Here is a 72,089-nt window from a genome sequence, read left to right as displayed (position 1 = left end):
TGTTCTACGAGCTCTCTTTTCCGAAAAAATTCGTCAAAAAGTAAAATTACAGAATTTCGACCCAGCCCATCACAAATTATATTTCCATTGCTCTATTTCCTTAACCAAGCCCCCAAACATAATGCGGTTTTCACTGTAATGCAGAGCATCGACCCACCTTTCAATTCTTGCATAAATCTCGAAAAAGTTTTTTTTCCAGTTTTTCGAGAAAATCGTGGGCTAACCCCTTGCTGAAAAAAAGTGGTATTTTCAAAACTATTTCCCACCCAATCAAAATACACATCAAAAGAAAGGTATTTAAATGCTCTACCCAAAACTGCAAACCAAAATGTTCTACGAGCTCTCGTTTCCAAAAAATTCGTCAAAAAGTAAAATTACAGAATTTCGACCCAGCCCATCACAAATTATATTTCCATTGCTCTATTTCCTCAACCAAGCCTCCAAAACTGACGCGGTTTTCACTGTAATGCAGAGCATCGACCCACCTTTCAATTCTTGCATAAATCTCGAAAAAGTTTTTTTTCCAGTTTTTCGAGAAAATCGTGGGCTAACCCCTTGCTGAAAAAAAGTGGTATTTTCAAAACTATTTCCCACCCAATCAAAATACACATCAAAAGAAAGGTATTTAAATGCTCTACCCAAAACTGCAAACCAAAATGTTCTACGAGCTCTCGTTTCCAAAAAATTCGTCAAAAAGTAAAATTACAGAATTTCGACCCAGCCCATCACAAATTATATTTCCATTGCTCTATTTCCTCAACCAAGCCTCCAAAACTGACGCGGTTTTCACTGTAATGCAGAGCATCGACCCACCTTTCAATTCTTGCATAAATCTCGAAAAAGATTTTTTTTTAGTTTTTCGAGAAAATCGTGGGCTAACCCTTGCCAAAAAAAAGTGGTATTTTCAAAACTATTTCCCACCCAATCAAAATACACATCAAAAGAAAGGTATGTAAATGCTCAACCCAAAACTGCAAACCAAAATGTTCTACGAGCTCTCGTTTCCGAAAAATTCGTCAAAAAGTAAAATTACAGAATTTCGAAACAGCCCTTCACAAATTATATTTCCATTGCTCTATTTCCCCAACCAAGCCTCTAAAACTGACGCGGTTTTCACTGTAATGCAGAGCATCGACCCACCTTTCAATTCTTGCATAAATCTCGAAAAAGATTTTTATTCAGTTTTTCGAGAATATCGTGGGCTGACCCCTTGCCAAAAAAAAGTGGTATTTTTAAAACTATTTCCCACCCAATCAAAATACACATCAAAAGAAAGGTATGTAAATGCTCAACCCAAAACTGCAAACCAAAATGCTCTACGAGCTCTCGTTTCCGAAAAATTCGTCAAAAAGTAAAATTACAGAATTTCGACCCAGCCCATCACAAATTATATTTCCATTGCTGTATTTCCTCAACCAAGCCTCCAAACATGATGCGGTTTTCACAGTGATGCAAAGCATCGACCCACCTTTCAATTCTTGCATAAATCTCGAAAAAGATTTTTTTTCAGTTTTTCGAGAAAATCGTGGGCTAACCCCTTGCCGAAAAAAAGGGGTATTTTCAAAACTATTTCCCACCCAATCAAAATACACATCAAAAGAAAGGTATTTAAATGCTCTACCCAAAACTGCAAACCAAAATGTTCTACGAGCTCTCGTTTCCGAAAAATTCGTCAAAAAGTAAAATTACAGAATTTCGACCCAGCCCATCACAAATTATATTTCCATTGCTCTATTTCCTCAACCAAGCCTCCAAACATGATGCGGTTTTCACTTTAATGCAAAGCATCGACCCACCTTTCAATTCTTGCATAAATCTCGAAAAAGATTTTTTTTCAGTTTTTCGAGAAAATCGTGGGCTAACCCCTTGCCGAAAAAAAGTGGTATTTTCAAAACTATTTCCCACCCAATCAAAATACACATCAAAAGAAAGGTATTTAAATGCTCTACCCAAAACTGCAAACCAAAATGTTCTACGAGCTCTCGTTTCCGAAAAATTCGTCAAAAAGTAAAATTACAGAATTTCGACCCAGCCCATCACAAATTATATTTCCATTGTTGTATTTCCTCAACCAAGCCTCCAAACATGATGCGGTTTTCACAGTAATGCAAAGCATCGACCCACCTTTCAATTCTTGCATAAATCTCGAAAAAGATTTTTTTTCAGTTTTTCGAAAAAATCGTGGTCTAACCTCTTGCCGAAAAAAAGTGGTATTTTCAAAACTATTTCCCACCCAATCAAAACACACATCAAAAGAAAGGTATTTAAATGCTCTACCCAAAACTGCAATCCAAAATGTTCTACGAGCTCTCGTTTCCGAAAATTTCGTCGAAAAGTAAAATTACAGAATTTCGACCCAGCCCATCACAAATTATATTTCCATTGTTGTATTTCCTCAACCAAGCCTCCAAACATGATGCGGTTTTCACAGTAATGCAAAGCATCGACCCACCTTTCAATTCTTGCATAAATCTCGAAAAAGATTTTTTTTCAGTTTTTCGAAAAAATCGTGGGCTAACCCCTTGCCGAAAAAAAGTGGTATTTTCAAAACTATTTCCCACCCAATCAAAATACACATCAAAAGAAAGGTATTTAAATGCTCTACCCAAAACTGCAACCAAAATGTTCTACGAGCTCTCGTTTCCGAAAAATTTGTCAAAAAGTAAAATTACAGAATTTCGACCCAGCCCATCACAAATTATATTTCCATTGCTCTATTTCCTCAACCAAGCCTCCAAAACTGACGCGGTTTTCACTGTAATGCAGAGCATCGACCCACCTTTCAATTCTTGCATAAATCTCGAAAAAGATTTTTTTTCAGTTTTTCGGGAAAATCGTGGGCTAACCCCTTGCCGAAAAAAAGTGGTATTTTCAAAACTATTTCCCACCCAATCAAAATACACATCAAAAGAAAGGTATTTAAATGCTCTACCCAAAACTGCAAACCAAAATGTTCTACGAGCTCTCGTTTCCGAAAAATTCGTCAAAAAGTAAAATTACAGAATTTCGACCCAGCCCATCACAAATTATATTTCCATTGCTCTATTTCCTCAACCAAGCCTCCAAACATGATGCGGTTTTCACAGTGATGCAAAGCATCGACCCACCTTTCAATTCTTGCATAAATCTCGAAAAAGATTTTTTTTCAGTTTTTCGAGAAAATCGTGGGCTCCCTTGCCGAAAAAAAGTGGTATTTTCAAAACTATTTCCCACCCAATCAAAATACACATCAAAAGAAAGGTATTTAAATGCTCTACCCAAAACTGCAAACCAAAATGTTCTACGAGCTCTCGTTTCCGAAAATTTGTACGAAAAGTAAAATTACAGAATTTCGACCCAGCCCATCACCAATTATATTTCCATTGCTATATTTCCTCAACCAAGCCTCCAAAAATGACGCGGTTTTCACTGCAATGCAGAGCATCGACCCACCTTTAATTCTTGCATAAATCTCGAAAAAGATTTTTTTAGTTTTTTCCATAAAATCGTGGGCTAACCCCTTGCCGAAAAAAAGTGGTATTTTCAAAACTATTTCCCACCCGATCAAAATACACATCAAAAGAAAGGTACTTAAATGCCCTACCCAAAACTGCAAACCAAAATGTTCTACGAGCTCTCGTTTCCGAAAAATTCGTCAAAAAGTAAAATTACAGAATTTCGACCCAGTCCATCACAAATTATGTTTCCATTGCTGTATTTCCTCAACCAAGCCTCCAAAACTGACGCAGTTTTCACTGTAATGCATAGCATCGACCCACCTTTCAATTCTTGCATAAATCTCGAAAAAGATTTTTTTTCAGTTTTTCGGGAAAATCGTGGGCTCCCTTGCCGAAAAAAAGTGGTATTTTCATAACTATTTCCCACCCAATCAAAATACACATCAAAAGAAAGGTATTTAAATGCTCTACCCAAAACTGCAAACCAAAATGTTCTACGAGCTCTCGTTTCCGAAAAATTCGTCAAAAAGTAAAATTACAGAATTTCGACCCAGCCCATCACCAATTATATTTCTATTGCTGTATTTCCTCAACCAAGCCTCCAAACATGACGCGGTTTTCACTGTCCTGCAGAGCATCGACCCACCTTTCAATTCTTGCATAAATCTCGAAAAAGATTTTTTTTCAGTTTTTCGGGAAAATCGTGGGCTAACCCCTTGCCGAAAAAAAGTGGTATTTTCAAAACTATTTCCCACCCGATCAAAATACACATCAAAAGAAAGGTATTTGAATGCTCTACCCAAAACTGCAAACCAAAATGTTCTACGAGCTCTCGTTTCCGAAAAATTCGTCAAAAAGTAAAATTACAGAATTTCGACCCAGCCCATCACCAATTATATTTCCATTGCTGTATTTCCTCAACCAAGCCTCCAAAAATGATACGGTTTTCACAGTAATGCAAAGCATCGACCCACCTTTCAATTCTTGCATATATCTCGAAAAAGATTTTTTTCAGTTTTTCGAGAAAATCGTGGGCTAACCCCTTGCCGAAAAAAAGTGGTATTTTCAAAACTATTTCCCACCCAATCAAAATACACATCAAAAGAAAGGTATTTAAATGCTCTACCCAAAACTGCAAACCAAAATGTTCTACGAGCTCTCGTTTCCGAAAATTTGTACGAAAAGTAAAATTACAGAATTTCGACCCAGCCCATCACAAATTATATTTCCATTGCTCTATTTCCTCAACCAAGCCTCCAAAAAACACGTGGTTTTCACTGTAATGCATAGCATCGACCCACCTTTCAATTCTTGCATAAATCTGGAAAAAGATTTTTTTTCAGTTTTTCGGGAAAATCGTGGGCTAACCCCTTGCCGAAAAAAAGTGGTATTTTCAAAACTATTTCCCACCCGATCAAAATACACATCAAAAGAAAGGTATTTGAATGCTCTACCCAAAACTGCAAACCAAAATGTTCTACGAGCTCTCGTTTCCGAAAAATTCGTCAAAAAGTAAAATTACAGAATTTCGACCCAGCCCATCACAAATTATATTTCCATTGCTCTATTTCCTTAACCAAGCCCCCAAACATAATGCGGTTTTCACTGTAATGCAGAGCATCGACCCACCTTTCAATTCTTGCATAAATCTCAAAAAAGATTTTTTTTCAGTTTTTCGGGAAAATCGTGGGCTAACCCCTTGCCGAAAAAAAGTGGTATTTTCAAAACAATTTCCCACCCAATCAAAATACACATCAAAAGAAAGGTATTTAAATGCTCTACCCAAAACTGCAAACCAAAATGTTCTACGAGCTCTGGTTTCCGAAAAATTCGTCAAAAAGTAAAATTACAGAATTTCGACCCAGCCCATCACCAATTATATTTCCATTGCTGTATTTCCTCAACCAAGACTCCAAAAATGACGCGGTTTTCACTGTCCTGCAGAGCATCGACCCACCTTTAATTCTTGCATAAATCTCGAAAAAGATTTTTTTCAGTTTTTCGAGAAAATCGTGGGCTAACCCCTTGCCGAAAAAAAGTGGTATTTTCAAAACTATTTCCCACCCAATCAAAATACACATCAAAAGAAAGGTACTTAAATGCCCTACCCAAAACTGCAAACCAAAATGTTCTACGAGCTCTGGTTTCCGAAAAATTCGTCAAAAAGTAAAATTACAGAATTTCGACCCAGCCCATCAAAAATTATATTTCCATTGTTGTATTTCCTCAACCAAGCCTCCAAACATGATGCGGTTTTCACAGTAATGCAAAGCATCGACCCACCTTTCAATTCTTGCATAAATCTCGAAAAAGATTTTTTTTCAGTTTTTCGGGCAAATCGTGGGCTAACCCCTTGCCGAAAAAAAGTGGTATTTTCAAAACTATTTCCCACCCGATCAAAATACACATCAAAAGAAAGGTATTTGAGTGCCCTACCCAAAACTGCAAACCAAAATGTTCTACGAGCTCTCGTTTCCGAAAAATTCGTCAAAAAGTAAAATTACAGAATTTCGACCCAGCCCATCACCAATTATATTTCCATTGCTGTATTTCCTCAACCAAGCATCCAAAAATGACGCGGTTTTCACTGTCCTGCAGAGCATCGACCCACCTTTAATTCTTGCATAAATCTCGAAAAAGATTTTTTTCAGTTTTTCGAGAAAATCGTGGGCTAACCCCTTGCCGAAAAAAAGTGGTATTTTCAAAACTATTTCCCACCCAATCAAAATACACATCAAAAGAAAGGTATTTAAATGCTCTACCCAAAACTGCAAACCAAAATGTTCTACGAGCTCTCGTTTCCGAAAAAGTAAAATTACAGAATTTCGACCCAGCCCATCACAAATTATATTTCCATTGCTGTATTTCCTCAACCAAGCCTCCAAAACTGACGCGGTTTTCACTGTAATGCAGAGCATCGACCCACCTTACAATTCTTGCATAAATCTCGAAAAAGATTTTTTTTCAGTTTTTCGAGAAAATCGTGGGCTAACCCCTTGCCGAAAAAAAGTGGTATTTTCAAAACTATTTCCCACCCAATCAAAATACACATCAAAAGAAAGGTATTTAAATGCTCTACCCAAAACTGCAAACCAAAATGTTCTACGATCTCTCGTTTCCGAAAAAGTAAAATTACAGAATTTCGACCCAGCCCAACACAAATTATATTTCCATTGCTCTATTTCCTCAACCAAGCCTCCAAAACTGACGCGGTTTTCACTGTAATGCAGAGCATCGACCCACCTTTCAATTCTTGCATAAATCTCGAAAAATATTTTTTTCAGTTTTTCGAGAAAATCGTGGGCTAACCCCTTGCCGAAAAAAAGTGGTATTTTCAAAACTATTTCCCACCCAATCAAAATACACATCAAAAGAAAGGTATTTAAATGCTCTACCCAAAACTGCAAACCAAAATGTTCTACGAGCTCTCGTTTCCGAAAAATTCGTCAAAAAGTAAAATTACAGAATTTCGACCCAGCCCATCACAAATTATATTTCCATTGCTGTATTTCCTCAACCAAGCCTCCAAAACTGACGCGGTTTTCACTGTAATGCAGAGCATCGACCCACCTTTCAATTCTTGCATAAATCTCGAAAAATATTTTTTTCAGTTTTTCGAGAAAATCGTGGGCTAACCCTTGCCAAAAAAAAGTGGTATTTTCAAAACTATTTTCCACCCAATCAAAATACACATCAAAAGAAAGGTATTTAAATGCTCAACCCAAAACTGCAAACCAAAATGTTCTACGAGCTCTCGTTTCCGAAAAATTCGTCAAAAAGTAAAATTACAGAATTTCGACCCAGCCCATCACAAATTATATTTCCATTGCTGTATTTCCTCAACCAAGCCTCCAAACATGATGCGGTTTTCACAGTAATACAGAGCATCGACCCACCTTTCAATTCTTGCATATATCCCGAAAAAGATTTTTTTTCAGTTTTTCGAGAAAATCGTGGGCTAACCCCTTGCCGAAAAAAAGTGGTATTTTCAAAACTATTTCCCACCCAATCAAAATACACATCAAAAGAAAGGTATTTAAATGCTCTACCCAAAACTGCAAACCAAAATGTTCTACGAGCTCTCGTTTCCGAAAATTTGTACGAAAAGCAAAATTACAGAATTTCGACCCAGCCCATCACAAATTATATTTCCATTGCTCTATTTCCTCAACCAAGACTCCAAAAATGACGCGGTTTTCACTGTCCTGCAGAGCATCGACCCACCTTTAATTCTTGCATAAATCTCGAAAAAGATTTTTTTCAGTTTTTCGAGAAAATCGTGGGCTAACCCCTTGCCGAAAAAAAGTGGTATTTTCAAAACTATTTCCCACCCAATCAAAATACACATCAAAAGAAAGGTACTTAAATGCCCTACCCAAAACTGCAAACCAAAATGTTCTACGAGCTCTGGTTTCCGAAAAATTCGTCAAAAAGTAAAATTACAGAATTTCGACCCAGCCCATCAAAAATTATATTTCCATTGTTGTATTTCCTCAACCAAGCCTCCAAACATGATGCGGTTTTCACAGTAATGCAAAGCATCGACCCACCTTTCAATTCTTGCATAAATCTCGAAAAAGATTTTTTTTCAGTTTTTCGGGCAAATCGTGGGCTAACCCCTTGCCGAAAAAAAGTGGTATTTTCAAAACTATTTCCCACCCGATCAAAATACACATCAAAAGAAAGGTATTTGAGTGCCCTACCCAAAACTGCAAACCAAAATGTTCTACGAGCTCTCGTTTCCGAAAAATTCGTCAAAAAGTAAAATTACAGAATTTCGACCCAGCCCATCACCAATTATATTTCCATTGCTGTATTTCCTCAACCAAGCATCCAAAAATGACGCGGTTTTCACTGTCCTGCAGAGCATCGACCCACCTTTAATTCTTGCATAAATCTCGAAAAAGATTTTTTTCAGTTTTTCGAGAAAATCGTGGGCTAACCCCTTGCCGAAAAAAAGTGGTATTTTCAAAACTATTTCCCACCCAATCAAAATACACATCAAAAGAAAGGTATTTAAATGCTCTACCCAAAACTGCAAACCAAAATGTTCTACGAGCTCTCGTTTCCGAAAAAGTAAAATTACAGAATTTCGACCCAGCCCATCACAAATTATATTTCCATTGCTGTATTTCCTCAACCAAGCCTCCAAAACTGACGCGGTTTTCACTGTAATGCAGAGCATCGACCCACCTTACAATTCTTGCATAAATCTCGAAAAAGATTTTTTTTCAGTTTTTCGAGAAAATCGTGGGCTAACCCCTTGCCGAAAAAAAGTGGTATTTTCAAAACTATTTCCCACCCAATCAAAATACACATCAAAAGAAAGGTATTTAAATGCTCTACCCAAAACTGCAAACCAAAATGTTCTACGATCTCTCGTTTCCGAAAAAGTAAAATTACAGAATTTCGACCCAGCCCAACACAAATTATATTTCCATTGCTCTATTTCCTCAACCAAGCCTCCAAAACTGACGCGGTTTTCACTGTAATGCAGAGCATCGACCCACCTTTCAATTCTTGCATAAATCTCGAAAAATATTTTTTTCAGTTTTTCGAGAAAATCGTGGGCTAACCCCTTGCCGAAAAAAAGTGGTATTTTCAAAACTATTTCCCACCCAATCAAAATACACATCAAAAGAAAGGTATTTAAATGCTCTACCCAAAACTGCAAACCAAAATGTTCTACGAGCTCTCGTTTCCGAAAAATTCGTCAAAAAGTAAAATTACAGAATTTCGACCCAGCCCATCACAAATTATATTTCCATTGCTGTATTTCCTCAACCAAGCCTCCAAAACTGACGCGGTTTTCACTGTAATGCAGAGCATCGACCCACCTTTCAATTCTTGCATAAATCTCGAAAAATATTTTTTTCAGTTTTTCGAGAAAATCGTGGGCTAACCCTTGCCAAAAAAAAGTGGTATTTTCAAAACTATTTTCCACCCAATCAAAATACACATCAAAAGAAAGGTATTTAAATGCTCAACCCAAAACTGCAAACCAAAATGTTCTACGAGCTCTCGTTTCCGAAAAATTCGTCAAAAAGTAAAATTACAGAATTTCGACCCAGCCCATCACCAATTATATTTCCATTGCTGTATTTCCTTAACCAAGCCTCCAAACATGATGCGGTTTTCACAGTAATACAGAGCATCGACCCACCTTTCAATTCTTGCATATATCCCGAAAAAGATTTTTTTTCAGTTTTTCGAGAAAATCGTGGGCTAACCCCTTGCCGAAAAAAAGTGGTATTTTCAAAACTATTTCCCACCCAATCAAAATACACATCAAAAGAAAGGTATTTAAATGCTCTACCCAAAACTGCAAACCAAAATGTTCTACGAGCTCTCGTTTCCGAAAATTTGTACGAAAAGCAAAATTACAGAATTTCGACCCAGCCCATCACAAATTATATTTCCATTGCTCTATTTCCTCAACCAAGCCTCCAAAAAACACGTGGTTTTCACTGTCCTGCAGAGCATCGACCCACCTTTCAATTCTTGCATAAATCTCGAAAAAGATTTTTTTTCAGTTTTTCGAGAAAATCGTGGGCTAACCCCTTGCCGAAAAAAAGTGGTATTTTCAAAACAATTTCCCACCCAATCAAAATACACATCAAAAGAAAGGTATTTAAATGCTCTACCCAAAACTGCAAACCAAAATGTTCTACGAGCTCTCGTTTCCGAAAATTAAAATTACAGAATTTCGACCCAGCCCATCACCAATTATATTTCCATTGCTGTATTTCCTCAACCAAGCCTCCAAAAATGACGCGGTTTTCACTGTCCTGCAGAGCATCGACCCACCTTTAATTCTTGCATAAATCTCGAAAAAGATTTTTTTTTCAGTTTTTCGAGAAAATCGTGGGCTAACCCCTTGCCGAAAAAAAGTGGTATTTTCAAAACTATTTCCCACCCAATCAAAATACACATCAAAAGAAAGGTATTTAAATGCTCTACCCAAAACTGCAAACCAAAATGTTCTACGAGCTCTCGTTTCCGAAAAAGTAAAATTACAGAATTTCGACCCAGCCCATCACAAATTATATTTCCATTGCTGTATTTCCTCAACCAAGCCTCCAAAACTGACGCGGTTTTCACTGTAATGCAGAGCATCGACCCACCTTACAATTCTTGCATAAATCTCGAAAAAGATTTTTTTTCAGTTTTTCGAGAAAATCGTGGGCTAACCCCTTGCCGAAAAAAAGTGGTATTTTCAAAACTATTTCCCACCCAATCAAAATACACATCAAAAGAAAGGTATTTAAATGCTCTACCCAAAACTGCAAACCAAAATGTTCTACGATCTCTCGTTTCCGAAAAAGTAAAATTACAGAATTTCGACCCAGCCCAACACAAATTATATTTCCATTGCTCTATTTCCTCAACCAAGCCTCCAAAAAACAGGCGGTTTTCACTGTAATGCAGAGCATCGACCGACCTTTCAATTCTTGCATATATCTCGAAAAAGATTTTTTTTTCAGTTTTTCGAGAAAATCGTGGGCCCTTGCCGAAAAAAAGTGGTATTTTCAAAACTATTTCCCACCCAATCAAAATACACATCAAAAGAAAGGTATTTAAATGCTCTACCCAAAACTGCAAACCAAAATGTTCTACGAGCTCTCGTTTCCGAAAAATTCGTCAAAAAGTAAAATTACAGAATTTCGACCCAGCCCATCACAAATTATATTTCCATTGCTGTATTTCCTCAACCAAGCCTCCAAACATGATGCGGGTTTCACTGTAATGCAAAGCATCGACCCACCTTTCAATTCTTGCATATATCTGGAAAAAGATTTTTTTCAGTTTTTCGAGAAAACCGTGGGCTAACCCCTTGCCGAAAAAAAGTGGTATTTTCAAAACTATTTCAAACCCAATCAAAATACACATCAAAAGAAAGGTATTTAAATGCTCTACCCAAAACCGCAAACCAAAATGTTCTACGAGCTCTCGTTTCCGAAAAATTCGACCCAACTTTAAATTCTTGCATATGTCTCGAAAAAGATTTTTTTTTTTCAGATTTTCGAGAAAATCGTGGGCTAACCCCTTGCCGGAAAAAAGTGGTATTTTCAAAACTATTTCCCACCCAATCAAAATACACATCAAAAGAAAGGTATTTAAATGCTCTACCCAAAACTGCAAACCAAAATGTTCTACGAGCTCTCGTTTCCGAAAAATTCGTCAAAAAGTAAAATTACAGAATTTCGACTCTCGATTAAGATTTTTTTCAGTTTTTCGAGAAAATCGTGGGCTAACCCCTTGCCGAAAAAAGTGGTATTTTCAAAACTATTTCCCACCCAATCAAAATACACATCAAAAGAAAGGTATTTAAATGCTCTACCCAAAACTGCAAACCAAAATGTTCTACGAGCTCTCGTTTCCGAAAAATTCGTCAAAAAGTAAAATTACAGAATTTCGACCCAGCCCATCACAAATTATATTTCCTCAACCAAGCCTCCAAAAATAACGCGGTTTACACTGTACTGCAGAGCATCGACCCACCTTTAATTCTTGCATAAATCTCGAAAAAGATTTTTTTTCAGTTTTTCGAGAAAATCGTGGGCTAACCCCTTGCCGAAAAAAGTGGTATTTTCAAAACTATTTCCCACCCAATCAAAATACACATCAAAAGAAAGGTATTTAAATGCTCTACCCAAAACTGCAAACCAAAATGTTCTACGAGCTCTCGTTTCCGAAAAATTCGTCAAAAAGTAAAATTACAGAATTTCGACCCAGCCCATCACAAATTATATTTCCATTGCTCTATTTCCTCAACCAAGCCTCCAAACATGATGCGGTTTTCACTTTAATGCAAAGCATCGACCCACCTTTCAATTCTTGCATAAATCTCGAAAAAGATTTTTTTTCAGTTTTTCGAGAAAATCGTGGGCTAACCCCTTGCCGAAAAAAAGTGGTATTTTCAAAACTATTTCCCACCCAATCAAAATACACATCAAAAGAAAGGTATTTAAATGCTCTACCCAAAACTGCAAACCAAAATGTTCTACGAGCTCTCGTTTCCGAAAAATTCGTCAAAAAGTAAAATTACAGAATTTCGACCCAGCCCATCACCAATTATATTTCCATTGCTGTATTTCCTCAACCAAGCCTCCAAAACTGACGCGGTTTTCATTGTACTGCAGAGCATCGACCCACCTTTAATTCTTGCATATATCTGGAAAAAGATTTTTTTCAGTTTTTCGAGAAAACCGTGGGCTAACCCCTTGCCGAAAAAAAGTGGTATTTTCAAAACTATTTCCCACCCAATCAAAATACACATCAAAAGAAAGGTATTTAAATGCTCTACCCAAAACCGCAAACCAAAATGTTCTACGAGCTCTCGTTTCCGAAAAATTCGTCAAAAAGTAAAATTACAGAATTTCGACCCAGCCCATCACAAATTACCATTCCATTGCTCTATTTCCTTAACCTAGCCCCCAAACATAATGCGGTTTTCACTGTAATATAGAGCTTCGACCCACCTTTTAGTTCATGCATAAATCTCAAAAACGATTTTTTTTTTCAGTTTTTCGAAAAAATCGGGAGCTAACCCCTTGCCGATAAAAAGTGGTATTTTCAAAACTATTTCCCACCCAATCAAAATACACATCAAAAGAAAGGTATTTAAATGCTCTACCCAAAACTGCAAACCAAAATGTTCTACGAGCTCTCGTTTCCGAAAAATTCGTCAAAAAGTAAAATTACAGAATTTCGACCCAGCCCATCACAAATTATATTTCCATTGCTCTATTTCCTCAACCAAGCCTCCAAACATGATGCGGGTTTCACTGTAATGCAAAGCATCGACCCACCTTTCAATTCTTGCATATATCTGGAAAAAGATTTTTTTCAGTTTTTCGAGAAAACCGTGGGCTAACCCCTTGCCGAAAAAAAGTGGTATTTTCAAAACTATTTCAAACCCAATCAAAATACACATCAAAAGAAAGGTATTTAAATGCTCTACCCAAAACCGCAAACCAAAATGTTCTACGAGCTCTCGTTTCCGAAAAATTCGACACAACTTTAAATTCTTGCATATGTCTCGAAAAAGATTTTTTTTTTTCAGATTTTCGAGAAAATCGTGGGCTAACCCCTTGCCGGAAAAAAGTGGTATTTTCAAAACTATTTCCCACCCAATCAAAATACACATCAAAAGAAAGGTATTTAAATGCTCTACCCAAAACTGCAAACCAAAATGTTCTACGAGCTCTCGTTACCGAAAAATTCGTCAAAAAGTAAAATTACAGAATTTCGACCCAGCCCATCACAAATTATATTTCCATTGCTCTATTTCCTCAACCAAGCCTCCATACATGATGCGGTTTTCACTGTAATGCAGAGTATCGACCCACCTTTCAATTCTTGCATAAATCTCGAAAAAGATTTTTTTTCAGTTTTTCGAGAAAATCGTGGGCTAACCCCTTGCCGAAAAAAAGTGGTATTTTCAAAACTATTTCCCACCCAATCAAAATACACATCAAAAGAAAGGTATTTAAATGCTCTACCCAAAACTGCAAACCAAAATGTTCTACGAGCTCTCGTTTCCGAAAAATTCGTCAAAAAGTAAAATTACAGAATTTCGACCCAGCCCATCACCAATTATATTTCCATTGCTGTATTTCCTCAACCAAGCCTCCAAATATGACGCGGTTTTCATTGTACTGCAGAGCATCGACCCACCTTTAATTCTTGCATATATCTGGAAAAAGATTTTTTTCAGTTTTTCGAGAAAACCGTGGGCTAACCCCTTGCCGAAAAAAAGTGGTATTTTCAAAACTATTTCCCACCCAATCAAAATACACATCAAAAGAAAGGTATTTAAATGCTCTACCCAAAACCGCAAACCAAAATGTTCTACGAGCTCTCGTTTCCGAAAAATTCGTCAAAAACTAAAATTACAGAATTTCGACCCAGCCCATCACAAATTACCATTCCATTGCTCTATTTCCTTAACCTAGCCCCCAAACATAATGCGGTTTTCACTGTAATATAGAGCTTCGACCCACCTTTTAGTTCATGCATAAATCTCAAAAACGATTTTTTTTTTCAGTTTTTCGAAAAAATCGGGAGCTAACCCCTTGCCGATAAAAAGTGGTATTTTCAAAACTATTTCCCACCCAATCAAAATACACATCAAAAGAAAGGTATTTAAATGCTCTACCCAAAACTGCAAACCAAAATGTTCTACGAGCTCTCGTTTCCGAAATATTCGACCCAACTTTAAATTCTGGCATATGTCTCGAAAAAGATTTTTTTTTTTCAGATTTTCGAGAAAATCGTGGGCTAACCCCTTGCCGGAAAAAAGTGGTATTTTCAAAACTATTTCCCACCCAATCAAAATACACATCAAAAGAAAGGTATTTAAATGCTCTACCCAAAACTGCAAACCAAAATGTTCTACGAGCTCTCGTTACCGAAAAATTCGTCAAAAAGTAAAATTACAGAATTTCGACCCAGCCCATCACAAATTATATTTCCATTGCTCTATTTCCTCAACCAAGCCTCCATACATGATGCGGTTTTCACTGTAATGCAGAGTATCGACCCACCTTTCAATTCTTGCATAAATCTCGAAAAAGATTTTTTTTCAGTTTTTCGAGAAAATCGTGGGCTAACCCCTTGCCGAAAAAAAGTGGTATTTTCAAAACTATTTCCCACCCAATCAAAATACACATCAAAAGAAAGGTATTTAAATGCTCTACCCAAAACTGCAAACCAAAATGTTCTACGAGCTCTCGTTTCCGAAAAAGTAAAATTACAGAATTTCGACCCAGCCCAACACAAATTATATTTCCATTGCTGTATTTCCTCAACCAAGCCTCCAAAAAATACGCGGTTTTCACTGTAATGCAGAACATCGACCCACCTTTCATTTCTTGCATAAATCTTGAAAAAGATTTTTTTTCAGTTTTTCGAGAAAATCGTGGGCTAACCCCTTGCCGAAAAAAAGTGGTATTTTCAAAACTATTTCCCACCCAATCAAAACACACATCAAAAGAAAGGTATTTAAATGCTCTACCCAAAACTGCAAACCAAAATGTTCTACGAGCTCTCGTTTCCGAAAAATTCTTCAAAAAGTAAAATTACAGAATTTGGACGCAGCCCATCACAAATTATATTTCCATTGCTCTATTTCCTCAACCAAGCCTCCATACATGATGCGGTTTTCACTGTAATGCAAAGCATCGACCCACCTTTCAATTCTTGCATATATCTCGAAAAAGATTTTTTTTTCAGTTTTTCGAGAAAATCGTGGGCTAACCCCTTGCCAAAAAAAAGTGGTATTTTCAAAACTATTTCCCACCCAATCAAAATACACATCAAAAGAAAGGTATTTAAATGCTCTACCCAAAACTGCAAACCAAAATGTTCTACGAGCTCTCGTTTCCGAAAAATTCGTCAAAAAGTAAAATTACAGAATTTCGACCCAGCCCATCACAAATTATATTTCCATTGCTGTATTTCCTCAACCAAGCCTCCAAACATGATGCGGTTTTCACAGTAATGCAAAGCATCGACCCACCTTTCAATGCTTGCATAAATTTCGGAAAAGATTTGTTTCAGTTTTTCGAGAAAATCGTGGGCTAACCCCTTGCCGAAAAAAAGTGGTATTTTCAAAACTATTTCCCACCCAATCAAAATACACATCAAAAGAAAGGTATTTAAATGCTCTACCCAAAACTGCAAACCAAAATGTTCTACGAGCTCTGGTTTCCGAAAAATTCGTCAAAAAGTAAAATTACAGAATTTCGACCCAGCCCATCACCAATTATATTTCCATTGCTGTATTTCCTCAACCAAGCCTCCAAAAATGATACGGTTTTCACAGTAATGCAAAGCATCGACCCACCTTTCAATTCTTGCATATATCTCGAAAAAGATTTTTTTTCAGTTTTTCGAGAAAATCGTGGGCTAACCCCTTGCCGAAAAAAAGTGGTATTTTCAAAACTATTTCCCACCCAATCAAAATACACATCAAAAGAAAGGTATTTACTACCCAAAACCGCAAACCAAAATGTTCTACGAGCTCTCGTTTCCGAAAAATTCGTCAAAAAGTAAAATTACAGAATTTCGACCCAGCCCATCACAAATTATATTTCCATTGCTGTATTTCCTCAACCAAGCCTCCAAACATGATGCGGTTTTCACAGTAATGCAAAGCATCGACCCACCTTTCAATTCTTGCATAAATCTCGAAAAAGATTTTTTTTCAGTTTTTCGAGAAAATCGTGGGCTCTATTGCTCTTTTTCCTCAACCAAGCCTCCAAACATGACGAGGTTTTCATTGTAATGCAGAGCATCGACCCACCTTCAATTCTTGCATATATCTCGAAAAAGATTTTTTTTTCAGTTTTTCGAGAAAATCGTGGGCTAACCCCTTGCCGATAAAAGTGGTATTTTCAAAACTATTTCCCACCCAATCAAAATACACATCAAAAGAAAGGTATTTAAATGCTCTACCCAAAACTGCAAACCAAAATGTTCTACGAGCTCTCGTTTCCGAAAAAGTAAAATTACAGAATTTCGACCCAGCCCAACACAAATTATATTTCCATTGCTGTATTTCCTCAACCAAGCCTCCAAAAAACACGCGGTTTTCACTGTAATGCAGAACATCGACCCACCTTTCATTTCTTGCATATATCTCGAAAAAGATTTTTTTTTCAGTTTTTCGAGAAAATCGTGGGCTAACCCCTTGCCAAAAAAAAGTGGTATTTTCAAAACTATTTCCCACCCAATCAAAATACACATCAAAAGAAAGGTATTTAAATGCTCTACCCAAAACTGCAAACCAAAATGTTCTACGAGCTCTCGTTTCCGAAAAATTCGTCAAAAAGTAAAATTACAGAATTTCGACCCAGCCCATCACAAATTATATTTCCATTGCTGTATTTCCTCAACCAAGCCTCCAAACATGATGCGGTTTTCACAGTAATGCAAAGCATCGACCCACCTTTCAATGCTTGCATAAATTTCGAAAAAGATTTGTTTCAGTTTTTCGAGAAAATCGTGGGCTAACCCTTGCCAAAAAAAAGTGGTATTTTCAAAACTATTTCCCACCCAATCAAAATACACATCAAAAGAAAGGTATTTAAATGCTCTACCCAAAACTGCAAACCAAAATGTTCTACGAGCTCTCGTTTCCGAAAAATTCGTCAAAAAGTAAAATTACAGAATTTCGACCCAGCCCATCACAAATTATATTTCCATTGCTGTATTTCCTCAACCAAGCCTCCAAAACTGACGCGGTTTTCACTGTAATGCAGAGCATCGACCCACCTTTCAATTCTTGCATAAATCTCGAAAAATATTTTTTTCAGTTTTTCGAGAAAATCGTGGGCTAACCCTTGCCAAAAAAAAGTGGTATTTTCAAAACTATTTCCCACCCAATCAAAATACACATCAAAAGAAAGGTATTTAAATGCTCAACCCAAAACTGCAAACCAAAATGTTCTACGAGCTCTCGTTTCCGAAAAATTCGTCAAAAAGTAAAATTACAGAATTTCGACCCAGCCCATCACAAATTATATTTCCATTGCTGTAATTCCTCAACCAAGCCTCCAAACATGATGCGGTTTTCACAGTAATACAGAGCATCGACCCACCTTTCAATTCTTGCATATATCCCGAAAAAGATTTTTTTTCAGTTTTTCGAGAAAATCGTGGGCTAACCCCTTGCCGAAAAAAAGTGGTATTTTCAAAACTATTTCCCACCCAATCAAAATACACATCAAAAGAAAGGTATTTACTACCCAAAACCGCAAACCAAAATGTTCTACGAGCTCTCGTTTCCGAAAAATTCGTCAAAAAGTAAAATTACAGAATTTCGACCCAGCCCATCACAAATTATATTTCCATTGCTCTATTTCCTCAACCAAGCCTCCAAACATGATGCGGTTTTCACAGTAATGCAAAGCATCGACCTACCTTTCAATTCTTCCATAAATCTCGAAAAAGATTTTTTTTCAGTTTTTCGAGAAAATCGTGTGCTAACCCCTTGCCGAAAAAAAGTGGTATTTTCAAAACTATTTCCCACCCAATCAAAATACACATCAAAAGAAAGGTATTTAAATGCTCTACCCAAAACTGCAAACCAAAATGTTCTACGAGCTCTCGTTTCCGAAAAATTCGTCAAAAAGTAAAATTACAGAATTTCGACCCAGCCCATCACAAATTATATTTCCATTGCTCTATTTCCTCAACCAAGCCTCCAAACATGATGCGGTTTTCACAGTAATGCAAAGCATCGACCCACCTTTCAATTCTTCCATAAATCTCGAAAAAGATTTTTTTTCAGTTTTTCGAGAAAATCGTGGGCTAACCCCTTGCCGAAAAAAAGTGGTATTTTCAAAACTATTTCCCACCCAATCAAAATACACATCAAAAGAAAGGTATTTAAATGCTCTACCCAAAACCGCAAACAAAAACGTTCTACGAGCTCTCGTTTCCGAAAAATTCGTCAAAAAGTAAAATTACAGAATTTCGACCCAGCCCATCACAAATTATATTTCCATTGCTCTATTTCCTCAACCAAGCCTCCAAACATGACGAGGTTTTCATTGTAATGCAGAGCATCGACCCACCTTCAATTCTTGCATATATCTCGAAAAAGATTTTTTTTTCAGTTTTTCGAGAAAATCGTGGGCTAACCCCTTGCCGAAAAAAGTGGTATTTTCAAAACTATTTCCCACCCAATCAAAATACACATCAAAAGAAAGGTATTTAAATGCTCTACCCAAAACCGCAAACCAAAACGTTCTACGAGCTCTCGTTTCCGAAAAATTCGTCAAAAAGTAAAATTACAGAATTTCGACCCAGCCCATCACAAATTATATTTCCATTGCTCTATTTCCTCAACCAAGCCTCCAAACATGATGCGGTTTTCACAGTAATGCAAAGCATCGACCCACCTTTCAATTCTTGCATATATCTCGAAAAAGATTTTTTTTTCAGTTTTTCGAGAAAATCGTGGGCTAACCCCTTGCCGAAAAAAAGTGGTATTTTCAAAACTATTTCCCACCCAATCAAAATACACATCAAAAGAAAGGCATTTAAATGCTCTACCCAAAACTGCAAACCAAAATGTTCTACGAGCTCTCGTTTCCGAAAAATTCGTCAAAAAGTAATATTACAGAATTTCGACCCAGCCCATCACAAATTATATTTCCATTGCTCTATTTCCTCAACCAAGCCTCCAAACATGATGCGGTTTTCACTGTAATACAGAGAATCGACCCACCTTTCAATTCATGCATAAATCTCAAAAACTATTTTTTTTTCAGTTTTTGGAGAAAATCGTGGGCTAACCCCTTGCCGAAAAAAAGTGGTATTTTCAAAACTATTTCCCACCCAATCAAAATACACATCAAAAGAAAGGTATTTAAATGCTCTACCCAAAACCGCAAACCAAAACGTTCTACGAGCTCTCGTTTCCGAAAAATTCGTCAAAAAGTAAAATTACAGAATTTCGACCCAGCCCATCACAAATTATATTTCCATTGCTCTATTTCCTCAACCAAGCCTCCAAACATGATGCGGTTTTCACAGTAATGCAAGGCATCGACCCACCTTTCAATTCTTGCATATATCTCGAAAAAGATTTTTTTTTCAGTTTTTCGAGAAAATCGTGGGCTAACCCCTTGCCGAAAAAAAGTGGTATTTTCAAAACTATTTCCCACCCAATCAAAATACACATCAAAAGAAAGGCATTTAAATGCTCTACCCAAAACTGCAAACCAAAATGTTCTACGAGCTCTCGTTTCCGAAAAATTCGTCAAAAAGTAATATTACAGAATTTCGACCCAGCCCATCACAAATTATATTTCCATTGCTCTATTTCCTCAACCAAGCCTCCAAACATGATGCGGTTTTCACTGTAATACAGAGCATCGACCCACCTTTCAATTCTTGCATAAATCTCGAAAAAGATTTTTTTTCAGTTTTTCGAGAAAATCGTGGGCTAACCCCTTGCCGAAAAAAAGTGGTATTTTCAAAACTATTTCCCACCCAATCAAAATACACATCAAAAGAAAGGTATTTAAATGCTCTACCCAAAACTGCAAACCAAAATGTTCTACGAGCTCTCGTTTCCGAAAAATTCGTCAAAAAGTAAAATTACAGAATTTCGACCCAGCCCATCACAAATTATATTTCCATTGCTCTATTTCCTCAACCAAGCCTCCAAACATGATGCGGTTTTCACAGTAATGCAAAGCATCGACCCACCTTTCAATTCTTCCATAAATCTCGAAAAAGATTTTTTTTTCAGTTTTTCGAGAAAATCGTGGGCTAACCCCTTGCCGAAAAAAAGTGGTATTTTCAAAACTATTTCCCACCCAATCAAAATACACATCAAAAGAAAGGTATTTAAATGCTCTACCCAAAACCGCAAGCCAAAACGTTGTACGAGCTCTCGTTTCCGAAAAATTCGTCAAAAAGTAAAATTACAGAATTTCGACCCAGCCCATCACAAATTATATTTCCATTGCTCTATTTCCTCAACCAAGCCTCCAAACATGATGCGGTTTTCACAGTAATGCAAGGCATCGACCCACCTTTCAATTCTTCCATAAATCTCGAAAAAGATTTTTTTTTCAGTTTTTCGAGAAAATCGTGGGCTAACCCCTTGCCGAAAAAAAGTGGTATTTTCAAAACTATTTCCCACCCAATCAAAATACACATCAAAAGAAAGGTATTTAAATGCTCTACCCAAAACTGCAAACCAAAACGTTCTACGAGCTCTCGTTTCCGAAAAATTCGTAAGTAAAATTACAGAGTTTCGACCCAGCCCATCACAAATTACCATTCCATTGCTCTATTTCCTCAACCAAGCCACCAACCATGATGCGGTTTTCACTGTAATACAGAGCATCGACCCACCTTTCAATTCTTGCATATATTTCGAAAAAGATTTTTTTTCAGTTTTTCGAGAAAATCGTGGGCTAACCCCTTGCCGAAAAAAAGTGGTATTTTCAAAACTATTTCCCACCCAATCAAAATACACATCAAAAGAAAGGTATTTAAATTCTCTACCCAAAACTGCAAACCAAAATGTTCTACGAGCTCTCGTTTCCGAAAAATTCGTCAAAAAGTAAAATTACAGAATTTCGACCCAGCCCATCACAAATTATATTTCCATTGCTCTATTTCCTCAACCAAGCCTCCAAACATGATGCGGTTTTCACTGTAATACAGAGCATCGACCCACCTTTCAATTCTTGCATAAATCTCGAAAAAGATTTTTTTTCAGTTTTTCGAGAAAATCGTGGGCTAACCCCTTGCCGAAAAAAAGTGGTATTTTCAAAACTATTTCCCACCCAATCAAAATACACATCAAAAGAAAGGTATTTAAATGCTCTACCCAAAACTGCAAACCAAAACGTTCTACGAGCTCTCGTTTCCGAAAAATACGTCAAAAAGTAAAATTACAGAATTTCGACCCAGCCCATCACAAATTATATTTCCATTGCTCTATTTCCTCAACCAAGCCTCCAACCATGATGCGGTTTTCACTGTAATACAGAGCATCGACCCGCCTTTCAATTCTTGCATATATCTCGAAAAAGATTTTTTTTCAGTTTTTCGAGAAAATCGTGGGCTAACCCCTTGCCGAAAAAAAGTGGTATTTTCAAAACTATTTTCCACCCAATCAAAATACACATCAAAAGAAAGGTATTTAAATGCTCTACCCAAAACTGCAAACCAAAACGTTCTACGAGCTCTCGTTTCCGAAAAATTCGTCAAAAAGTAAAATTACAGAATTTCGACCCAGCCCATCACAAATTATATTTCCATTGCTCTATTTCCTCAACCAAGATTCCAAACATGATGCGGGTTTCACTGTAATACAGAGCTTCGACCCACCTTTCAATTCTTGCATAAATCTCAAAAACGGTTTTTTTTTTCAGTTTTTCGAGAAAATCGTGGTATAACCCCTTGCCGAAAAAAAGTGGTATTTTCAAAACTATTTCCCACCCAATCAAAATACACATCAAAAGAAAGGTATTTAAATGCTCTACCCAAAACCGCAAACCAAAATGTTCTACGAGCTCTCGTTTCCGAAAAATTCGTCAAAAAGTAAAATTACAGAATTTCGACCCAGCCCATCACAACTTATATTTCCATTGCTCTATTTCCTCAACCAAGCCTCCAAACATGACGAGGTTTTCATTGTAATGCAGAGCATCGACCCACCTTTCAATTCTTGCATATATCTCGAAAAAGATTTTTTTCAGTTTTTCGAGAAAATCGTGGGCTAACCCCTTGCCGAAAAAAAGTGGTATTTTCAAAACTATTTCCCACCCGATCAAAATACACATCAAAAGAAAGGTATTTAAATGCTCTACCCAAAACTGCAAACCAAAATATTCTACGAGCTCTCGTTTCCGAAAAATTCGTCAAAAAGTAAAATTACAGAATTTCGACCCAGCCCATCACAAATTACCATTCCATTGCTCTATTTCCTCAACCAAGCCTCCAAACATGACGCGGTTTTCACTGCAACGCAGAGCAGCGACCCGCCTTTCAATTCATGCATAAATCTCGAAAAAGATTTTTTTTCAGTTTTTCGAGAAAATCGTGGGCTAACCCCTTGCCGAAAAAAAGTGATATTTTCAAAACTATTTCCCACCCGATCAAAATACACATCAAAAGAAAGGTATTTAAATTCCCTACCCAAAACTGCAAACCAAAATGTTCTACGAGCTCTCGTTTCCGAAAAATTCGTCAAAAAGTAAAATTACAGAATTTCAACCCAGCCTATTACAAATTATATTTCCATTGCTCTATTTCCTCAACCAAGCCTCCAAAACTGACGCGGTTTTCACTGTAATGCAGAGCATCGACCCACCTTTCAATTCTTGCATAAATCTCAAATAAGATTTTTTTTTCTGTTTTTCGAGAAAATCGTGGGTAACCTATTGCCAAAAAAAAGTGGTATTTTGAAAACTATTTCCCACCCAATCAAAATACACATCAAGTTGAGTTGTCAGTGAAAGCTTGAGTGGCGAGGTTCATGTGCACTCGTCGTGTTCTGCGTTTTTTTCGATTATTTGTTGTCTTGTCTCCCGTCCCCGTCCCCGTCGCAGTCTCGTTATGTTAATTTATTTAAAAAAAAAAACGAAACAAAAAAAAACTGAAATAAAACCAAAACAAAACAAACAAAATAGTGATAAAAAAAATATAATAAATTAAACTAAAACAACAGAAATAATAATGATACAAAAAAAAACAGTGAAAAACAACAGCATTACATATTAAAAAAAAAGCAACACAAAGGGAAAAAGAAATAAATAATAAAAAAAAAACCTACCAGAACACAGTAAGTGCATTCCCTTCACTCTTTCTTTTATTTTTCTTTACAGTTGAGTGGCTCAGCAGGTGCATGCATTGGGCTAAGCTTTTTGAAAGCTCGCTCAATGATGTGTATGTGTTGTTTCATTCAACAACAAATGGATTGTAGATTACTGTTTTGATTGTCAGGGTCCGGACCAATTCAACGTCACTACTAAAGGCATAACACTAGTAGTGAGGTTGTATTGTAAAGATATTTAAATAATCTTATACAGTAATATACTTAGAAGTTCGTTTGTTTTGATTTTAAGATTTTTTTTATATTGCAATGACTGGTTATTTTAGAGTAGATTATAGTAATGTTCGTGGGCTAAGATCGAATTTTCTGTCTGTATACATCCACATCAATTCTAACAGACCAGCTGTTTTGGCATTGAGTGAAACCCAAGTAGGTGAAGATTCCGATCCTGCTGAATTTTTTATTCATGGGTATCGCTTAGTGCCATTATTCTTCTCACACCATGGTCTCGCCATATATATTAGGAATGATGTTGCATATCAACTTTTACCACAATACGGTCATTGTACCAACTCCCTTTTTAATTTCATGTGGTTAAAACTTTCCGTGAATAAGCACATCATTCACTATTGTTTTCTTTATCGGAGCCCAAACCTGGACAGAGTTTCAACTTCTCAGGAATTTGATGCTCTGTCTGACTCCATACAAAGAATTGTCTCCCTGTATCCTCACACTGAAATCGTTATTACGGGCGATTTCAATGTTCACAATTCTTCGTGGCTTCGCCATTCGGGCCAGACAACGCCCGAAGGAATGTGTGCTGAGATTTTTGCTGAGTTTAACCATCTTACTCAGCTTGTCAATGAGCCTACTCGAATATCAGACGTTAACGGCCGAGCAGAAAATACTCTTGACTTGTTTCTCACTTCTGATCCTGATAAGTACACAATCAGTGTATTGACGCCTCTAGGCACATCGGACCATAGTGTTATATCTGCTAATTTCTCGTGTCAAACAAATCCAGTTAAAGAAAGAGCTCCAAAGAGAACCGTTTGGCAGTACGAGAAAGCCAACTGGGACGGTCTCAATAATTTTTTCAGGATCTTTAACTGGTCGCTATGCTTCCTCGATAGCGACGTAGACTCCAGTGCAGATATGATTTCTAGTATGATTCATTTGGGAATGGAAACTTTTATCCCGAATAGGGTTAAAAGTATTAAACCCAAGGATAAATCATGGTTCGATTCGAGCTGCAAAGAGGTTATCAAAGAGAAAGAGGTGAGCTTCCGGTGTTTTAAAGCCAACCCAACTGAGGAAAACCGGAAAAAGTTTAAGCAAGCCAGGAAGGCCTGCAACGCCTATATTCGAAGAACCAAATTTTTACATGACCAAAAATTACGGCGAAAAATACTGCAATGTCCCAAAGGCAGTAAGAATTTTTGGTCATTTGTAAAAAACATGAGGAATTCTTCCTCTTCCTCGGTTCCTACGCTTGTTGTCAATGACACTCCTTTAGTTAGCTCTATTGATAAAGCTAACTTATTTGCAAGGCAGTTCGCCGAAAATTCCACCTTATCAGATAGTGTCATGACTCCTCCAGTTCTTGAACGCGTAAATGATTCTATGGGACCAATCTTTTTTCGTACTCGAACTGTGGCGAGAGTTCTTAAAGATCTCAACATTCATAAATCCGCTGGCCCAGATGGTATCCCCGCTATTATTCTGAAGAGGTGTTCTTCCACGCTAGCAAAACCACTGCGTAAGCTTTTCCATCTATCCTATTCTTCTGGGCTCGTTCCGAGTAGTTGGAAAACTGCATTTGTTCAGCCAATTCCAAAAAAAGGCGAATCTTCTTCTCCCACAAATTACCGACCGATAGCACTAACGTCCCTTCTTTCTAAGGTCATGGAAACGCTGATTAATTATCAGCTTAAGAAATATCTTGAGGAACGGAAGCTTCTTAATGACCGGCAATACGGCTTTCGTAGCAATAGGTCCACTGGTGATCTCATGGTTCATCTCACCGAACAGTGGAACAGATCTTTACATCGTTTTGGAGAAAGTAAGATTATTGCACTTGATATTTCAAAGGCATTTGATAAAGTTTGGCATCTTGCTCTCTTATCGAAAATGCGTGCTTTCGGTATCGACGAATGTCTTCTTCGTTGGATTAGAAATTTTCTTTCGAACCGTTCAATACAAGTTGTTCTGGACGGATACAAGTCTGAAACTCATAAAATAAACGCTGGTGTGCCCCAGGGCTCCGTTTTGTCTCCGACCCTCTTCCTCATTTTTATAAATGATCTCCTGTCCGCTACTTCTAATCCAATACATTGTTTCGCTGACGATAGCACTCTTAGCTTTTCATATTCGTTTCCAGACTCACAACCCTCCTCTTCGGATGTGGAACTGCAACGGCAAAATATGATTAGCTCATTAAATTCCGACCTACACAGCATTGTACAATGGGGAATAAAAAATCGTGTGGAATTTAATGCTTCGAAAACGCAATGCTGTCTTGCTTCGTTAAAGCGAGATAAACCGTCTTTGCCACTATCTATGAGTGGCACTTGCATCAACGAAACAGAAAATCTTGGCATCCTCGGAATGTGCATCAGCAACCACCTTTTGTGGAGCGATCACATACGCGATGTTGCCAAAAATGCCGCAAGATGTCTAGGTTTTTTGAGACGTTGCAAGAAATTTTTTTCTCCGTCTGATCTGGCTACAATCTATAAAACCTATATACGTCCGAAACTTGAATATAACTCTCATCTCTGGGCTGGTGCTCCAGTAACTTAACTTATTTAAGCCTCTTGGACAGTATTCAAAAAAGAGCTTTTAAAATGATTGGTGACATAAACATCATCAACTCGTTTACATCACTCGAACATCGACGCAAGGTTTCTTGCCTCACCCTTTTTTACCGTTATTTTAACGGACTATGCTCTAGTGAAATAGCCAGTTGCATTCCTCCCCTTAAACAATTTAACCGTAATACCCGCGCTTCTAGGAATGCCCATCAGTTTACCCTTGAGCCCAACTTCGGACGTACTATGAAGTACAGAGATTCTTTTTTTAGCCGTACTACGCGAATGTGGAACGCCTTGCCACGCTCTATCTTTCCCTTTCATTGCAATGTTCAGAAATTTAAAACCAATGTACACCGACACCTCCTATCCAACCCTTCCCTCTTTTCCTAATGCTCACACTGTGTCTTTGGCATATTAAAGGTATAAAAAACCCTTTTAGTGTTTGCTAATTATAAAAAAAAAAAAAAAAAAAAAAAGGTATTTAAATGCTCTACCCAAAACTGCAAACCAAAATGTTCTACGAGCTCTCGTTTCCGAAAAATTCGTCAAAAAGTAAAATTACAGAATTTCGACCCAGCCCATCACAAATTATATTTCCATTGCTCTATTTCCTTAACCAAGCCTCCAAACATGAAGCGGTTTTCACTGTAATACAGAGCTTCGACCCACCTTTTAGTTCATGCATAGGTATATCTCGAAAAAGATTTTTTTTTTTCAGTTTTTCGAGAAAATCGTGGGCTAACCCCTTGCCGAAAAAAGTGTTATTTTCAAAACTATTTCCCACCCAATCAAAATACACATTAAAAGAAAGGTATTTAAATGCTCTACCCAAAACTGCAAACCAAAATGTTCTACGAGCTCTCGTTTCCGAAAAATTCGTGATTCTACTGCAGATTCTGTATTATATTCCTATGATTATTCCAAAAACAGGAAAAACTAAGGTGTTAAACGTATTCGAACGGTGTTTTAGTGCTTCTTATAGTCGCGCGCTTAATGTGTACTCAACTTTATGAATATAATATAATGAACACGCCCGCTGTCAAAACAGATGCCAAATTAAATGCCAAACGAAAAATGTAGTACAGGAAAAAATTGTACATTTTTCTTCAATATTCATCTTAAACCAACAATAATTTGTTTTCCTTTACAAAAATACAAAATCAATGGAAGAAAATTCAATAAAAATTTATTTATGAAAGTATATTTAACCATTTTCCATCTAGTCCCATACAAAACAGTAGAATAAATAGTTACAAATTCAAAGTTAGTTACCCGATTTAGTGAAAATATGTTTTGCTGTTTAAGGACTTGCCTCAATGGTAACCTACGAACACCAAGATCAACAAGCCACAGAACTAGAGAACCAGAAATTCATTTGGATGCTGCATTTATGGGTAATTTGCATTTGCTCCGGTTTTAGAATGAGAAACTGTACTATTTTGTTTGAATAACTTTTTTGTAGGCCCAGAAGTGATTCTCTTATCGAATCAGCTGCGTATTACTGGAACCGGTGGCGCTCTGGCCACTGCTCCGCTTGTACAATCAAAATCATATTTCGAAATCAAAATTCAACAGAGTGGCACTTGGTCCGTGGGCCTAGCCACCAGACAAACTGATCTCTCTAAAAAAGTCGGTGGCACCGACCGAGAATCGTGGTGTCTTTGCTCAGACAATTCGACACGGTTCAATGACGAGGTATTTCGACCGGCCGTAGTCACAACACAGCCTCAGGCAAATGGTAACGCCTGCGGTGGACTGATTGGCATCGATGAGGATGCCGATGATGTCTTGCTGACAGTCAATCAGGCGATAGCCGCAACGTCACAAGAACAAGAAGACAGAGAGTTTCCGGGCGATGGTGACATCATCGGCGTCACCTTCGACCACATCGAGCTGAATTTCTACTTCAATGGCAAGAGTCTCGAAGTGCCATTCCGCAATGTCAAGGGCAGTGTTTATCCCGTTGTGTTTGGTAAGCAACTTATAATCCACACTACCTAACTCCTGCATACTTATGGTTCTTTAATTTTTAGTTGGAAATGGAGCGATTCTAGATGTTATTCTGGATAACTTCACATTTGGACCACCTCCTGGCTTCGATAAGATTATGATTGAGCAATCACTGCTATAAAATCGCAAATCCCGTCCCCTTTCTTAATGGACAAGATCAGAAAGATGCCATTTGAACAAATAAAAAAAAAACAAAATCGCAGGAGACCAGCTTTAGTACTTAAGATAATGAAAACTTATTTATTTTATTTAATCAAAAACAAAAGATAGAAATGGAGAGCGCACTACCTATTTATTAATCACTCTCTTTATATATATATATATTTAAATATATAACTAAATTATATACACATTCCAAATTTAATGTACATCAGGATATACATACTTATATATATGTTTGCTTCTAACTTTTTGTGTTTGTCTAAGCAAGATGCGAGTGCGAGGAAGATACAATTTTGGCGTATGGTGCGTGTGTGTGCTACGAAAATAAAGAAAAATATAAACTGACATTGAGGTATTGTTTGTTTTGTTACGGAAAGTTAGGAAGTTGGTTGTGCCAATGAAAGAACCGTCGAAGCAACATCGTCAGCTACTTAACCTTCGACCAGTAGATGGTTTTGGGAGCAAGGACAACAATTCCATAGGAGCATTATTAACGTTCGTGCGAGTTGCGCCAATGAAAACGAAATGTATGCGTAGCTGCAGAATGGACAATTCTATCATAGTGCATTGATGAGCGGTACCTGCAACCGTGATCCAAATGAATGGGTCACCCAACATGGTGTGATTTAAGACACACAAATTTTTCAAAGTGTTTCGATAAGAGGTACTTGTGACCGAAATGAAGCCAAAGGCCAGCAGCAGCGTCGATGACGAGAAGTTTGGTTTGGGCCTTTCGGCACTAAGATTTATCCAGATTGTGACAAGAGAAACCAAGACTATCATGCGATTTTTAATGAAAGAAGTCAAGTCAGCTGAAAGCCACACAGAAAAGTGTGGGTTTTCCAGTTTTAAATTTTGGAATTCTGCATACGATATGTTTTTGGGTGTACTCAGAATTAAAATAGCGTTAATTTCGACTAATGCCTTTTTGAATTCGGACTCATTATCAGCACAAACCGAATTAGAAATTTAACATATGATGAGTGGTTAGGTTAGGTTAGGTTGGAGTGGCTGTCCAGATGTCATTGACGCACGTAGACCTCAAGGGTCCATTGTGATACCACTAATGAGGTTACTCATGGGAGAGTGATGAATTTAAACAAACCATTTTGTACTTTTAATAAAGTTAGAGAGACGTTTTGTGTCAATCGTTGCCAGTTCACTGGTGTTATCGAAGAAGGGATTACCGAGGAAGTTATTCCTTCTAATGGAGAGTGCTGGACATGTACATAGAAGGTGTTGGACCGTTTCCTCTTCCTGCTCGTCCATGCAGCTTCTACAGAAGTCATTTGTGTAGACCCCTAGCCTCAGAGCATGTCTTCCTATGAGGCAGTGTCCCGTTATTACTCCAATTTGTCTGCTCAGTGATATCAAGTCTTTTGACCGTTTTAAGTCAATACTTGGCCATATTTGCTTGGTTGCTAGGCAGGTGGTACTTTATAACCATCTAGCATTTGTTGTTTCTAGAGCTTATTGCTTGAGAAGATATTTGCATGTAGCAAGTGGCGTTCCTATGTTATGTTTTTGTCTAACATAAGGCAGAAGTGTTCCGTTTTTGGCGAGCTCATCGGCTTTGCAATTTCCCGGAATGTCTCTGTGGCCCGGCAACCAAATGAGGTGAATGTTAAACTGTTCCGTCATCTCATTCAGAGATGATCGACAATCGTGGACTGTTTGAGAGTTTGTGGAGATAGACGCGAGCGATTTAAGAGCGGCTTGGCTGTCTGAGAAGATTCGTGTATCCTTACAAGATATAAAGTTTTCTTTGACCAATATAGTGGTTCTTTAATCGCCATTACTTCGGCCTGGAATACACTACATTGATTGGGAAGTCTATAGGATAGACTGAGATTCAGTTGTTCTGATTAGATACCACTTCCAACTCCGTGATCGGTCTTTGAACCGTCTCTATAGAAGTGTACCGCATCGTCTTCCAGGGGTCTATTTTCTTCCCTGGAGGATCTTGAAGGGATGGACACATGGAAGCTTTTACCGAATACCATTTTTGGGGTAGTATAGTCTAAGCGATCTGGGATAGATCTGAAACTGTCTAGAATAGTAGCATGTCCAGTATTGTTACTGGTCCATTGAGAGGTGGCTCTAAGCCTTAGACATGAGTTGGCAGCCACCTTTTTGGAGAAGATGTCAAGTGGTGTTAGGTTTAAAAGCACTTCTAGTGCTGCGGTGGGTGTTGAGCGAAGTTCTCCTGTGATGCACATACCTGCTGACCGCTGGACTTTGATGAGCTTATTTAGATTTACCATCTTGTCCAGTGCGGTCCACCATACGACAGCTCCATAAATGAGTATCGGCCTGATTACCGAAGTGTATAGCCAGTGGGTTATTTTTGGGGAGAAGCCCCATTTTGATCCTATGGCCTTTTTACAAGTAAAAAGCGCTACAGTAGCTTTTGTGACTCTTTCATCAATATTTGCCTTCCAATTTAGTTTTTTGTCTAAAATGAGGCCAAAATATTTAGCTTGATCGGAATAGCTTAATGGTATTCCTCTAATCTTGGGTGGGCTAATCTGAGGAATTTTATATCTTCTCGAAAAGAGTATTAATTCTGTTTTGTGTGGGTTGACGTCCAATCCACATTGCTTAGCCCATTTCGTTAGCCTGTTTAGGGCATTTTGTAGGAGTCCCGAGAGACCTTGGGGGTGCTTCCTAGATACGGATATCGCAACGCCGTCAGCATAGGCAATCACCATGAAACCCTCTGCTTCCAATGCTGTAAGTAGGTCGTTTATTACCATGTTCCATAAAAGAGGCGAAAGGACTCCACCTTGGGGAGTGCCTCGATTCACCGATCTGGTGGTAGTAAAACTTCTCATGTTAGAAATTATTGTCCTGCTTTTGAGCATGAGACTTATTAGATCTATGAGTGATTTCTCTAATTTTAGCCTATCCATTGCTGTTGTGATCGCCTGGTAACTGACGTTGTTGAAAGCTCCTTCAATATCTAGAAACGCTACTAAGTTATATTCTTTGTATTCGAGGGAATGTTCAATAGTACGTACCAGCGAGTGAAGTGCTGATTCTACTGATTTTCCCTTAGAGTAAGCATGTTGAGATGTGGAAATGAGACATGGTTTCAAATTATGTCTGATGTAAATTTCAATCAATCTTTCCAAGGTTTTAAGAAGGAAGGATGAAAGGCTGATTTAGATCTTTAGGGTTAACGTGTGAGGGTTTCCCTGCTTTAGGAATGAAGACTACTCTTGCCATTCTCCAGGCTTTGGGAATATATCTCAACCTTACACAGCTTGTCAGAATGATTTCCAATGGTGGAATGATCATGTCTGAGCATTTTTGTAGTTCGGCCGGAATGATTCCGTCTGGTCCTGGAGATTTATATGGATCAAAGCTGTCTATGGCCCATTGCAGTTTTTCCCGCGTTATTAGATCAATTAAATGTTAAGTCATTGATTATGTTAGAGCTACCTGGAAAGTGGGTGTCTAATAACAGATTAAGAGATTCTTCATCTGTGATAGTCCACGTGCCTGCTTCTGTTTTTAAAGCACTGGGTATTGTTGGACTTTTTGAGAGAATTTTTCTGAGTCTTGAGGCTTCTGAAGTATTTTCTATTTTACCACAAAAAATTCTCCAAGAAGACCTCTTACTCTTTCTTAATTCTTTTTTATATTGCTTTAGAGCTTGTTTGTATATGTCCCAGTCAGAAGGAGATCTAGTGTACTTAGATCTGTTGAAGAGTTTGCGACAGCTCATTCTGAATGGTTCTAGTTTTTTACGCCACCAATAAGGTTTCTTTTTACCCTTTAAAATGGTTACAGGGCATGAAGATCTCATTGATTCATTTAAGGCTTCGGTGAGATGATTTACAGAAAGGTCTAGTTCATCTTTACTGGAGGAGCTTTTAAGAAGATTGTGATTAAGCAGTTGTGCTAGTACCTCCCTATAACTTTCCCAGTTTGTATTCCAGTGATCCTGTAGATGTATTTGCTACATCTTTGAGCTCAAACTGAATGTATTTGTGGTCAGAGAAGGAATTCTCTTTTGAGACATGCCAGTTTGAAATCATATTGTGGATCGAGTCAGAGGTAAGTGTAATATCAAGTACCTCTTTCCTATTCCTTATGAGTAGGCTAGTGCTTAGTAAATAATCAAATAAGTACTCACCTCTCTCATTTATATCAGAGCTACCCCATACCGTGTGATGGGCGTTAGCGTCTGAACCAATTAGGAAACCAACTTTTTTCGATTGCGTGTCCGCAATTGCCTTCCTCAAGGTGTTTCCTGGAATTGGGCTGTCGCGGCCAAGGTAGGAGGATATGAGCCAGTAGGTGGCTTTATCCGTTGTTAGGACAGCGGTGGTGGTGTCCTTGTCGCTGTAATTGGGGAGTAAAAATATGTTTAACTCATTTTTTACTAACATGCATGACCTTGGTTCACCTTTCTCCGATGCATACAATATTTTATAGCCAGGAGTCCTGAGACCTCTGATGATGGAGTTTGAGACACACGGCTCCTGTATTAAGACGATGTCTTCCTTGTTCATATGCAGTCGGAGTATCAGGTTGTTCTTGGCCATGATGGCGTGATGGAGATTAATCTGTACTAATCGTAGCATTGCTACTTTTAGTCAGATCAACCTCCACCACTGTTTTGTTGGCATTTTCATCGTCTGAGGAGGACCTAAGCAGGTCTTCCTCAGATGCCTGAGGTGGCGTCGTCAGTCTCCATGTCGGAGTTACTGTCGACTGTAGTTTTAGCCTCCACGTCGGATGGCTCATTTGGGACTGTGGATGTCGATGGTTCCACTTGTGGTGTTGCATCGACTTCCATTTTTGTTGCCAATGAAGCGTTTCCTTCCCCTGAAGGGGCTTCTGTGGGGGCGTGTTTAGCGTATCTTCATCTTTATTGTATATTCGGATCATGATTTCATCAATTCCTACATTTTGTCTCTATTCTTTTGAACTTTTGAAAAAGGAAGATTTAATATAATTTTTGAGAGAATTATGCCGATGTAAAATGGGCAGTTTGGTAAGCCTGTGAGAGCTTTGAAATGGAGATAGCTTATTCAATTCCAAACTAGTACGGATGAAAGGCAAATATCATATTTGTCCTGTACTGCATATTCAAATTGAAGAGAGCTTAGGATCTACCGAGAAATTAGGCAACCGTTAATAAATCAAAGAAATTTAATGAATTAAAGTAATTAAAGTTTTAGTACATGCATTTTTAATTTCTTTCGCAAAAAACATATAAAACATTTTCTTAAGAAATTAAGTCACTTGAGAAAGATCAAATTTTTTCCGGGAGCTTAGATTAATCAAAATTATTCGTTAAATGTCAAACTTTGTAGCTGATATTTCGAAATAAATGGTAAAACTTTTTTATTAAAAATTAAACTATTTTCAGGGGGAAATAATTCAAATTCATGTCGGCCAAGCTGGTGCTCAGATAGCAAATGCTTGTTGGGAACTTAATTGTATAGAACATGGAATTAATGCAAACGGATGTTTACATCAGATTCCAGAAGATGATTCATTCAAAACGTTTTTTGCTCTATCGCAATCCATGAAAGTAGTTCCTCGTTTGGTGATAGTTGACTCGGAACCTACTGTAATAGGTTGGAATCATATAAAATACTTGACCTTAGTACTTATTTCACATACATATGTATATAATTTCAGATGAAATACGATCGGGCTGGTACCGAAATTTATTCCACCCAGATTCTTTGATTACCGGCAAAGAAGATTGTGGCAGTAATTTTGCTCGTGGATATTATACAATTGGTTGGGAGATGATAGATCTAACATTGGATAGAATTAGAAGAATTGCTGAAGTTTGTGACAACTTGAGAGGATTTCTTATGTTTCGATCTATAGGTGGAGGAACAGGTTCTGGTTTGGGAAATCTAATATTTGAAAAATTTCAAATGGAGTATGCCAAAAAGCCAAAATTGGAGTTCATTGTTTTTCCTTCGCCATCGTAAGTTTTAAAAAGAAAATCTGAGTGCTTTATTAAAAAAGTGTTTTTTTTTTTAATAATATTTTTAGAATGGCTCCACTTATTGTCGAAGCTTATAACACTGTTCTTTCAACTCATATGGGCATGGATGTTAGTGATTGCAGCTTCATTGTAGATAATGAAGCTTTGTATGATATTTGTTCCCATAAATTGGACGTGAAAAGTCCAACTTATACCAATCTTAATCGAATAATCGGACAAGTAGGTACCGTTTTTATTTTTTTGGAAAAATTATATAAGGTCTGTTATTTTATTTAATATTTCTAGGTTGTTTCTTCATTTACTGTTTCACAAAGGTTTTTTCAACGCTCGAGTTTTACATTTGGTGAATTTCAAACAAATCTCGTTCCATATCCAAGGATTCATTTCCCTCTAATAAGCTTTGCTCCATTTACAAGATTAACGAATTCCTGCTTTCAAGAAATTACAACACACACTTTAACAATGGAGTGTTTTCAACCGTCAAATCATTTAGTTCGATGTAATCCATCTGAAGGGAAATGCATGGCATGTGTTCTTCTTTACAGGGGAGATATTTCAGAAGGAGATATTAACACCAGTATAAATATGTTAAAAACAACAAAAAATTCAGCACGTTTTGTTGATTGGTCTCCAACAGGGTTTAAGACTTCAACCAACCATGTAGCACCAAGTTTTGTTAAAGGAGGTGATTTTGCTGTTACAAACCGAGCTTTATTAGCTTTAACCAATAATACTGCTATTAAAAAAGCTTGGTGCAGATTGATGATCAAATTTAACAAACTCTTTAGTAGAAGGGCTTTTGTTCATCATTTTGTAAGCGAAGGAATGGAAGAGTCTAGTTTATTAGAAGCATCCAATAATGTTTGCTCTTTGATAGGAGACTACGAGGAGATTGAGAAGTAAGAAAAGAGAAAATTGTTTTTTTTGGAGAATTTATGAACTTAGTTTTAGAAGTGTGAACACTGAAGCGATATAACTTTAAAGTAGTAAAAAAGGTAAAATGTAATAATCTGTTAACAAGAAATTTATTGTTAAAAAATATAAAAACTTTATTTTTCAAATGATATTGTAAACAAAAGATTTATTGAAATATGTTTTATATGAAGTCTTATAATGGAATTTATTTTTAAGTTAAGGGCTAGACTTGCGTTAGAAGCCCTAGTATATTCATTGAATTTGAAAGGTGACAAACAGCGCAATTCAAAACTGGAGTGGCTGTTCACAACTATCACAAAGACCATTAAATTAAGAATGGTAAGAACCTGTTATGGCCCAACTATAATAGGCATAAGCTAGCATATGCGCGCATAAGTAAACGTGCGAATACAAAGAATTTTAATACGAGTGAACATAATGGAGTCTAGCTCCGTTTCGTTCAATTTTTCTCAGTTTCGTTAACTTAAGCACACTTAAACAAGAGCGATCCCAGTCGCTCGCCGCATAAGTAAAATCTGACATGACAGTAATTTCGCAAACTTAAGTGAATTTTCGTTGGGTTTTTGACATAAGCTTATGTTTGCTTATGCCTATTATAGTTGGGCCTTTAGTCTGAAATTTCGAGGCCTCACATCAAATCTGCGGACCTACGTTAATTTTCACAGTTCTTTGATTTCCCTTGAAATCTCCACAGTTAATTTTCCAAGATACCCACTTTGTATAGAAATCTGATTGCCCTGAAGTACCTTGATATTGCAAGGTCCGCTTTAAATTTGCAGATCTGCCATGGTTTTTCAAGACCACCCTTGTTATCTCTAGATCTGTATGCATATTTCAAGATCTGCCTTGAAATTATAAGACCTCCTTTGGTATTTAAGACAAATCTTGGTATTTCGAACAGGCATCCCTTGATAATTCAAAGTGCCACCTCCCCAATGAGAGGAGGAGACTTTCTATTGATTTTTTTAAGTTTAAGACAGCTTAAAAAAAAGCTGCGACATTCATTAATAGGTGTTTACGAAACATCTTACATGTTTTTATAAGAAGGGTCATGAACATTATTATACGAAGGTGGAGGTGACAGTGGATTGGACATACGCTTCGAAAAGGTAAAGAAGACAGAAAAGTTGAGAAACCGAGAAGCAAGTGGATAAGAATAGTCAAAAACCCTTTCGACCGTTCACAATCGCCAACAGTAACGCGTCGTTTAATAATTTTTGGGCTCTAAACATGTTACTGATTTATTGACATTACTTAAAATAGAAAGTATTTTGTGAAATATTTCAATTTTTATTGTCAAATACTAATTGTATACTTAGGGTTTTTGTTCAATACACTCTTTAAAATCTTCTTTGAACTCTTGGCTTTGTACTTCCGTTGTCCATATCATAACGCTCACCGGCCGATGTATCCGAGCGGAATATTGGTCTAACAATTGGCATACATTGTGGATAGATTTTGTAAGCCCCCGCAGCAGCCGTAGCTCCGCCAATATTAGGGCAGCAGATGATCTCTTCTTGATAGGAAAGACAATTATTATTGGGCATACATTGTGATGGTAATATCTCCTCTTGATAGGAAATATAATTATTATTGGGCATATATTGCGATGGCAATATCTCCTCTTGATAGGAAATATAATTATTATTGGGCATATATTGTGATGGCAATATCTCCTCCTGATAGGAAAGACAATTATTATTGGGCGTACATTGTGCTGTATTCGAAAGATCAAATCTACCATCAATATCATGATCACAAAAACACTGTGTGTGTTTGGACTTATTGCGTTTAGAAGAATTTCTGCGCATTGCGATCGAATTGATATCACAAGCATTATTTTGCCGACGAAAAGCATCTGGAGATGGAGCAATCCACATCATTCTTCTGCAATTTACCAATGGATTTCTTGTTTCCGGTGGGCAATAAGTTGATACTTGCTGATTGGCACACGGGTCAACCTGATAACTACATGATGGTTGATCATCGCAGACTTGACTTTCACAAGGATCCTTGGGTGCACAACAAATTGTCTCGTTCCCCATTAAGCTTGATGGAGGTTGCCAAGTTGAGTTATAAAATCTCTCCTTTGCACTTAATGCTTCGCTTAAGGCCTCCTGATCCTGACATCGGGGAGGTGGCAGTTTAAATACTCCTCTGGGACAGCATTTAAAGCACCTCCTGGTAGGTATTTGTGTTTGACATAAAGTGGGACAAAACCTGTCCCTTGCTCTAACATGTTCTGTGTAAATTTCTTTATGGAAGCTCTCATGTTTTTTTACACATTTTCGAATTCCATCAGACCTCTTTGGTTCGTGGGATTTGGAACGTTTCTTCGAAACCTCAACTGAATTCTCAGTTTGGGTTCGTATTCCTTCAAAGCTCTTAGATTTTTTTGGGGAATCAGTCTTTAATTCTTCGTCGCCTGGTAAAATTTCCTTGGATCGAGTTGGTAAAGACATTCCCCTGGCATCAAAATTAGATCTTTCTTGCTGTTTAATTGTAGGGTTTTTATCAATAACATATAATTTTTGGTTGTGCATTTTGTTGGGAGTAGTTGATTGGTTCTGCGAGACTTCCTGATATGCGCTTTTTGATTCTTGTCGTGTCTGGTTTTGGGAAACGTCTGACCACCCTATCCTTGATCCTCCTGGGCTGGGTAACCGTTTGATATAACTTTAAAATAGTAAAAAAGGTTAAATGTAATAATTTGTTAACAAGAAATTTATTTTTAAAAAAATATAAAAACTTTATTTTTCAAATGACATTGTAAACAAAAGATTTATTGAAATATGTTTTATATGAAGTCTAATAATTAAATTTATTCTTAAGTTAAAGGCAAGACTTCCGTTAGAAGCCCTAGTATATTCATTGAATTTGAAAGGTGACAAACAACATAATTCAAAACTGGATTGGCTGTTCACAACTGTCACAAAGACCATTAAATTAGGAATGCTAAAAATCTGTTAGTCTAAAATTTCGAGGCCTCCTATCGAATCTTCAGACCTTCCTTAATTTTCACAGTTCTTTGATTTTTCAACATCTGACTTCATGTTTTAAGACTCCCTTGAAATCTCCACCGTTAATTTTCCAAGATCTCACTTTGTATATAGAAATCTGCAAACCAACCTTAAAATCTTCAAAGTGCCCCTAAAGTACCTTGATATTGCAAGGCCCACTTAAAATTTGCAGACCTGCCATGGTTTTTCAAGACCACCCTTGTTATCTCTAGATCTTTATGTATATTTCAAGATCTGCCTTGAAATTATAAGACCTCCTTTGGTATTTAAGACAAATCTTGGTATTTCGAACGGGCATCCCTTGATAATTCAAAGTGCCACCTCCCCAATGTGAGGAGGAGACTTTCTATTGATTCTTTTAAGTTTAAGACAATTTAAGTTTCAAATCTGCCAAAAACTATATAAAACTATAAGGCCGTCAAGCATTTTCGATGAACATTATAGAGGAGACAGCTTCAAAACAGCGTAGTACCCGTAGCCCCAAAAGTTTTTTTTCCCGAGTACTGAATACGTTTTTCAAGGCCATGCCTGTAAAAAAATGAAGGTTTTAATATCTTAGAAGAATTTTCTTTGCTGAAGGCGGAACCGAAGAACATAACGTATCGGAAAATCCAAGGCGTTGTCTTATGTTTGGAGGAACAACACTCTCATCTTAAAAAAAAGCTACGACATTCATCAATAGGTGTTTACGAAACACCTTACATGTTTTTATAAGACGGGTCAGTGGATTGGACAAGGTAAAGAACAGGCATTAAATTGGAATCTAGTCTCTCAAGAAGACAGAAAAGTCGAGAAACCGAGAAGCAAGTGGATAAGAACAGTCAAAAACCCTTTCGACCGTTCGCAATCGCCAACAGTAACGCGTCGTTTAATAGTTTTTGGGCTCTTAACATGTTACCTACTGATTTATTAACATTACCTTTGTATATGAAAACTATAATACTCTCATGAGCAAATTTTTAGGCGACCGGATGCCGAGCCATTGGCGCTAGTATCGAAAGTGAAGACATTTCGGGGGAGGGAGAGACAAATATTATTTCCATTTCCATAAGCTGCCAGCAGAATAAGGGAGATAATTATTGTTCCTCCCAAAATGTCTACATAATTACATTCATTCTATTTGAGTCTATCCTCGTATATGTTTTCGATGAATTTTTTCAAATTTATAGAAAAATTACCCCAAATTTAAAAACTTTGCTCTGACAGAAAAAAAGTGCATTAATTTAGATATCTTACCACTGAGACAAAGTCATTAAATTTATGTAGGTAAGTACAATTACAAAGTCTAATAATTTTCTAAAAATAAAGATCCAAACAAAGTTTATGTAAGTTCAAAAATGGGCCTGGGTAGGTTTACTAAAAATAAAAGAAAGCATTTCCTTACATCCTTCATAACTTACTATTGTAGATAGATTATAATAAATACCTACATATAGCATAATATCATAAGAACTTAAGTAAAACTGTCCCCAAATTTGTCCTTGAAACACTTCTGACCGGAAGTACTTTATAAACTCAATTATTTGTATTAATTTTTAAAACAAAAGATTTTAAAAGTTCCTCATCCCAATTAAAAAATTCACAACCTTAAAAAACGTAAAAGCTTAAATTATGCTATAATAGGCAGGTATGTTTACTATTTTTTTATATGTTTATAAAATTTAACATGCATAAAAATATTTTATTTCACTATAAGTTGTCAATAATTGTGTAACCAACTTTTCAATATCAATCAACAAGATTTAAACTTCTTTATGCTCGATTTGAAAACAAACTGTAAGAAAGGTTTAGGCAATCAAATTTAAAAAAAAATTATTTAATATCTGTTATTTCATAACAATACAATACCTACATATTATTTGCTTGCCTATAATAGTTCAAGTTATAATTCCCTAATACAATTCTCAAATCATCAAAAATATAAAATCTCAACAAAGAATATAAAATTCCTACACGAAATCACAATTCACCAGCTTTTGGCTTATCATCTTTGAATAGAAAGTCTACCATTTTGCTTATGCAAAAATATAACCAATCCAAAATACAAAGACAAAGAAACAAATGTGTAGTCCCCTCGCACTCAGACTTTGGTTAATTCACTATAGTCTTTCTCTATTTCAAATTTTAACATTTGAAAGTCTCCCGACTGCAATGGATTTCTCCATGAATGTCTTCGCTAGACGTTCCACAAAAAATATGTAGATGCCGCCTTATTCGACTTCCACCATGAGAGTACTATGGCTTTCATATACAAAGACATTACTTAAAATGGAAACTATTTTGTGAAATATTTTAATTTTCATAATTTTATTGTCAAATACTAATTTTATACTTAGGTTTTTTGTTCAATACACTCTTTAAAAGTTTCCTTGAACTCTTGGATTTATACTCGTACTTTCGTTGTCCATATCACAACACTCACCGGCTGATGTATCCGTGCAGAATATTGGACTAACCATTGAGCTACATTCTGGATAGCTTTCGTAAGTCCCCGCAGCAGCCGTAGGCCCGCCACTATTAGGGCAGCAGATGATCTCCTGTTGATAGGAAATACAATTATTATGGGGCATACATTGTGTTTTCAATCTCTCCTCTTGATAGGAAATACAATTATTATTGGGCATACATTGTGATGGCAATATTGCTGTATTCGAAATATCAAATCTACCATCAATATCATGATCACAAAAACACTCTGTGTATTTGTACTCATTGCGTTTAGAAGACTTTCTGCGCTTTGCGACCGAATTGATATCACAAGCATTATTTTGCCGACAAAAAGCATTTGGAGATGGACCAATCCACATCATTCTTGTGCAATTTGCCAATGGATTTCTTGTTTCCGGCGGTGGGCAATAAGTTAATACTTGCTGATTGGCACACGGATCAACCTGATAACTACATGCTGGTTGATCATCGCAGACTTGACTTTCACAAGGATCCTTGGGTGCACTAAAAATTGTCTCGTTCCCCATTAAGCTTGATGGAGGTTGGCAAGTTGAGTTACAAAATCTCTCCTTTGCGCTTAATGCTTCGCCTAAGGTCTCCTGACCCTCACTTCGGGGAGGTGGCAGTTTAAATACTCCTACGGGACAGCATTCAAAGCACCTCCTGGTAGGTATTTGTGTTTTAAATGTAGTGGGACGAAACCTGTCCCTTGCTCTAACAGGTTCTGTGTTAATTTCCTCAATGAAGCTCTCAGGTTCTTTTCCAGATTCTTGAATTCCATCAGAACTCTTTGGTTCGTGGGATTTGGAACGTCTCTTCGAACCCTCAACTGACTTCTCAGTTTGGTTGTGTATGCTTTCAAAGCTCTTAGATTTTTTTGGGGAATCAGTCTTTGGTTCTTCGTCGCCTGGTAAACTTTCATCGGATCGAGTTGGTAAAGACATTCCCCTGGCATCAAAATTAGATCCTTCTTGCTGTCTATTTCGTTGTGAGATAAAAATGCGGGTTACAATGCTAGTGACTGATTTATTTCGTGACGTAGCGTCTGCTAAAGCACAATCAAAATCAGGACAGTCATCAATATTATTCATATAACATTCGCATGTACATTGTACTGGCCGTGAATAATTTTCTGGCTCAGCGAAATTTGTCCGTTTATTGCATTTGGACTTTTGGCATACTTCCTTATTATCATCTTCATCAAAATGTGAATCGATACTAGGCTGATGCGACAAAGAAAAATCGTCACTTGTATTTGTAAGACTTTTATCAATAATATATGATTTTTGGTTGGGCATTTTATTGGAAGGAGTTGATTGCTTCGGCGGGACTTCCCGACGTGCGCTTTTTGATTCTTGTCGTGTCTGGTTCTGGGAAACGTCTGACCCCCCTAATCTTGGTCCTTCCGGGCTGGGTAACCCTTGTGATCCTTTACTAAGATTTGATTTTTGGTAAGTTGGCATGTTTCCCGTATTGCCTGCACTATCAACCTCCTTATAATCATAAATCAGGGTGCAAATATCCTCAGAAGCTTCTGCTAGCGAAGCCTCCTCCAGACCTTCAGCTAAGTAATGATGAATAAATGCTTTTCGTCTATATAGTTGATCATATTTATCTATTAGACGACACCAAGTCCTTCGAATACTTGTGTTATTTGACAAGACCACCAGCGATTTGTTGGTATTGCCCAATCCTCCTCCAGGAACAGAATATGGAGGCTCTGAATTGGTTCCAACTTTAAAACCTGTCGGAGACCAGTCAACAAAGCGAATTGATCCGGTTGATTTCAAACGCATTATGCTTGAGTTGATGTCGGAGTCCGGGGTATAGCCCCGATATAGAAGAACTGACGTCATATATTTTCCTTCGATAGGATTACATCGTACCAATTGATTGGATGGCTCAAAACAAGCCATTGTTATTTGCTCTGTTGTTAGTCGAGTAAAGCCCGAGCCTGTTCCTGGGATGAAGGGAGCATAGCTAACAACTGGAAAGTGAATACGCGGATAAGGAACTAGATTGGTTTGGAATTCAGAAAAGGAAACGTTTGAGCTTCCAGAAAACCTTTGCGATGTGGTGAAATTAGAAGCTGTCTGCATAAAAAAAGACATTTTTATGTTTAAAATTAAACTTTAGGCAACCTTAAACAAACCTGTCCAATAATTCTGTTTAGGTTTTTATATTTTGGGGCATTTATGTTGAGCTTTTTCGAACAAATGTCATAGAGAGCTTCATTGTCCAGAATACAGCTACATTCCATCGAGTCCATGCCCAAATGTGTAGCCAAGAGAGCGTTATAAGGCTCTACTATTAATGGAGAAAGTCTAAAAAGATATATGAATATGAAACATTTGAGCTAAAAAGTAACTTAAAAAACATCTAACGATGGTGATGGGAATATGATGAACTCCACTTTGGCAATTTTTTCGTATAATTCTAAAAGATGCTCTGCAATAAGATTGCCAAGTCCTGATCCTGTCCCTCCTCCAATCGATCTAAAAATAAGGAATCCTCTTAAATTGGAACATGATTCCGCTGTATTTCGTATAGCTTCCATTGTAATATCTATTAGTTCTGCACCCATTGTATAATAGCCTCGAGCAAAGTTGCTTCCGCTATCCTCTTTTCCAGTTATTAGACTCAAAGGACTATAGAGACATCCATAGGCACCAGTTCGAACTTGATCTATAAAAAATTATTGGTCTAAAAAAAAATCAATGTAAATATGAACGAACCTATAACTGTTGGCTCAGAATCAACCAAAATCGCACGTGGAACAACCTTATTCGGTGTTTTGAAATCAAAGAAATTTGTAAAAGTTATGTCACAAGGACATTCATCACATAAAGTTCCGTCAGCTTTGATGCCATGCTCAAGACAATATAGTTCCCAACAAGCGTTGGCGATTTGTACACCAGCCTGACCAACATGTATTTGGATTATTTCGCCCTTTAAGATTTAAATATAAATTATTGGAAACATGTTGATTCCCTAAAAAACAGTGAATTTTAATAATACCATTAACGAAATTTTTAATTAGTACTTTAAATTTTGAGTGAAGGTTTTCTAAAACTGAAAGGAAACTGAGTAGAGTTTATAAGCTCTCTTGATTAGATAAAAGTAATTTGGAGGTTGAAAAAAAAGATTTAAAATATTTAGACCCAGCCATCACAAATTATCTTTCGATTGCTCTATTTCCTCAACCAAGGCTATAAACAAGATGCGGTTTTAACTTAAATACAGGGCATCGACCCACCTTTTAATTGATGATTAAATCTCAAAAATAATTATTTTTTTAATTCTTCGAGAAAATCGTGGGCTATTCCTTTTTTTTGAAAACTCTCAGCTATTCCTTTTGTGATTGAACATAAGACCTCTAGCATGGTCCTACGCACTTACCATCACGCCACGGATATTTCTTACATGATTTATATTCCCTCCTTTCCCTTCTTTTTTCAGCATCTATGGGGTTAGTAAATTTAGTCGATGTTCATAAAACAGAAGACCTTCCTTTAGATCTCATGGAAATACGAAGAAACAACTGCGAGTGTATGATATCACTTTGAACTTTTTATTAATGAGCTCTATTCCACTTAAGGAGTACCGTTTAAAGGATCAGTCATTAAGTAAAGTACATCTTCACCAATGTCTTTAAAGAACGCAAAATATGAACGCCTTAAGGAATTTCAGTTTTTAAATAGAATTTAACCAAGTTCTTATAAACTGTAGATCATCCGTATCTCTCTAATTTTATCAAGATTGTATAGAGCGGTCGATTATCAAATGTTTTGCTTAGATCAGCATAAAATACGTCCGTTTACAGATTTTAAATTTAATTAACGTTGATGAAGAACTAACACTCCGAAGACGTTAGAAACGTAAAACGAGGATGAATAAGTTGGACGGTTCTACTAGGTGAGGACATTCGTAGTTTGTCAAAGAGGTTCCTATCACGTTCATGTGTTTGTTTTTGTACTGTAGCAAATTTTCAAAAGACTAACTATTGATTTTGGTTGAAAAGCAATAGGTCCCACAGTCATTGGTGGTTTATCTATCCGAGAAGTGTAACAATTCTTTTCATCGTTTGGCGAAAGTAAGATTATCGCACTTGATATTACAAAAGCATTCGATAGAGTTTGACACCCGGCTCTTTTCACGAAAATATGTTCTTTTAATGTTGATGAACCTCTTCTTCGTTGGATTAGAAACTACTTCTCTAACCGTTGCGTTGGATGCTTTCAAGTCTGAAATTCATAAAAAAAAATCCTGATATGACCCAGGGTTCCGTTTTGTCTCCGATACTCTTCGTTATATTCATAAACGATATCTTATTTGCCAATTCTAATTCATTAAAATCTTTCTAGATTCACATCCTTCATCTCGAAATCATTGTCCAATATGGAATTATCAACCGTGTAGAATTTACTGTTTCAAAAACTTCATTCTGACTCCTATTTTAAAAGCGTTACCCACCTCTGATGTCGCTATCCATGAGTCATTCTTGCGCACAGGAAAATGATCAACTTTTAGTACTCGGTATGTGTATCACTTTTCGATATTGCCAAAAATGCTTAGGATTTCTCCGACAGTGCAATAAATGTTTAATTCCTTCTGAACAGTTAATTTGAGAAAGCACTTTTCATGATAAGAATTACTCTTGGAGGATTTGTCAATTCTTCGCAAGAGGTAGTACCCGTGGCATGACAGTCCAACGTCCTTTTTGTTTTCTTCTGAAACAGTTTTGTAGTCTTCTTATTCTTATCTAATTTTGTAGATACCTAATTTAAGAAATAACCATTTTCACTAATTCAAATTTTAAATTAGATCAATTAGTTAAAAATATTACAGCTTTGATAATTGCAGAAACAGCAGCCTGTTACACAACTGAAAGTCTTAAACACAATTTACAAAACATAAATTGGACTAGAAGATAAAAGTCTTATGTATAGAAATAACACCGATAATATTGACTGCATTGACATTTTTCGACTTTAACGAGACCAAAAAGGGACTAGAAAAATTCACATAGCGAGCAGTCTTACAGCCAGATATGTATTTGACTGATATTGGATAAGAAATCAAATCACCTACTGATTCAAAAAATACAAATCACAGCTCATTTTTATTGAAATTAACGAATGAAACAAATGTCATTTCGAGTCGAATTTTTTTTTGAATTTCAAAAACTAAAAATTTCAGTTAAATATTTTTTCGGTCCTTAAGAAATGTCCAGTAATGTACCACAAAACCTTTCCAATAGTCTTACAAAATACGTGCTTATTGCCTTTTTTTTAACATTACTCTTTCAGGGTGAAATAATCCATGTTCATGTAGGCCAAGCCGGTGTTCAAATAGCAAATGCCTGTTGGGAGCTCTATTGCCTTGAGCATGGTATCAATCAACATGGTCGTTTGTATAATTATTCATTGGATGATTCATTTCAAACATTCTTTGCTTATTCGAATTGTTCAAAAATGGTGCCACGTTTAGTAATGGTAGATTCGGAACCAACTGTAATAGGTTTTATCACTCTTATATAAAATTATAAATAATAAATTAATTTTTTAAGTTCAAACCATTTCAGATGAAGTAAGAACTGGCGCATATGGTAACCTGTTTAAACCCCAAACGCTTATAAATGGCAAGGAGGATAGTGGAAGCAATTTTGCACGCGGATACAATACTCTTGGAACTGAATTAATAGACATAACAATGGATTCCCTGCGAGATGTTGCAGAAAGCTGTCCAAATTTAAAAGGATTTCTTGTTTTTCGATCGATTGGTGGCGGAACCGGTTCGGGCTTAGGTAATCGAATAATGGAAGAAATTTCCAACGACTATGGAAAAATGACAAAAATGGATTTTATTATATTTCCTTCACCATCGTAAGAAGAATGCTATAAATGATTAAAGATCTTAGAGACTATATTATTTGTATCCTTCTAGTATCACACCCTTGATTGTTGAGCCCTATAACAGCTTGTTGGCAACTCACATTGGCATGGATTTCAGCGATTGTACATTCATTTTGGACAATGAAGCTCTTTATGATATTTGTGAAACAAAACTGGGAGTCTACTCTCCGACGTATACCAACTTGAATAGAATAATTGCTCAGGTTAACTTCATTTAGATTAACAAACTTCGTGATAATCATTTCAAAACCATCTAATCTTTTATTATAGGTTATTTCAACGATGACAGCTTCACAGCGATTCTATGGAAGCTTAAATGTGTCTTTCACTGAATTTCAAACGAATCTTGTTCCCTTTCCACGAATTCACTTCCCCTTGGTTAGCTATTCACCTCTGATATCCATGAACAATGCATGTTACGCTGTAATTAGCACAGAGAACATGACTTTTGATTGCTTTCATTCTTGTAGCCAGTTCATTCGATGTAATCCAGCGAGAGGAAAATACATGTCATGTGTGCTGCTCTATCGGGGAAATGTTGAATCTTCTGAAATTAACTCAAGCATTAAAATTATGAAGTCTCGAGGATGTCTTAATTTTGTTGATTGGTCACCGACTGGATTTAAGATTGGACTAAACTCAATGCCACCATGTGCTGTGTATGGTGGTGATATTGGGCCAACTGATCGAGCAATGATGGCTTTAACGAATAATACCGCCGTTAAGATAGCTTGGTGTAGAATGTTAAGCAAATATAATCAATTATTTAATCGACGAGCGTTTCTGCATCATTTTATGAGTGAGGGCCTCGAGGAGAGCACATTTAGAGAAGCATCTGAGGATATTTGTTCATTGATTAGTGACTATCAAGAAGTCGAAGGACTTTCCTCTAATGGAGAATCGGCTGGAGCTGAAGCTGAAGTTGGGCCTTCATCGCGGCAACAAAGATTTAACCTCTATAACGGTGATGACGAAAATGATACAAAATGTGTTCGAAAAAGAACTAATGGATGCTGTTTAAAAACAAAGGTACAATTAGACGCGTTTAGCGATGTTTGAAAGTAGTAACCAAATTTCTTCAGATATCGAAATCCAATGCAGAAAGTCGATTTAATTTTAACCAAGATTCATCCCGGGATTTCTCACAAGGCTGCGTATTTTCTGAACATAATTCTGAAGAAGGTATATATACGATGGAAAATTTTAATATAGGTATAACTTAGAATTAACAAAGTTAAAAGATTATTTAATTTAGATAAACAACTGAGTGAGGTACAAATTAAAAATGGTGTCCGTTTAATTTTACAAAGAGCACTAGAATCCTTAAATTCCGATTGTTATCATTTTAATGCCTATGAAAATGGAAGGAATGGAAAATCGAGTCTTCTAAAATCACCTCAAATTGAACTTTTATCAACAGACTATGACTCGGGAAATGATTTACATGTAAAAAACCCAATACTAATTGTTAAGAAATTCAAACAAGGTGCAAATCAATACATTTTAATAAAAAGTATTTTTTTTTTGAAAATAAGAAACACCAAAAAATATGCTAAGTAAAATTTGGTATTCGAACCAATCCTGGTGATAATTTTTTATTTCAGTTCAGAGCTCCTCAAACTGCGGACTAAAGTTAAGTGTGACTATAAGTATGCAACATCAAGAAAATTTCAAATTAAAAGCAATACATTTTTTTTAAAATGTGGTGTCTCAAAAATTATACCGCGAAAAGGTTTTTTTAATGCAATGCAAAATGTTTGTGTGTGAAATTTAAAGACCTATAATGTCGGTGATAAAGGTTTCATAATTTTGTTAAGGTTTTATAATAGTTTAAATTTTGTGAAGTTTAGTGTAAGTATTTTAAACTTGAAGTTTCTGACTTTATTGATAGCCACATCACAAACACACGAGTTAAGTCGGCCAGGCTTTAGACAGGCTTCTTATCGGCTTTTACATATCTTACGACATCATCTGTCATAAAGCTTGGCCAAAGAAGTTGAAAACTTAACGTAGCTTCGAACCTCAGGCGCTGACATAAAACAAAAAAAAATTACAATGACATTATAGCTGTCAAACCGTGATAAACTATAAAATAGATCTATTTGGGCGTTGATCTTGAACTTACGATATTTACGGTCTGAAGCGAGCACAAAACGTGAGGTAACATTTCAGATTGCCTCATAAGAGTCCATTGTTTCTATTGAATATGTCAAAGTCTGCACGTGTAATTGTGGTTTAGCTATAAAAGTTTTCGTCTTGCATTAAAGTAGGTTTTCTGATAGGGATAGTTTATGTTTATGTTGTTTTTCAGGGCGTGCATTGTGTTCCCACCGAAAAAAGTCGACTCACGTCGTCTCAGCGGCTAGAGATAACCTCACGAGCTGTGTGACGTAGCGCCATCTTGTTGAAACCATTATGTATGCCTTTGGTGTCTATATCGTATAGTTAAGAAGACAACAATTAAGTGATCATGAAACTATAGCCCTTGGCGGTAATGACTTAGCCAGGCATCATTTTCAAAGAAGTACATACCGATGACGCCTCCAGCCAAAAATCCACACCAAACGATAACTTTTTTTCGATGTATTGGCACCTCATGAATCTTGCGTAGATTGGTTTTGTCCTAGATTTTGTCTATTCACCTTCTCATTCATCCAAAAATGGACCTAAAGATGATTATTCGACTAAAATTTGGATAATCTTCTACCTGCTCCAGAATCCAAATAACGAACACGTAACGCTACGCAAGTGGTTGTTCGGTTTCAGCTCCTGGGTCAGTCGGATTTAGATTTCTATTGAATCACGACACAAAATTGTCCATGTTTTTGTGTATGAATTGGTTGAGGGTTACGGTGAGTAACAATGAGTTTTCGAAGCATAAAATTTGACACTGTTTTCTGGTTCCAGATGCTTTCAAGATCAGATTTTAATGAGCATATCATACGCTGCCGTTGATAGTTCACATCCAAAGGACTTGGATGTAAATCAAAAAAGCTGAGGGTACTTCCGCCAGTGAATCAATTTATTTAAAAAACATTTAGATATTTAGAAAGAAAAAGTGTCGGAGACAAAAAGAAGCCTTCAAAAGGATTCAAATATGGATTTCAAGATATCCAATCGGAAACTTCTCTAAGTACTACGAGATTTACTCCAAGACATGTTTTTAGTCAATCTATCTATCTCCATTGAAAAGAGTAGATATTTGTGAAACACTTTACCACGTATTCTACCACATTTTTTCTAATATCCTTTATTAGATCTTTATTTATCCTTTGATAGATTCGTTTGTTTTATAGAACAAAATTTTTTTTATTTTGATGTTGCATAATTTTAATGCCTTGAAGTTTTGTGACTCAACTGCTACAGGTGCATCTGATCTATCAATATTTATATTTTAAACTATAAGGGCATAGAGAACCAGGGTCTCTAGCCTAGTCTAGTGTCTTTAAACTCTTAACCCCTCCTGTGTGCGGGTAATATCATGAGTAATGGAAAATGGAGGCCGGACTGACCTATAGCTATATTGTTACACACATAAGAACACCGACACAGCGCTTTATACTTCAATTGAGTATTTGGAAAATTGCCCATGTATTTTATGGAAGGAACGAAAAGCGCTTTTCCAATGTCATATACTGCAATTTCAATTTCTTATTGTTAGAATGTTATTCTCTAAGAACTATGATTTTTGTTCTTATAAAATAAATTTCTTGTACAAATTATTAAAATACCCCAGGCACTACTAAGGTGGATTGTACCAACAATCAAATCTGACGCTACTTTATCTTAGAGATATCACACATCAATCTTTTCAATAACTGCATAATCAGTTTTTTTTTATGGTAAAATTAAAAAAAAAAACTACTTTTAATAAGACCAAGACAAAATACACTCATTACCCGAAGGCTATCTATCATTTGTAAATAAACGAAACTATTTTGATTTCGAAATAGATTCATTCACGTTTTTTTGCTAAACAATTTTTGTGTAGGGTGTTTTTACACGGTTGGTTTTTAAGGCAAAATAAATAAAACGCATATAATGTAATTTTATAGTTAAGAATGTAGTTTCATTATAAAGTTAATGGTTTTCCATCATGTTTTAAAAACGATTTTGGGCTGCAGAAGCTTGCTTAAATAAATTCCAACAGAAAGGCCCAATCTCAAACCACTTTTGCCTTATGGTGCAAAATTTAACTTTACATAGCTCCACAAAAATCAGTACAGTGGTGTTAAATCGCATGAACTTGAAGGCCATGCCACAGATCCACGTAAACATAATGTGCTCAACAAAAATGTACTTCAATAAATTAATTATTTTGTTGCGTCGGCCAAACATAACTAATAATTTAAGAAGAAATTTGCACGATTTTTAAAAATTGTTCAGAAGTAAGTCTATTCATTAAAAGATGGAAAACCAAATTAGCATAAATCCAGTGACAGCTGTCAAAAAGTTCAACTCCGAAAAGAGTATTGCCAGGTCGAAAACCATACATTTGAAAAAAAAAACACCCATTATATTATATTTTACTGTATTTTTTTGACGTTTCATTGTAACGCTTTTCGTTTTTGCTCATACAAATTTACATAAATACATATTTATTTATATGCTTCATATTTGAGATACTAACACGAGCCAAACTGGTTAAGCTTTACTCAAAATCTAAAACCAACCAAACATCCAGATTGAATATACATATAAAAGATGTAAAAATTAATTGTTTCCGTTTTCGATTTCGATTCAACAACATACACACAGTTGCGGTCATATAATTAAGTCACTGAAATTAAAGTTATCTTTGATAAGTATTAATGGGAGATTTTAAATTTAAATTAGATTCATATTGTAATATTATAAAATTTTGTACTAGGTTCGTAATAATTAATAATTATAACTCTTCTTAATATTTATTCTTTATTTACAGTTCAAAACAATAAATCTCAATTTATAATTAACTCAAACTTTGATTTTGTAAAAACTTAAGAATGTTTTAATCGATTTCCATGGTTACTTGATGAATCCTAAACCAACATTTCGGTTTGCTTTAAAGCTGTGGAGGATTAAATGTGAGAAAGTGTGCGTAAATTGATGCATGAAAAAAACACATTCTCTCATGTCTTAAGAAAAATCAAATTACTTCATTTTGACAGTATCATGGGCGCGTTCGAAAACGACGAACTATTAATCAAGAGAATCTCTTAAGTTCATAGTTTCTTTGAATTTTAATAAAGTCGAAAAAATATATTTAATGATTACGATTTACAAACACAACTTTCGCTGAAACTGGTTGGTTACTGGTAGTAATTTCATTGTTTTCGTCAAATTTAGATAATCTCTTAGACTACGAAATTTATAGTTTATAAACATTTTTAGACATTTTCGTCAAAAATAATTTCCAAAATCTGTTAGAAGGCATACAATGAAATTTAAGAACAATATGATTACCATCTATTATGTGAAGTGATCAGTTTTTTGAGGTTTTTATTTTGTGAGAAATGTCAAAATTTATATTTCATTTGCTCTGCAACTGACTCATAAGATTCGCTGTAATTGTTCAAACATGAACATGCCCAATCTATAGATAACCCAATGTGTATGTGAAATAAAGATAAGACAGATCACCCTAAACATACACTGACGGTTATATACAGATAAATTACATTAACATAAGTAAACAACATAGACATTAAGAATAGAAAGATAAGACAAGAATATTGTGTATATATAGAGTAACGTAGTGAAATAAATATAGTATTCATTTCGACTTACAACCGAGTTTACCAACATTTGGTCCTTCGAGCCGGATGTGAATCAGCAAGACAAATTGATTCAGCTGACTAAATCAAACACATGATTTAAGCAATTTACGACCACGGCTATTCATGTAAGCTGTGGAAATTCTGAACACAAATTGGTTAAGCTTCTAGCACAAGATCTTCTAACATTAAGGCCACAATGCACGGTTAGATACAACGGAGGTTTCCTTACTTCACCGCAGTAATCGTTTAAACAAATTCATTACATTAATGAATTAGTAATACAAATTTATTATCGTTACATGCTTGTTTTAAAACAAAACTATATATTGGTTTGATAGGAACATAATGAAAGCAAAACTTAAGCTTAAAACGAATGTCTTCGTTAAAAAAAATAAAAACTAAAAGATATATTTTCTGTTACTTTAAAAGTGACACTGATCCCAACTATGCCCATTTATTATCTTCCTTTTTTCTCCTTATACTTGAGTCGAAAACCGTTTTTTATAAGTTTTTTGATTTTTCCAAAATAAATGACTAAGAGCTAGCATAATATAACAATATTTTGCATATACTAAAATAAGTTTGATTTTATTTTCTTTCCAAAGATCTTTAGTAAAAACCAATTTTGTACCAATTTTAGTAGCAGTTTTTTTTTAGTTCAAATAGAATATTGTTATAAATATTTTGCTTAATTCTTTGAGAAGTCAACAGACATGGATGAAGTAGCTAGCGTTATTAGTTCTTGAGATTGCTATAGTATTAAACCCATAAACTCAAATTTTCTTTCGATGTCATTATCGCACAAACATTTTTTTAATTCGATATCTCCACTGATTCTTGAGATATGGATGACAAAAAATGGTACTCAAATGAATGCACACACACACACCGAAATATCTATACAAAAAATGACGTTTAGAAATGTCAGGAACATATATCCTTCCTGAAAATATTAGTACAGTAGTCAACCAAACTTTAACATCATTTTTTGTAAAAAAAAAATAAAAAAAAAAAGATTAACTACTCTAGAAGTCATAGCGAAAATGACATTATAGATACTGAATTCGTTGGATCGAATAATAAATAATGTAAAATAAAACTGGGACCTAGTCACTTAAAAAATATCAACTATTTCGGGTCATTTTAGGAAATGACGAATCCTAACTGCTAATGTAACAAAGCACTTTTCATGCCAAGGATTACTCTTGTAGGATTTGCCAATTCCTTGCAAAGGCAGAACCCGTGCAAAAACAAACTTTAGGTGGCCCCTAAATAAATTTAACCGAAGGCCTCTAGCATAAAAGTAATGGACTTTTACCATTACACCACGAATATTACTCTAATATGTATAATACATATAAAATGGTTTGTATCTCAGCTCTTTCTTTTTAATAAAATAAGAAGAATTACGGAAAATTCCAACAATCACAAACTTTTGAATCGCATGCACCTTTGAAAACATTGTTTTTAATTATTTATAATATTCCCGCGGCGGTACCCGTGAAAAATTTGGTAGGTGACACAGGTAGGGATTGAACCCAAGACCCCTAGCATGACAGTGCTATGCACGAACCATTATGTGACGGGTACTTTTCTTCAGATTGTTCTATTTCGGAGAAGCCTAATTTGATTAAGAAGCGCAATATAAAGAATCAAAGATTTCGGCTTAATTATGTGACCAGAACTGTATTTATGTATATACATGTGTGTATGGTGCGTATAATTTTAACGTCAAAAATCTGTTTGTTAAAAATAAATTGATGAATAAAATATGATGGTTTTGGTTTTTTTTTGTGAAAGGTTTTATACTTATACAAATAAATATAGATGCTCTACAAGTAACGACCACGACAAATTTATGTTCATAAATATAGATTTGAAAATAATAGAACGTGTTTTTTATTTATAAATTTTGATAATACAAATACGAAGCTTTTAAGACGACTCACATGAGTGTTAAGAGAACAAATACATTCACAGATACACATACAAACATATGGGTATTGTGTAAGTATTAGAAAAATAATGTGATATATGGAATAATATGTTTTGCATCTTCGAAAATTCGAAGGTTCAAGCCATACACAAAATACTAGGCGGAGTTAGCACCTAATGATGTATATTTTAATATCTATAACATATTATAATTATAGTGTGTAAAGTAGGGTAGAGGCGGAGTTTTGGAATTATAACTGTTTGAACTATTTAAAATTTTAAATCATTATTAAAGATAAAAAAATAGTTGCATGATTATTAACTTCCGTCGGAAGCTATTGCCAAAATCTTATTTTTGATTAAAAAAAAGTAGTGTTTGCATCTTAAAACGAACCTTAGATATTCCAAACCTTCCTCGCTTCTAACAACAAAATTATTACAAAATATTGGTCGGTTGCGAATAAAGAACGGCCACAAAATTAAGATCAACGGAGGGAAATGTTATCGATGATGGTCATCGTTTCTGGAGAATATTGTCGGTAGTTGATCATAGATCAAACCGGAGAAGAAATATGAAACTCATTTTTTTTAAAGGAGAGTACTTCATAAAATGTTTTGAAGTTTGTTGAAAATATTAAGGTATATTTTTTTTTTTACAAAAATATTGAAAAATAACGAAGTTATGTGCTGCTTTCGGAGATGCAAAAAAAAAGTTATCTTACTACTACCAAAATCCGGATTTCGCCCAAAAGAATATCAGAAACAAAAAATTTATTACAATTTTATTCAATATTTCGAGTTTTGAAAATGATATACAAAAATAGTCCTTTTTTTAAATAACAAATTTACAATAGGTGATGTTAAGTTATTTTATAATGAATATATTCTAGAACAGTAAGTTTCAATTCGAAGTTAATGCCTCGATTTCTGGCTGAGGTACGATAGCAGATAGCAAAAAAAAGAGTTTTGGGGGATAAAGCGTTTGAAGTTTCAACAATCGGTTTTTTCTCAATAGAATTATATTTAAAAACAACTCGCCACTTTTTCTTGCTCGAAAAATGCCTGCTGAGAGGCTAATGCTTGTATCTGAGCCATCTTTTCAGGACTCCGTGTGGCTTTACCCCTCCTGCTTGATTAGGCTGACATCTCTTTGTACTGCATATGCTTCCGCAAGTAAGCCAACAACCATGGCCATTACTTCAATAATTTTTAAATACTATAGGATGTTTTCTCTGCTAATCAAATTGCACTATTCCAATGATTTTTGATCGCCTTAATTCAAATTTGACTTCAAAATTACTTTATTATTTAAGGTTTTTGAGATATTACTTCTAAAAATTGGAGTATACGAGTATATATTGGTTTTTAGGCTGAAAAAATGTATGATGTTTATGTTTCTTCAATAACATTCGTGATAATTTTCAAAATCCATTTATATTACAGGTGTTTGATAAAATTTCTTAAAAAAAACTCTGAAGCATTTGTACTAAAACAATTCTCAATAGAAAACGGATTGAAAGTAATGTTTGTTCTTGTAAAGAATCCGTTGGTTAAACAATTCTATTATATCTTATAACTGGTATTTTAAAAATTCGAGCAGATAGTTAAAATCGAAGTTTAGTATCACAATCAGGACACAAAATTAAGTAAAATTATTCTTATTATTAAACTTTAACTAAGCCACAAAGATTTGTACTTTGTAAAATCATCAAAAAATTTAATTTTAAGGGATATGTTGTGCTTTAACTAAGTCTTGAAAAACCCGTTTTTGATTGGTTGATTGGTTTTGAAAGTTGCATATTTCAAAAAAACTGTTGTGCTTAAAAAGTTGTAAGGCAAAATCTCCTGGAATGGGTGGTATTCAAAACCAATTCCTTAAAGAACTTCCCATGATCGGATTTGTTTTTTTAACTTCTCTAATAAATGCCTGTTTCAAAAGTCAATATTTTCCTCTAAAATGGAAGATGGCAAAAGTAGTTCCGATACTGAATTCTGGAAAGCCCCGAAATGATCCACTAAGCTATAGGCCAGTAGGCCTACTGAGTACTATACGAGTAAGTAAGATTTTTGAAAAATTAATTCGCTGCAAACTAGAATCTTTTTTTAAGGAAAAAAATATCATTCCAATACAGCAATTTGGTTTCCGAAAAGAACATAACACGTCACACCAGGTTTTAAGAATCTGTGGACACATAAAATAAAAATTAAGAGAAAACAAATCAACAGGATTAGTTTTAATAGATGTTGAAAAAGCTTTTGACACTGTTTGGCATAATGCAACTCCTTATATAAATGAATGTCCAACCTTTTTAATAAAACCTATACAAAGTTTCTTAAGTGATAGAAAATTTACAGTTTCACTTAATAGAAAAAAATCAGTCTCCTGCTGGCGTTCCTCAAGGATCAGTGTTATCTCCTACTTTGTTCAATATTTTTGTCTCCAGTCCAGTTTTGCAAAATTGTGAATTTGGCATGTATGCAGATGACATTGCGATATTCTCATCCGATGAAGATCCTGACAATGTTATAAATAATATTCAAACTGACTTAGAAATTATTTTCCAGTATTATAAACACTGGAAAATTAAAATTAATGCTGGTAAAAGTTAAGCTATCTTTTTCACCAGAAAATGAAAGGATTGTTTTTTACCCAGACGTAATATTAACTTTAATAACTGTGATATACCTTGGGTCAACTCTGTCAAGTATTAAGGTATTTACTTAGATAAAAAGTTGACCTTTAAGGAACACACACAAATGACAGCAAATAAAATAAATGTCGGTATAAAAATGTTATATCCGCTTATTAACCGAAGGTCATTACTTAGCAAACACAATGCTACAATGCATATTAAAAAATTGCAAATTCTTCAAAACAAAATTTTAAAAATGATACTCAAGCTCCCCTGGCATTTCTCAACCCAAGCCTTGCATTCAGAGACAACAAACGTATTTAAAATAGACCAAAAAATTGAAATTCTCAATAAAATTTTTTTTAGAAAATGTGTATTGAGTGAAAACTCTTTAATTAGAAACCTAATTTAACAAATTGTTAAATACATTTTTTTGTCTTGTATTCTCATACATCTTGTTATGAACATTTGTATTATTTATTATCTTGTGCATTTATTATATTTTTATATTGTTTATTTATGCATCATAAAATGTACTTTTTGTTTATTTATTAATTAATGTATCTAATTATATATTCTTTTTATTGTCTAATTATTTATTTATACATTTTTTCTCGTTTACTAATTTGTATTTATTTATTTGTGTATGTATTTGTGTATGTATTTATTTGTTTATTTATTTATATATTTATTTATTTATTTATTCATTTATTTATTTATTTATTTATTTATTAATCGATTTTTTTATTTATTTATTTATGTATTTACTTATTTATTTATTCACTTGTGTATTTATTTATTTATCTATTTATTTAATTTAATTTTTTTTTCACTGATAAAATAAATCATCGAAAATTAATTTCTATTAAATTTAAGCATAACCTATCTGTGATATATATAATAATATATGTATATATATATATATATAATATATAATGATATATATATATATATAAACAAAATTCGAATGAAGGTTTTTACTTTGCAATGTTTTCCTTCAAACTACAATATTAGGTTCTGTTTATAAACTAATTATTATTTTTCAGTGGTAAGATACAATTTGATATCATATCTCTGTGCTGTGCAATGACTCAAAATTATTGTAAACTCTGTAACTTTCTCTTTGCCAATAAAATAAAATATCTATCTAAATATCTAAGGAAAGATTCGAATTCATTTATTCCGCTGTAAAGGTGCGTTCGTGAGATAGCTTTACATCGCCCTAGCAATTCCCTTGAACTCAAATAACGATAAATCTACTTCAAAGCTTCCGTAACTTTGATACCGTATATCTTCGGTATCCATATCATCCGATTCAGACTACAAATATTTGGTGATCATCGACCTTAACCGATCGCCGTTGACGGGTGATGGCCTAGTCAGCATCATTTTCGAAAAAGTAAAAACAGCGGCGATGTTTCCGGCAGATATTGCTTTTCGTTGACGTGCTGTATGAACAATAAGCCAACACATTATTGTTCATACAGCTAGTGTTCTCGATTTCAGCCACCAAGCGTTAAATAACCGACTTAAACCTTGTATCCCATTGAAAGGGTCCATCGTTCCTACTAGAGTACGCCAATAATAGAGTACGATAGAACGAGCGATCTCATTGGTTGAAAAGTTTGGGTTCTGTTTGACAGATCGAAACGAAAAATAATATGACATTTACATTTTACATGAGTCAATTTGTATATCATATTAATTAATATGGTATTACAAGTGGCTTATTAAAAAGATATTTTAAAAGAAAGCAAGAGAAATACTATAGCTGCCACGAGCGTTCAAAATTAAATCATATCTATTGGAAAATCGCAAAACCGGTAAAACAGTAACATGAGATCCACATTCACTTTATTGAAGCCAACACGGTTACCCTTCCTTGGGTTCAGGCTACATTCATCAAAAGTTCCCTAAAACTTCAGGACAAAGCTAAACCGAGGATAGTTGTTGGGTTTCAAGAAATCTTTGTCATGTTGAGCCATCCTGATACTGACAATCCTTACAACTTAAATCTTCACTAATTTCAATTCTTAATTTCATGAACATAATTCCTCAGTAAAATCTTCAACTCCTGCTGTCAAATACTAAGTTTTGGTTTCTTTAGCCTAAGACAATCTTTTCAGATTTCCTAAAACTTGTTTTAGATAAAATTTATTATTTTATCGCTTCATATTAAGTTACACTTACACTTACACAGCTTTGCTATTTCCCTGCTTTCAATTCACAATGACATTTTACGGTTATATATCATATAGCGAGGAGAAAGTTTAATATAAATTTGTTTTCTGCCTTTAATTAGTTTGGGTATCAAATTTTCAGAACTATTTTGAATTGTTTATACAAAATTGATTAATTCCTTTACTAAATTACCTCTTATCTTCACAACATACCCAAGTCATAATTATTATAGTAGGGGAGCCCAAGAAGGGATTTTGGGATTTACTACAGCGCGGCAGATTAATATACAGGGAGGTACCTAGTACCCCATTGAATACCTCCACCAAGTAGTAGCCCCGTATATGTGGCCGCGCGTCAAATAAAGGATCAGATTAGTAAAAAAAATTGATCATCTGAAATTCTCGAGCGCGTAAGATTAAGGTAGGGTAAGTTATTTATATGCTAAAAAGTGTATATTCCACTAATCTGACAATTTTCGATTGACGATAAGAAGCAGGCGAGTTACAAACTTGTAAAAAAAAAACGTCATCTTGACTTTCTCGAGCGTGGCTAATTTTTTTTTTATCTTGAAGGCAATAATTCAAAGTTCACAAATAATATATAATCTGACGATTTCCGTTAGCCGAAGTGAGGGGAGGGGCAATTTAAAAAAATTATTATTTTGTATGAAAAAATAATTAAAAAATAACGATGATACTTACAATTAAGATTTATACATTTTTTTAAAGCCAACATTCTATTTTATTAGCCAGTTTTTAATTCAAGTCAGAACTATTCGTAGTTTTTGAAAAATTTAATTTTAAACTCAAAATTTGAGTATAAAAAGTTAAAAAAAAAGGTTTAAAGTGTAATTTTTCAATACTTCAAGATTATCTACCATTTTTTTTATTTCCGAATTTATTACTCTTATTTGTTTTTGATCAAAAACTGAAAACTAGATGATTTTATGTCTTTTAGTTTTTGATCAAAAACAAATAAGAGCAATAAATTCTAAAATAAAAACAATAGTATATAATCTTGTAGTATTGAAAAATTAAACTTTAAACTACCGCCTAAACGGGGGGAGATAGACACCCCCCTCCCATAGTACAAAATTCTTGTTTTTACTGCTCTTAAAAAATCCGTTGTAATATCTTGTCGCCTAAGTTATCGTAATCTCCCCCTACTCCCCCTAAAAAAAAATCTTTCCATTGTCAGATTAGGCGAATCCCTCCAGATAATCGTCAGATTAAGAGACAACACATTTAGGGTTGAACCATATATATCAAAATCTGACGCGCTCGAGTATTTCAAAATGGCGATTTTGGCAAGTTCTAATAATGGCCGCGAGTTTGGGTCACATCCAAATCGTCAGATTATTACATTAGAGCGTTCTTTTAGGTTCACTTAACATCCCCTTTGAAAAACTGATGCGCTCGGTTAAATTTTTTTTTTACCGTTTTCAACCCTTACGTACGACCACCCCCATCATGGAAACCGTCAGATTAACATACGTATATTTTCAAAAATACGTAGAACATGGATGCTATTAATATCTGACGCGCTCGAGTATGTCCATGCAACTGTTTTTTTTTACATTTTTGAAAACTTATAGCCGCTCCCCCCACCAATGAAAGTGCATACATGATGTAACATTTTTTTGTTCTTATCATCTAAGCTTCGCAATCCAATAGGTCTCTTTGACGCTCGAGTAAATCCCGATTTAGCATCCTGGGCTCCCCTACTATAACCCGATAAGGGTATTCATGAAACGTCGGAAATTTTCCGACGTCGTAAAATCGTAAAGATTCCGACAAAAGTTTCATGAACGCTCCTTTATATAAAAATTATAAAATTGCATTAATTGTTATTAAAAAAAATGGTGAACAATTTCGGTGGATTTAATAAAAGTGTACAAAATTATCAAATCGTTTCAAGGAAAAACATAAAAATATCGGAAAATGCAAAAAAATTAGAAATATCCCTAAGTCTTTTCATCGCAGAACATAATTTACGGTTTGCAGTATTGGATCCTTTAAATATTCTTTAAAAAAAAAACCTATCTGACTCAGAAGTGGTAAAAAAATGGCAAAATATTGGCTCCGGAAAATTCGAAAATTATTTCTGAAATAACAAAACGCCAATATTTTTCATTAGTTGCAGATGAAATTACCGATATATGTAACTATAAAAAAAATTTGGGGTGGTTATTCGAATATAAGACAAAAAGTGTTATGATATGATTTGACACTTACTGAAGTTCCTGACAGAAAGTCTTCCGGAATTTTGAACACAATTAAAAATATTTTCGAACAAAAAAATATTTCATTTAAAAACATTGTTTAATTCACTGTAGATAATTGTCCTGTAATGATGGGCAAAACAAACGGTGTTCAGGCAAAATTAAAGGAAGTCGTCACAGTCTCATTGTAAATGACTGTGTCTTTCATCAAAGGCTGCAGCAGAACAATTTCCAGACGTAGTCGATAAGCTAATAAAGGAAATAAATCAAAATTTTCGTAACAGCTCTAGAAGAAGGTTGGAATTCCAAGAGTTCCAAGAACATGTTGGAACTAATTTACACACAATTTTAAAGTATCGTGCTACGCGATAGCTTTCCCGTCAGATACTTCAAAGAATGCATCTCAAAATTGCGCTTATGCTAATTTTTTTGTGTTGAGAGCAATGGCTCCCTTTGTGTTATTACTTTGGACTTGGTGAATTTGAATCCAATTATGAGAAACAAAACCTCAACTTCATATCTTCTAGGCTTAAGGACTTAAATGTTAAGTTATATTTCACTTTTTTATCTTATATCTTAAAACTAATTAATGATGTTAACTTGGAAATGAAATCCAAAGAAGTAAGAGTGCACGTCTTATTTCCAAGATTGAAATCTATTTTAAACAACTCTGCAGAAATTTTATGAAAAAGGAAGCATTTGATGATAAACTGCATTAATCTTTTAGAAAACCACTTACCTATTATGGAAATATATTGCACCACCTAATCTGAAATCCAATATACAATTCAAACAAATTAAGGGAAACAGATATTCAAGGCTTTAAAAATCATACTAAATTGTTTTTCATTACATATCTGCAAGAAATTTTAAAAAGATTTGATTTCGATGACGTTTTCTTAAACGGAATTCAAAATTTTTCCCAAAGTGCAGTGTTGGATGGTGGAGTTAATTCTATCGTTCAATTCATTTTAAAGTTTTTTTTCCAATGAACACAAAAATATTGAACTGATAAACAATGAATATAGAGCTCTAGCTAACGAATATTTAAAAAAAATGAGAAATGTTTCCATATAAAAGTTTTGGGCAAAAATTGGTCTTCTCAAAAATTAATGCAATGAGTTAATGTTGGAAAATATTCATAGCATTATTCAAGATGCCTTTTGTGTTCCTCACTCTTCGGCAAATGTCGAAAGAAAATTTTCATACCAAAACATAATTAAAACTAAATTAAGAAATCGTTTGCAAGTGCAAACGTGCCTTGCAGTGATAGAAACAAAAAATCTGATAAAAATTAAATTTTGTCACAGCTTCATAATTAATAAAAATCTTGTGAGTAAAAATGTTACAAACAAATCACTTAAAAAAGAAGAACTTTTACAGTAAAAAATTATCTACATATGTAAGTCATCAGTTACAAAAATCATTGAAAATCACAAAATACAAATATTCAATGATGAGATTCAATGAAAACTCCTAACAGCTGTGATATGGGGATCCATCCGATATTTATCTAGCTATTAATAATTAAGTTCCTTTTTTTCTTATTTATGTTCATTTAATATCAAATATGTGAATTGTTTTTGTTCTCGTTAGTAAACACCTACAAATGAATTGTTTTTGTTTTTGTTCTCGTTACTAAACACCTACATTTTGTAAGAGGCTTCATCTATTACGATATGAAATATCACTGTACTTAATAATTACTTTGCTCAGAATAATCAAATTAAAGCTTATTTATTTTTCACTGTTTCCATGTAATCAAAGTAATATTTTTCATTAGTAATAAAGAAGTTTTGTTCAAGTTAATACGTTTTGTTTCTTATTTTCAACAAGAAAAGCCCTACAATTTTGTTTTTGAATTTGCGTTTCGTTTACTTTAATGCATTTAAAAGAGCTCAGTGCTGTTTGGTCTTTTTCAGTACTTTTTTGTTTCAGCTTTCAGTACAATCGAAAAAATTCGATTTCCATCAATAGTATCAATCGTGTGTACAATGTACATTAAGGAAATAATTTCTGAAACAGTTAGTACTTTGGATCACAAAATATGTTCCTCCTTTTTGCGACAGACATAGGCCAGCCGTTTATTCGTTTGCTGCTAGGGACATGGAACGTAATGCCTACCGATTACTCCGTGGAAACTGTTACTTCCAGTTGTTATCTTAGTTATAAGAATCTAACTATTACAATTCAAAGAGAATAAAGTTGGTTACAAATCGAAGTTTGAAAAGTCTGAGCCCAAGTTTTTGCTCTCTTTGGGAAGAACGCTGGACACCGACAAGTTTCTTCTTCAGACTCCTAAAATAAGGAATCACAATATGTGTACTTAAAGATCAAGAAAATATCATTTTAAAGTCAATAAATCCCTCATATCAAAAAAAAAAAATTAATGTTCGCATATAAAAAAAAACACAAAGGCACATAAATCTTTAAACTACAAATTAAAAAAATATGATTTTATAACGTACATGGAAAGTCAAACATAACAAAAAAATAACAATCTCAGGTCTCACGTAAATTTCATCACACATACATTATGTTGAAAAATAAAACCACACCGTGTTAACACTGCCATTAATTTACTTTCCTTAACTGTCTCAATAAATCATTAAATCTCCTACGCAAGTGCGACAAATTTCTCCTGACACATACCAAGACTGACTTAGTAGCTTCCTGAATTTGTATTACCTCAAAACATCGTCAGTTTACCAACGCAACGGACCAAGATCAACAACATTGTGTTACATTATGTTGTGTACTCAACTGAAGTGTGATAGATAAGTGACCCAATAAATATTACATTTTTATATTGAATTTATAACCTGTGTGTGTATATTTTGTACGACACTTTAAATAACTTAAACTTTAAATATACCCTGCAACGCTCTAAGGCTTCCATTAAAAATCCTTTCCATTCATGATTTTAATCTTGAATAAAATTTTTAACACACTTCGATGACAGACGTCGACTTAAAGTCACAAACAACTTTACAGCACCGAATCACACATTGATCGGAGCTATGTGAGGAGATGATGTAATAGAATCCGGTAATGCAGACATGATATAGTATGGATACAGTTGATTCCTCTGTCAAAGATGTGGGAGCGGGGGATATTGTAACACCATCAAACTCAGTGGTTCATTCATAATATTTAAAGCCATATGTGTTGTGTGTAAAACTGATTTTTCGGATCTGGTAAAGGTGAAATTCACCAAAAACAATAAAATATTTAAACGTTACTTAGACAATGATAATACTGACTTTACTTAACTTAACTCAAAAACTTAACAGAATTAAGGTATTTCATTTTAAATAAATATTGTTAGAAATTAGGTATTCAATAAAAGTATGATAAATAGTCCTTCAATAAAAAGTTTCATATTGAATACCGTCACTTTTGAATCTGGGTAGTTCCATGGTAACTCAAGTTACATTCACAAAAATTTCAAAGCCTGAAATTGAAAATTTCTTGTCAATGTCTTCATAAATTGATCTAAAAGTTAATACCCATGAGTTTTTAGAGCATCAAAAAATTTAAAATTTGTAAGTTTGACTGATTTCTAATTTCTCCGATTGAAAAAATAATAGTCTTTTAACGTTGACTGTCATTTAACCCACCTGTGGGTCACCCAAAAGTTTCTCAGGAGGCCATGTGAACCAACGGTGGGTCACAGTAAGTACAGTTTTTAATAAATACTTTTTATGTGGCAGCAAGTAAAATTAATGATTCTTCTATGACACCTGAAAAAAGTCCTTTCTTAATAGTACAAAAAAGAATTTTTTTTTTCAAAATTCATAATTTTGCTGGGCTATTTCTGTAAATGTTTTTATTTGCCTTGGCTCTTTCTTCTATTTTACTAAGCTTGTTGTGACATATCAAGCACCATTCTCTATTTTCGGTTGGTTTTGTCAACCGTTTCGAATTCCTTTAGATGGTATTTTGTTATACCTGGATATTGAGCTTTTTGAATTCCTACACCACAAAGACTTTCACAAATGGCTTATAATTGCCAGTTTGTATGTTCTTGTACTTTTTGTAAATAACCAAATGATTTACAATGGCTTTCGAAAGTTAAAACTTGAACTCAACCTTGTGTTACCAGGGATTTTTTTTTCGCAATGGTGTGTAGTAGCTAGACATTTGATCAGACACATTTCTTGTTTTGCGTGGTTGTACTCAAGAATTACTCAAGGCTTTTTCATATCATGGCCAACTCGAGTAATTTTCGCGATTGAACGGACTAGATCTATATCTTGCCAGCGATGTTGGTAAGGTTATGCTTTACAGCCAGCTTTTAGCACTTGGTTTTTCCAAGCACGATTTATTTTTTCAGGTTGATCAACAATTTTTTCAGTATCGAGACTACAAAAACCTAAACACTTCTGAGTTAGTGAGCGATTTTGGCTGTGTAGAATGGATCTCACTATACCATATGTAAAATGTAAATAATCAAGTCAGGTTTTTACGGCAAAACGTCAATCAGCTTTTTGAGAGGCATGTTCCTATTGAAAACTTTCTCGTTAGGCATTCGGCTCCACCTTCACTGAATAGCGAGATCTCTGCTCTGATGTCACGACGAGATGCCGCCTACAGTCAATGGAGACGTTACAAACTGGAGCACTTCCACAAATTGTATCGCAGACTGCGTAATCAAGTTGTCGTAATGGTCAGAACGGCAAAAAGACTTTATTATGAAAACAAACTTGGTTCTTTAACCTCTGGCAAAAAATTATGGAAAAACCTGCGTGAAATCGGTATTGGCAAACAATCTAAAAAGCCTGTTGGCGACGTCGAATGTGATGTTCTCAACAAAAAGTTTACGTCCATGCCCTTAAACGTTGCTTCACCCGTTAATTCCCTTACTTAGGATGAACGAACTGCTATCAACAGCTCTTTTAGTTTTATAAGAATACAAGAGGAAGACATTGTAGAGGTATGAATATCGATTTAATCTAGTGCTACTGGCCTGGACCAAATGGACCCTAAATTCTTAAAACTACTGCTTGCATATATACTGCGCTATATAACCTACATATATAACAGCATATTGACTACTTCCGAGTATCTTTAGAATGGAAGAAGGCTAAAGATTCAACAACCTGTTAACACAGTTAGATTATTCAAAGGCTTTTGATACCACTGATACCACTCAATTCTTTGTAGAAAGCTGCGAATCAACTTTGGGTTTTCTTTAGAGTCCTGTAAACTTGTTCTTTCGTATCTCAGCGGAAGACAACAATGCGTGGTGGCCAATGGATACTCGTCCACATTTCTCAATGTTTTTTGAGTATAGTGCCACAGGGATCTATCCTTGGACCAATCCTATTTTCACTTTACATAAATAAGTTACCATAAGTTGCTAAACATTGTTTAATTCATCTTTATGCTGATGATGTGCAGCTCCTGATAAGTCGAACTTTTGGGGCTAAAAATAATGCAGTAGCTTTAATGAATGAGGATCTGCTTCGCATTTTACAGTGGTCAAAAAAGAACGATCTCCGCCTTACCCTGTCAAATCTACATACCTCCTCATCTATCGCAAGAACTTTGATTTATCGGGTTTTAACCTATTGAAACTTGACGACGAAACCATTGAATATGTTAGCACTGCTAGAAACCTAGGAGTAGTATTCGATCGCACTCTCACTTGGTATGCCCACCTTAATGGTTCCATTGGTAAAGTCTATGGAAGTATCCGCCTTCTTCAAGTCACTCGAAATTTCATCCCGATCTAAACTGCTACTAGCTAAGGCCCTTATACTACCAATTGTGCTGTATGGGTGTGAAATCTTTTGTAAACTAGACAGTGTGACTAGCCGCAAATTAAATGTAGCATACAACAATATTGCCCGCTATATTTATAATCTACGTCGTTATGATCACATATCCATTTTTGCGGTACGGATTTATGGTTGTAGCCTAGGCAGTTTAATAAACTTTCGCTTTCTGAGTTACCTGCATGAAATCATCCAAACACAACAACCTGATTATCCATACGGTAAGCTGAATTTCCCTCATTCAACCAGGTTCTTTGCTTTAATATTACCCCGATACAATTTTCTAAACAATGAGCGTCAATTTTTTTATTAATATTGTACGCCTTTGGAACTCTGCCATCGCTATGAGAAGAATAAGAAGCATAAGTAGATTTAAATTTTTACTTTTCAACTATTTGGCAAATAATTGATGTTAAATTTCCTATTTTTTATATAAATATGTACATAGAAGTCTAAGTTATATAATTTGTATTCAAATTCTGAAATTAATGTAAAGGCTTGCAACACTTTATAAGACTCATGTCCTACCTTGTAAGCGATTTTTGAAATAAATAAAATACAAATAAACGTTGAAAATATCGCTTTTATCTCTCCTTTGAGAAACAATCATAGAAGCACACTCTTGGCCAATAGTTTCGTGTTTGCGAAGTTTAGATACAATAACATATTCCAATCTTACAGCTCTATTTTTTCGAAGAGTTTCAATAAGATGCAATTTACAGCTGAGCAACAATTTTGCAAGGGAAACAGAGGTATAAAGATTGAATGGTATGAACTTGAAGGCGTTGGTTTTCATCTCTGACAGTATGAACAATTTTTCCCGGTGTTTATGTGCTTTTCCCGGATTGTAATCGAGAAAATTTAGTGTTAAAGTCCAAGGAACCATTGATTCGTTTACATCCAGTACATCTCCTGGGGTCTAAGCGCTTACAGAATTTTTCTATAACATTTCCAATAAGCCACTTATTTTTCTCCAACGGTTGTTTTCGCTTGCTGAATTGTTAACAAAATGAATACATTTTAAATCTTTATCTTCGTCGTAAGAATGGTTTTGACCTTGTTTTCCGTAAAATATAATAATTCTTATAGTGATATTTGTATCCATGTTTATGATCAAAATCTGAAAAAGTGATAAACAAAATTAGGTGAAAGAAAAAAAACAGGTCTCTTTTGAAGGGGATGGAAAACAGCATTTGGCCATCCCGTCTCTAAAAAAGGTGAATCTTAATTCCCCTCTTTTACTCTCGACCAATTGCACTCACGTCCCTTCTTTCCAAGGTAATATAAACGGTAATGCGTGGTAGCTTAAGAAATGTCTCGAAGAAGGAAAGCTTCTTAATGCCCAACAGAATGGCATTCTTAGTAATAGGCTCAACGGTCATTAGTATTTTATATATCCAAACAGTGGAACAAATCTTTACCCCGTTTCGGAGAAAAAAGTATTATTGCACTTGATATTTCAAAAGAATTTGATAGAGTTTGGCACGCTTTTGAAAATGCGTGATTTTTTTATTGTTGATTCTCTTAGAAAGAAACGGTTATAAAGGTAGTTTCTATTCCAACGAAGAAATAGAAACTACCTTTCTAACCGTTCAATACAAGTTGTATAGGATACTTTAAAGTCCGAAAGTCATACATGAATTATGGTGTGCCCCAAGGCTCCGTTTTGTCTCCGACACTTTTCCTTATATATTCATAATGTTGGCACCTCTTATATATTATTGTTTCTAGCTGACAACCTAGTCGTTCGCATGTGAAACTTCAACTGCAGCCTATGAAAAGCTCATTAAATCAAACTCGAACACCGTAATGCTTCTTCTTTCTTTTTTTTACAAATATTTTCACGAGCAATGTTCTGTCGAATCAGCCAGTTGTATTCCCTCCCTTAAACAATTTAGCCGTAATCCTCGCATTTCCGGGAATGATCATCAGTTAACCCTTGAGCTCTATGTAGAACGCACTTTGAAGTATAGAGATTCTTTTTATAACCACACATCTAGAATGTGGAATGCTTTACCGAACTCTGTTTATTTCCCTCTCATTTTGATATTGAACATTTTAAAACCAATGTACGCCGATATCTACTTATAATCCTTCCCTATTTTCTTAGAGCTCGGACAGCGTTTAAACTTTAAACATATTAGGGGTATTAATAACTCAATAAGTACATGTTCGTTAAAATCGATCAAATCGTTATTATTCAAGATTCATATCATTTCCAATTTATGTTTACTTATAATACAAATACAAAAAAATCAATAGTTTTAATTGCAAAAAACTTATTTCAAGAAATTAAATCAAATTGGAATTAGTACTATTTTTATACTATTGCTACCATAAAAAACCAAAACCTTTTGAGCTTAGCAGTAAATTATGTGTAAAGTTTTGAAGAAAACTTAAAAAACTGCTTTTATGGCGATATTCATCAAAAGTGAGAGGGATCTATACATGACAGTGGCTCACGATCTATTAATCTATAGCCAGCACTGGTCACCACAGGCGACATAAAGCTCCATCAACCAGAGCAGCCTGACTATGCAAACCATCAAGCCACCAGCTCGAGCAGATCACCTTTCAATTTGGCTCCAATTTTCTAAAATAACAACAACAACATCAACCAACAAATTTTAACATGTTTAAATTTCAAAAAAAAATTAATAACATTTTCCGGTCTCCATTAAATATATAGGTATATGAATATATCTATCGAAATAATATTATGTATGTGAATAAATTTATTTTCAAGACCGGCTTTTTGGCCATTTATTAATATAATGTATGGTCAAGTCGTGTCGTCGTGAAATCCATGAATGAAACTCGCCCGGTTATTTTTTTTATTAAATATATATATTTTTTTTTTGCTTTACAACAAGATCTATCCAAATTCATAGCCAAGACCGTAAATATTTTAGCATCACACACAACACTTCTCTTTTGAATCTTTTGATGGTAAAGCTAATATAATGGTGTTGTTTGCACTCTACCATCATGATATGGCGCTGGTATATAAATTTGCTGATTATGCTAAGCGACTAATTTATGGCAAAGAAGACTGATTCATTCATGATTATGGAGATTCAGTCTTAGAGCTATTTGAAAAAAATATCGAGTTTATTAAACAAAAACACCTAAGAGAGGCTTTCTTAAATTGAGAGGCTTAAAATTAGTCACCGAAGACAAAGTAAGAGCTTGAAATGTTTAAAAGACTGTTGTTTTTTACCAATTAGATATGCTAAATGCTAATGCTGTATAAACATATTTATAAAATTTAGAAGGTTAGAAAACAAAACTATTGATATCTAGGTATGTATAAGTATGTATGCGTACCTTTAGAGCTGTGAAAAATTAATGTATGTATTTTATAATACTAAGCGCCATAATTATATTTAACTTAAAATTAACTAATAATGCAACGCATTTTAAGACAAGATTAAAAAGCGTTCAATTTGTCTTCTTTAAATACATACCAAGTTACGTTTTTATGTAATGAAAAATAAGTGTTAGAAAATATTATAAATTGAAGAATAAAAAATAATATTTTCAAAGGCACATAAGGTTCGAAAGTAGGTTCTTTTTACTCTCTTTTATTTTTAAACATGAGAGCAATTTCAAGAAGAAAAGCTCTATTTTGGTTTTTGAACTATGATTCTCAGAAATTAAGTTTTTCGGGTGGAAATAAAAATTGAAGGTTTACCTGCCAAATAATGGTTTTAAAAACAATTTATTGGAATAATCTTCATTCACTATTTACTTTCAGATATCGCATTTTTGACAACCCCCTACCGTCAGAAAGGTGACGTCGATATTTCTCTAAGGAGTTTAACTTTTTGTTACCTTCTTAAAAAATTTCACTTAATTTTATCCAAATAAAACAAAAGAGCTGAGGTGCAAACCTTTTAATGCGTATTATATTATTAGAGTAGTATTTGTGGCGTGGTGGTTAGAGTGCAGGACTATCATGCCAAAGGTTTTGGTATTCAAACCCTGCCTGTGCTACTAAAGTTTTTTTTTCACGATTTCTGCTTACGGGGAATTTACTTCCTCCTAGAGTAATTTTTGTCATGAAAAGTGCTTTCTCCAATTAGCCGTTTGAATTCTGATGGCATTTATAACACGGAGGATAAACTTGGTCGCATTTGATATACGGATATATATCCCACTATTTTCAGACTTCACAACACAAAAAAACGCTTCTAACAAATGTTTCTAAATAATGCTGACCAGCTTCCCTCGCATTTGTCTCTCTAATTTGTAGTTACTTGTTGTGAGCCTATTTTGTAAGCCGTAAGAGAATATAGTTTAATAAGATAATTAAGGTTTTTTGCAAAACTGTGATTGTTTAGTTTATGAATATATCCACCCCTACCCATAGGGCCTCTTGAACAAATTAATTTTTTTGTTAAGCTATTTTTGGGCCAACATTAAGCCAGCTAGTCATGTATACTACTAGTAGCTAGAGATAGACAGTTCTACCTCAAGATCTTTAAGCTACGCCGAAGCTTTACGTACAGAATTCTAGCTTAAGCTTGATGTTCCTAGCCCTTCATT

At 35.1% G+C, this 72,089-nt stretch overlaps 4 protein-coding genes across 6 annotated transcripts; 3 read left to right on the top strand and 1 right to left on the bottom strand.

The window, feature by feature from the left end:
• The first annotated feature begins 27,629 nt into the window (after nt 1-27,629).
• On the top strand, nt 27,630-29,078 carry LOC129938980 (SPRY domain-containing protein 7). The gene is made up of 3 exons (XM_056046823.1): nt 27,630-27,955; nt 28,024-28,533; nt 28,595-29,078. The coding sequence occupies exons 1-3, from the start codon at nt 27,850-27,852 to the stop codon at nt 28,690-28,692; spliced, it is 714 nt and encodes a 237-aa protein (XP_055902798.1). The 5' UTR covers nt 27,630-27,849; the 3' UTR covers nt 28,693-29,078.
• Nucleotides 29,079-33,952: 4,874 nt separating this feature from the next.
• LOC129941055 (tubulin alpha chain-like) lies at nt 33,953-35,780 on the top strand. 2 transcript variants are annotated; one of them, XM_056049600.1, is made up of 5 exons: nt 33,953-34,056; nt 34,117-34,327; nt 34,392-34,692; nt 34,761-34,932; nt 34,999-35,780. In XM_056049600.1, the coding sequence occupies exons 1-5, from the start codon at nt 34,045-34,047 to the stop codon at nt 35,614-35,616; spliced, it is 1,314 nt and encodes a 437-aa protein (XP_055905575.1). In that variant the 5' UTR covers nt 33,953-34,044; the 3' UTR covers nt 35,617-35,780. The 2 variants fall into 2 exon arrangements, with proteins under 2 accessions (XP_055905575.1, XP_055905576.1); XM_056049601.1 differs by having other exon boundaries at nt 34,761-34,936; nt 34,999-35,202.
• A 1,137-nt stretch (nt 35,781-36,917) lies between these two features.
• Nucleotides 36,918-44,220, bottom strand: LOC129942718 (tubulin alpha chain-like). Of its 2 annotated transcripts, XM_056051764.1 has the most exons (6): nt 44,136-44,220; nt 43,853-44,066; nt 43,502-43,802; nt 43,270-43,441; nt 41,338-43,210; nt 36,918-37,328 (listed from the first exon to the last, which is right to left on the bottom strand). In XM_056051764.1, the coding sequence occupies exons 1-6, from the start codon at nt 44,136-44,138 to the stop codon at nt 37,294-37,296; spliced, it is 2,598 nt and encodes an 865-aa protein (XP_055907739.1). In that variant the 5' UTR covers nt 44,139-44,220; the 3' UTR covers nt 36,918-37,293. The 2 variants fall into 2 exon arrangements, with proteins under 2 accessions (XP_055907739.1, XP_055907738.1); XM_056051763.1 differs by lacking the exon at nt 36,918-37,328 and having other exon boundaries at nt 40,964-43,210.
• Nucleotides 44,221-46,214: 1,994 nt separating this feature from the next.
• LOC129942719 (tubulin alpha-1C chain-like) lies at nt 46,215-48,418 on the top strand. The gene is made up of 7 exons (XM_056051765.1): nt 46,215-46,354; nt 46,427-46,637; nt 46,702-47,002; nt 47,064-47,235; nt 47,303-48,061; nt 48,115-48,214; nt 48,274-48,418. The coding sequence occupies exons 1-7, from the start codon at nt 46,343-46,345 to the stop codon at nt 48,285-48,287; spliced, it is 1,569 nt and encodes a 522-aa protein (XP_055907740.1). The 5' UTR covers nt 46,215-46,342; the 3' UTR covers nt 48,288-48,418.
• The last annotated feature ends 23,671 nt before the right edge of the window (nt 48,419-72,089 follow it).

This window comes from Eupeodes corollae, chromosome 1 (assembly GCF_945859685.1).
Source record: "Eupeodes corollae chromosome 1, idEupCoro1.1, whole genome shotgun sequence".
NCBI classification, from domain to species: Eukaryota; Metazoa; Arthropoda; class Insecta; order Diptera; family Syrphidae; genus Eupeodes; species Eupeodes corollae.
This window is presented reverse-complemented; position numbering and strand designations above follow the sequence as displayed.

Bases quoted from the DNA above. Each gene is read 5' to 3' on its own strand.
- LOC129942718 (XM_056051763.1), bottom strand. The intron at 43,803-43,852 runs GTTCGTTCATAT...AATTTTTTATAG, and splicing joins TTCTGAGCCAACAGTTATAG to ATCAAGTTCGAACTGGTGCC. The intron at 43,211-43,269 runs GTTTGTTTAAGG...TTTTTTATGCAG, and splicing joins TAAACAGAATTATTGGACAG to ACAGCTTCTAATTTCACCAC.
- LOC129941055 (XM_056049600.1), top strand. The intron at 34,693-34,760 runs GTAAGTTTTAAA...TAATATTTTTAG, and splicing joins ATTGTTTTTCCTTCGCCATC to AATGGCTCCACTTATTGTCG. The intron at 34,933-34,998 runs GTAGGTACCGTT...TAATATTTCTAG, and splicing joins TTAATCGAATAATCGGACAA to GTTGTTTCTTCATTTACTGT.
- LOC129938980 (XM_056046823.1), top strand. From the start codon at position 27,850: ATGTTTTGCTGTTTAAGGACTTGCCTCAATGGTAACCTACGAACACCA. The intron at 27,956-28,023 runs GTAATTTGCATT...ACTTTTTTGTAG, and splicing joins TTTGGATGCTGCATTTATGG to GCCCAGAAGTGATTCTCTTA. The intron at 28,534-28,594 runs GTAAGCAACTTA...TTTAATTTTTAG, and splicing joins TGTTTATCCCGTTGTGTTTG to TTGGAAATGGAGCGATTCTA.
- LOC129942719 (XM_056051765.1), top strand. The intron at 47,003-47,063 runs GTAAGAAGAATG...GTATCCTTCTAG, and splicing joins ATTATATTTCCTTCACCATC to TATCACACCCTTGATTGTTG. The intron at 48,062-48,114 runs GTACAATTAGAC...AAATTTCTTCAG, and splicing joins GATGCTGTTTAAAAACAAAG to ATATCGAAATCCAATGCAGA.